This window comes from Theropithecus gelada, chromosome 17 (assembly GCF_003255815.1).
Source record: "Theropithecus gelada isolate Dixy chromosome 17, Tgel_1.0, whole genome shotgun sequence".
Classification (NCBI taxonomy): Eukaryota; Metazoa; Chordata; class Mammalia; order Primates; family Cercopithecidae; genus Theropithecus; species Theropithecus gelada.
This window is the reverse complement of record NC_037685.1, coordinates 45,583,458-45,655,546: the sequence shown is the minus strand read 5'-3', so window position 1 is coordinate 45,655,546 and position 72,089 is coordinate 45,583,458. Positions and strand designations below refer to the sequence as shown.

Genomic DNA, 72,089 nt, shown 5'->3' with positions numbered 1-72,089 from the left:
TTTTCTGAAACTCAGGCACTAAACACTATTCTAAGATGTGATGAGTTGGCAAGAGGCCTGGGTTCTAGTTTATCCTCATAACGTTTTATTATTTGGGGGACGCTGAGCCTGTCACTTAACCTCTGAAGGTCTTAGCTGCTTCTCTGAATCTAATTCAGCAAACACTTATCGTCTGCCCAATGTCAACCAGGCACGTCGCCAATGCATGGCAGCGACCTATGCAGGTTGCCCTCCAGACCTGAGCTGTCCAGTTAGAGTGCTCAAGAGGGTCACTGGTGAGAATGTGTGAACCGCTGTGAATGAGAAACTGAATTTCAAGTTTTATTTAATTTTCATTAACTTAAATTTAAATTTAAAAACTGATGATCCTTCATCCAGTTATTGGAAAACTTGAAATGTTTGAAACAACTTGAGCAAGTGAATATAGCTTGCAACAGTTAGTTTTATAAAGTCTAAACATAGACCAATTATCTCCAATAAGAATTAAATATAAGGGTTGAGATGTGTTGTAAGAACACCTATTTTGAGAACATACATAAAAACGTGTAAAATACCCATTAACAATTTTTCACATTAATTGTATGTTGAAATGGTGACAGTTTGGATGTACTGGGCTAAATAAAACGTATTTTTACCATCATCTCGCTAGTTTCATTTCTACTTTTTAAAAATACAATGACTGGGGCTCACATGGGGCTCATATTATATTTCCGTTGGGCAGTGCAGCTTCAGAACTCCAAAATAAATTATTCCATGGAACATGCCTGCTCCATCTCTGCCTAATTTCCCACGTCCCATGGAACTATCTAGGTTTTTAGGTGTTTTCCTGTAGAAAACCCTGCTGTATTTCCTTCTCAACCCTTTGTACCATGCTTACTTCTGGGTCTTTCCAAAACAATAGCCCTCAGAGAGCACAGCTTGTTGCGATACATTTTTTTGCCCTGCTGCTTCTTCCTATATGTTAAAATTCCATGAGGAAACGAACAGTGTGGCTTGCTATTGCACTCTCAGTGCCTGGAATAGCAAGGTGCCACCACACTGAGCAGGTGCTCCCAGTAGGTGGTATAGAAAACAGTGCATATCCATGTTCTTGAAAAGTGTCTAAATTTAAAGCTGGAAGGTACTGGCAAGGTGTTTTCGCTGTTGCTGTTTTTAATATGACAATTCACCTTAAATTAGAAAGACACGTAAATTACTTTAGAAAAATGTTTTCCAGGTTTTAAAGAACCACAGGGCAAAAGTCATTTCATCAGAACCATAAATGATGGTACATAAAACTTAGTTTTTAATATTTTTACTCCAATATTTTGAATTAAAATTGGCATATCTCTGGTAACATGCAACTATTTTCTCCACTCATACAGACAAAAATAGCAAATAAGCAAATTAATTTCTCCCATTGTAAGTACTTCTCAAGATACAAAAGGCTAACACTCAAGTCCTCAATAAATCATATATTAGTAAAGCAATTTGGAAACAGACACATCAGTTCAATCTTTTGTTTTTTTCTCATTATATGCTTTAACTTGTGCAAAAGAGAGAGAGAATGGCTTTCCTGGCACCTCTGATTGTCATTTATGGCTTACATAATACACAACATGAGGATTGCTCTTCACATTTTAATTAGATTCAATCCCCATGCACAACACTATATGGGTTTGCATGTTATTGCTAAAATGTAGAAATAATAGAGCAGTATTCTTTGAGAATTTCTTTTGCCATCTTGACTCTCATTACTAAATAGCTTTTGCCTTCATTTGTCTTTTAATTTGATTACTATAATAGCAATATCATCATTTAACACAAATGAGCTCCATTCTCCCTGTGTACGCACATATGTGAGAACTCTCTGGATTCTGATGGAGGGATGCTGAAAGAGCAAACAGATCTTACAGCTATGTCAGGAAGAATATGGTCTGTCTGTCACATTATCCACAAGGCTTCTGCCCAAAGTTAATTACTGATCAGGTACCAAAACTGTGAGTTCCAGAGCTGAAGCCAAGGACAAAACCTGCTTGCACTCCAGTGGGATTCTGCTTTCCTCCCTTAATTCTTTGCCAAAGAAGCTCTACCAAGGAGATTTATACCCCAAGTCCCAACAGTATAGACTCGAAACACAAAAGATCCACTATTGCTGCTTTGGCATTTAGAAAAGATAAAAAGCACTGGACTAATGTATAGGGTGAGTTAGTAGAAACAAGCTAACGTAAACACATTGAATATGACAAAGGAGAGTCACCTCAGGAATACTGAATAAGGACCTTGGAAAATCCCCTCCTCTGTAACAGCAAAGAGAACACTGACAAAATGATCCACATCACCATTTTAGAACTGTAGAAGTTAACCAAAGACTTGCAACCATCTGAGAAATGTTTGTTTAATAACAACAACTGAATCTTGAACAGTGAGCTAAACAGTGTGCTTTGTGACATTTTTACTTTCTCTTCTATCCTTTACTCTCCAGCTCTACAGTAGCCTTGGAAACTAACAGCCTTGCAATCATACTAGACACAAAAATCAGCAGCCTACGAGCCACTAGATAGTGCAGAAAGGGTATGAAGTTAATCCCCAAAGCCCCATTTCTAGAGCATTGTCCATGTTTAATCTATTTACAAGTTCCATGGGAACACTGGCGTGCAAGGCTCGTCTTTATTTGACAATAAGAACAAGCTCACTGCAAGCAGTCTCTTCTCCAGAACATTTCCTGAAAATAGTTACTGGAAATTGCTTAACATTATGGCTGCCTAAGCAGTGATATGGTTGGGGCAAATGAGGAAGAATCTTTTTTTTATTATTATTATACTTTAAGTTCTAGGGTACATGTGCACAATGTGCATTGTTTGTTACATAGGTATACATGTGCCATGTTGGTTTGTTGGTTTAGGTATTTCTCCTAAAGCTATCCTTCCCCCTGCCCCCATCTCCCAATAGACCCCGGGGTGTGATGTTCCCCACCCTGTGTCCAAGTCTTCTCATTGTTCAACTCCCACCTATGAGTGAGAACATGCGGCGATTGGTTTTCTGTCCTTGTGATAGTTTGCTGGCAAGGGAGACATCATGAGCATTCTGAGGAAGAATCTTAAAGGAAAACCTGGTGAGTGAGATGTACATAGACTTTGAGAAACTCTGGCATATTCCTGGGAAGGAGGAAGGCCATGTGCGTGTGCAGAACAGTGGGCAGACTTGGGAAAGACCTGAGAATGCCCTAATATCTCACCTCTGGAGGACCTTGAGAGCCTGCAAAACAGAAAGTAAAAGCTTTCAAAGAGTGGTGACCTTCCTCCTGGAGTGCTGAAGCCGTGCCCCAATATGCACACAGAGTCCCATGGCAAAGGCTGGGATCGTTATTGGCTCAAAACATGTTAGGAAAATCTGAAGCCAATTATTGGCTGACACTAACCTAACTAAGCGAAGACTTCAGTGGCTGTAAATGACAAAGGATACGGACTTTAAAGAATTAGTCCAGGAAAGTTACTAAACAAACAACAACAAGAACAAACCCTGGGGTGGGGGGTTCCAATTTCCAGATTGGCAACATTATATTATTTTAAATACCAAGTTTTCAACACAAATTTATAAGGCACACAAAGAAACAGGAAACTATGGCCCATACACATTTTTCAAAAAGCAATCATTAGAAACCTTCCCTGAGGAAGCCCAGATGTTGGACTTACTAGACAAAAATTTTAAGTCAGCTTCTAAGTATGAGCAAATAACTGAATAAAAACATGTCCAAAAAAAAACTAAAGAAGACTGGGCATGGTGACTCATGCCTGTAATCCCAGCATTTTGGGATGCCAAGGCAAGAGGATCACTTGAGCCCAGGAGTTCAAGACCAGCCTGGGCGGCATGGCAAAACCTCATCTCTACTAAAAAATACAAAAATTAACTGGACATGATGACACACACCTGTACGCCCAGCTACTCAGGAGGCTGAGGTGGGAGGATCGCTTGAGCCCGGGAGGTCTAGGCTGAAGTGAGCTGTCATCATCACTGCACTCCAGCCTGGGTGACAGAGTGAGACCCTATCTCAAAACAAATAAACAACAACAACAACAAAACTAAAGAAAATTATGAGAAATAATAAAAAAAAAAAACATGAACCAAGTAGATATTCTGAAGCTGGGAAGTACAATAACTTTAATGAAAATGTATTAAACTGCTCAATAGTGGATTTCAGCTGGCAGAAGAAAGAATCAGCAAACTTGAAGATAGTTCAATTAGACTATCCGGTCTGAAGAGCAAGAACAGAGAGAAAAAACAATAATAAAAAAATAAGAAGGGTCTCACAGACCTGTGCAGCATCACAAAGCTTACCAACATATGCATAATGGGAGTTCCAGAATAATAAAAGAATAAGAAATGGGCAGGAAAAAATAATTTGAAGAAATAATTCTAAAAACTTCCCATATTTGATGAAAAACATTAATACACACATCCAGGAAGCAAACAAATTTCAACAGAATAAATTTAAAAACATCCACACATAAACACATCATTTCAACCATCCAACTCTTGAAAGACAAAGACAAAAACAGACTTTTGAAAGCAGCACAAAAGAAATGACTCATCAAATATAAAAGATTCTCAATAAGATTAACAGGGTTTATCATCAGAAACTATGGAAGCCAGAGAGTGGTGAAAGGAAAGTAATTTTGACCAAGAATTTTGTATCCAATAAAACTCTCTTCCAAAAATGAAGGAGAAACCTGCTCTACAAGAAATAATAAAGGGAATCCTTCAAGCTAAAATTAAAGGACACTATACAGTAACTCAAAACCATATTAGGAATAAAGACCACCAGCATCAATAGCGGTAACTCATAGGTAAATATAAAAGACAATATAAATCTATTTTTATTTATAACTTTTCTTTTCTCCTATATGATTTTAAAGACAATTGCCTAAAGCAATAATTACAAAACTATGTTGATGTGTTTACATAGTGTAATGATATCGATAATTTGCATACAATTGAAATTAAATGATTAACCTGAACTAGATTGCTATAAACTGAGAAATAAATTGTCATCCCCAGGAAACCACTAAGAAAATAACTCAAAAATGTAATAAACATGACAAAAGAATTAATAGTACAAAATATCTACTTAACATTAAAAAAGCTAATAATGGAGGAATCAAGGAACAAAACAGACATCACATATATAGAAAAAAAAAAAAAAACCAGCAAAATGTCAATGAATCTGGTTCCCTGAAAATATTCTATGTTGAAATGCTAACCCTCAGTATGTCAGTATTAGGAGACATGGCTTTAAAAAAAAGATTACATTAAAATGAGGCAATTAGGATAGGCTCTCATAACCCAATCTAATTGGTATCTTTATAAAAAGAAAAAAATTGAAAACACAAAGGAGACATCAGGATGTGTATGCAGAAAGAAAGACCATGTGAGGACACAGAGAAGATGGTCATCTGCAAGTCAAGAAGATTGGCCTCAGAAGAAACCAAATCTACCCACATCTTTGCCTTGAATTTCTAGCAACTAGAACTCTAGGAAGATAAATTTGTGTTGTTTAAGCCATCCAGTCTGTGACGTTTTCTTATGGCAGCCCTAGAAAACTAATACAAGAAGGCATTAATTCTATCTTATTAGTCATTGCACTAAATGAAAATGGATTAAATACTAGTCAAAAGGCAGAGATAGGCAAAATTAATTTTTAAAAAGTGATCTAACTATATCCTGTCTTCAAGAGACACGCATTAGATTAAAAAAACCAAAGATGTGGAAATTAAAATGATAGAAAAGTATATACCATGTAAACACTAACCAAAAAGAGGTGGAGTGTGTGTTTCATCCAAAATAGCCTTAAAAATTGATACTACAGGAAGAGAAAACTTATGATAAAGGGGTCAATACATCAAGAAAAAGTAATAATTATAAACATACATGCACCTCAGAGCCTCAAAATACATGAAGTAAAAATTAATAGATTTCAAAGAACAAATAAACATTCAAAAATAATTTTAAGACTTCAATAACAGATAGAAGAACTAGACAGAAGGTCAACAATGAAATACTAGATTTTAAAAACTCTACAGCCCAACTAAACCTAAAAGACTTCCATACAAGAGTCTACTGAATAACAGCACAATACACACGTTTTTCAAGTGCATGTGTAATATGTTCAGTCATAAAAAAAGTCTTGATAATTTTAAAATGTTTGAAATCATGCAAAGTATACTCTCCAAACACAATTGAATGAAATTAGAAATAAATAGCAGAAGGAAATTTGGGGAATTCACAAGTATGCAAAAGTTAAACTACATATTTCTAAATAACCAGCTAGTCAAAGAGGAAATCATAAGCGAAATTATAAAATGCTTTTAGAAGAATGAAAATGAAGACATCAAAATTTATAGGCTGCAGCCAAAGTTTAGAAGAAAATTTATAGCAATAAATACTTACATTAAAAGAGATTAAAAATCTCATGTAAACATTAAAACCTTTCACTCTAGTAAAATAATAGGAAACTTAAAAATGGAAATAGTAACAGTTACAGCAGAAGTAAATGACTGTGCAGAAAAAAATATAAAAAATCAATAAAAGCAAAAATTGGTACTTTGAAAAGAGCAACAAAATTAGCAACCCTTTAGCTAGTCTAACAAAGAAAACAGAGATAAGAATCAAATAATTAAAACCAAGGATAAAAAAATTAAAAAGTCATTACTACCAACTTTACAGAAAAACAAGAGATTATAAAAGAATATTATGGACTGCTGTATGCCAAACATATCAGGCAACTAAATAGAACTGACAAATTACTAGAAAGATATAAACTACCAAACATCACTAAAGAAATTGAAAATTTGAATAGATCTATAACAAGTAAAGAGATTGAATTAGAAATTCTAATACTTCCCTTGAAGCATGTACATTAACTTCTTCCCTTGAAATTTTGCACTTGAAAAGTGCAAGCCCACATATCTTCACTGGTGAATCTTACCAAATATTTAAAGAAGAATTAATACCAATCCTTTACAAAAATCTTCTGAAAAATAATAAGAAAGAAAACATCCCAACTATTCTCTAAGGCCAATATTACCCTAATAATAAAATCAGACAAAGATATGACAAGAAAAGAGAATCACACTCTAGTATCCATTATAAACATAGACACAAAAGTCCTCAATAGCATACTTACAAATGCAATTCAGCACCACATTAAAGGGATTATGCACCATGAAAAAAATGAAATATATGCCAGGAATGCAAGGTTAGTTCAACATATAAATATCAAAGTAATATATTACAGAATAAAAGACGAAAAAAGCACACAAGCAGAAAAAGCACTGGACAGTTTCTCCCATGACAAAACATTTAACAAAGAGGAACAGAAGAAAACTTCCACAACCTGATAAAGGACAACTACAAAAAAAGACAGATGACATTGTACTTAATTGTGAACAAATTAAAGATTTATCACTTAGATGAAAAATAAGACAAAGATGCCTACTCTTGCCACATTTAATCCACATTGTCCCGGAGGTGTTAGCCAGCAAAATTAGGCAGGAAGATTTAAAAAGGCATCCAGATTGGAAAGAAAGAGGTAAAATGATCATGAGAACTAATAAATGAGACCAGCTAGTTTGTAAGTCACAAGATCAATATACAAATATGAATTGTATTTATATACACTAACAGTGAACAATCTGAAAGTGAAATTAAGAAAACTGCAGTTGTCCCTTGGTATCTGCAGGAGATTGATTCCAGGACTGCCAGTGAATATTAAAATCCACACAAATTCAAGTCCTGCAGTGGTCTTGCAGAACCCATGGATATAAAAAAATAGGCCCTTCATATACATGGGTTTCACATCACATGAATACTGTATTTTCAATGTGTTTGGTTGTGGAGGCAAAAACCTGTCAATATAGAGACAAACCTGTCAATGCCAACTGTATTTGTTGAAAAAAAATCTGAGTACAAGTGGACCCATGCTGTTCAAACCCATGTTGTTTAAGGATCAATGGTATTCCACTTCAAACACCGTCAAAACAATAAAATACCTAGAAGTAAATTTAACTAAGTGCAAGACTTTATACACTAAAAGCTATAAAACATTATTGAAAGATATCATAAAATATCTAAATAAATAGAAACACATACCATGTTTATGAATCAAATGACAATATAGTTAAGAATGCAAATCTCCCCTACTTGATCTACAAATTCAACACAGTGCTTATCAAAATCCCAGCTGTTTTTTTTTGGTACAAATTGACAAACTGATCCTGAAATTCACATGGAAATGCAAGACAACCACGATAGCCAAAACAATCTTGAAAACAAAGAACAAAGTTGGAGCGCTCACATTTCTCAAATTCATAATGTAATACAGAGGTATAGTAATTAAGATAGTTGAGGTATTGGCATAAGGATAGACATATAAATCAATGGAAAAGAATTCAGCCCAAAGATAAACACTTATATTTGTAATTAATTGATTATCAACAAGGGTGCCAAGAATATTCAATGTGGAACAAAATCTTTTCAATAAATGATGCTATGATAACCATATGTCCACATTCTAGATAATAAAGTTGGATCTCTGTATGATATTAAAAAATTTAACTCAAGTCAAACACATAAATGTAAGACATAAATTATGAAACTCTTTGAAGAAAACATAAGCTTAAATCTTCATGAACTTGGATTAGGCAATGGTTTCTTAGATATAACACCAAAGCATAGGCAACAAAAGAAAGGATCAGTTAGATTTCATCAAAATTAAATACTTTTGTGTATCAAATAACTTTATGAAGAAAGTGAAAATATGAATCAGACAATGGGAGAACATATCTGTACATGAGACCTAACCCTGATAAGTTTCTTTCACGGAGAATACGTAAAGAACTTTATGACTCAACAATAAAAATACAAATAACCCAATTTAAAATGGCCAAAAGATATGAACAGACATTTCTCCAAAGAAGATATGCAACTAGCCTATTAAGTACGTGAAGAGATGCTCATCAGTATTCATTAGGGAAATGCAAATCAAATCACAATGTATTACCACTTGGCACCCCCTATGATGACTAACATCAAAAGATGGAGAATAAAAAGTGTTGTCAGGGATGTACAAAAATCAGAACTCTCTGTCATTCCTGGTGGGGATGTAAAATGGTTCAGCAACTGTGGAAAAGAGTTTGACAGTTCCTCAAAAACTTAAACATGGGTACCACATAACCCAGCAATTCCACTCTTAGACACCCAAGAGAATCAAAAATATATGTTCACAGAATGGATATTCAGAGCAGCATTATTCACAATAGCCAGAAATTAAAAATAACCCAAATATCTGATAAATGAACAAATAAAATACTGTCTATTCATACAATAAAATGGGATCAATTTTAAAAATAAAGCATTTATCCATGCAACAACATGGATGAAACTTTTTCAAAGTTTACATCATAAGTGAGAAAATCCTTACATATGGTCACACATTGTATAATTCCATTTATATGAAATGTCCAAAATAGACAAATTCGCAGAGACAGAAAGTAGGTTAGTGGTGGCCAGAGGCAGGGTAGAGGGGAGAATGGGAAGTGATTACTAATGGGCCCAGGATTTCTTTCTAGGGTAATGAAAATGTTCTGGAATTAGATAGTGGTGATGGTTGCATAAGGCTGTGAATGTACTCACAGCTCCTGAATTGTTCACCCAGAAAACAAACAAACAAACAAGAATCCCACATAGCTAAATATGGTAAGTGTGGTAGATGTAATATTTAGTTTTTGAGATGAATTTTGTAGGATGGATATGATTTTGAGCAGAGTATAGTATCAACAAAGACCTAGAGCAGAAAGTACCAGTTGATTTGAAACTTAGAGAGGGTCTAGTTTGACTACATTGTCAAGCCGTCTGAAAAGATAAGGCTGCAAGCTAGACTGAAATCAGATGTCAGATGACCCTGGATGTCCCATGGAAGTTCTCACAAGGGTTAGGGAGGCAGTGCTGAGGGCTTTGAAGGCTGACTGCCTTAGGATAACCTTGCAGGTCAGTTTGAATCCTCACTCCCAGGAATGCTAGAATCACAGAATTTTATAGCCAAAGAAGCCTGCGATACTATCTAGTTCAGTAATTTAAAAGCAGTGGGGCCCATTTTTCAAAAGCAATTTTAGCAGTACGTAGGGCAGATAAAAAGAAGCAGTCCTGGGATCCAGATACCTCCACCCTTTCATTTCAGCTCCCCTCCAGACACCTATGAGGGAAACAGCAGCAGCAGCAGTAGCACAGATAACCCTTTGTTTTAGGGATGAAGACACTGAGAGTCTGAAGATTAACTTGCCTTCACAAGAAAATGGAATTAGTGTTTGTCAAATGTGTTCTAGGTGTAGGGGGAAATAACAAAGTCAGGGATGAGGGAGGGCATGGTGTATGATCAGGGATGTTCAGGAAAAGAATCGTGCCATGTAGTAGGAGCCAAGACAATCGCCTTTCTGTGATGAGGTCGTTTAGGCCCGGAATGAGTTTAAATTAGGCAGTGATGTCACTCCTTACATGAAGGAGCATGCCTTGAACACTTCGGCATCTTCCGCAAAGGTCTGCACATGACGAATGAGTCAATGTTCTCCTTGGCTCTGTCCCAGGGCAGCCCCTGTGGCGGCATCTTCTATCTACCCATCAGGATGGGTGAGGAGGGTCCCACTGAGGAAGCTGGATCACTCTTCTCCACTTCCACCATGCACAGAGTACACAGGGAAACCCTGGGGAGGGATTCCTGAAAACTCGTCTCTCCTCTGAGCTCAGGAAGGAGGGCAGGAAGGTTTCCCTTGCAGGCGAAACAGAAAACAGGACTCATTTGACGCTCTTATTTCTCAGTGGCCCAGTAACAATACACAAAGTCCATATCTTGGCCCTCGACTTTCATCTTTTCGGTCAACCACAGATGCCGAAATGAACCAATCCATTCTATGAAAATAGCACACTGACATTTCCAAGGGATCCCCACCAGTCCGGAACTCCACTCACCACTCCAACAATTGTTGCACACTTAGGTGGTGAGGCCCTCTGAACTTAGTCATGGTCTTAGTTGAAAAGGGGGAAAAGTATATTAACTTATCTGAGAGACAAAGAATTGTGAGAAAGAGACTTCTCATCTGGAAGTGAGAGAAACCTTTTGTCAAATGCTTCCCCGTTTTCAATCCCAGTGAAGACACACACAATGGGGAATATTCAAGTCGCCCAAGAGGAGGAAATCTATTTATTTGCCCTGTATTGTTTCTCGTATTAGATCATGATTCAAAGGAAGTGCTGTTGTAACTGTTTGAATTCTAATCGTTATAAGACACAGGTTATGGCTGCAGGTGCTGATTGTGAATACAAACAATAATGATACTATGCTGTATTTTAAAATATATAATCATAGCATTATCCAGTAAAACCACGATCGCACTACTGCCTGTCTAATGGGAAACAACCAGCAGCTTAAATGTGGGGACATTTTGGGATTATAGGGCTAATCTTTATTTAATAAACTCAAATAAAAACAGTCCTAGCAAATAACTGCTTGTCATGGTAGAGTTTCCCGGCTCTTTCTTCATTAGACGTTAAAGCTATTAAAGGACTTCCATAAACAGTGAGGTTTTTTCTTTTTTTTTTTCCCCAAGTATGCTCTTCTATTATTAAAGTTTATCTGAATAAAGAATTTTTTGGGGAAATCTATGCCAAAGTATCTTTCCTGAGGATGCAGCACATGGAAAGGTGTAAAACAATTGTTTTGCTAAGAGGAAAAATACTCCTCACATTCACAGCCATGCACTTTGTTCTCATTATCATAAAACGCAATCATTGTCCATAAACTTTGAAAGAAGACATGGAGAGAATGTTTCCATCATTAGGGAAAAATTACTCATCTTCTTCTCCAAGAAGCGCCCAGGCCTGGCAGAGGGGTGTGCGTGCTCAGAGGATGCTGTTGTTTGATCAAAGGCCAGCAGTCATGATCCAGGACCTACTCTGACAGGAGGGGTCAGAGGTGTCCCTCAGAAGGAAGCTGGGTGGTTCCGGTTTTACCTAGGCATCCCTCCGACCATCACCCGTTTGGACTCTTTCACGTTTAACCTCTGCTTCCTTAGTTGCCTTGTTTGTGACACTGTTGTTATTCCATTTGACAACAGCTGCAGAGAATTCCTGCTTAAATTCCGTGCTCTACTTTTCATGTTCTTCTCACCTCCTTCTGCCAAAAAACTGCATCCCCTTGTTTTTGTGGAGGGCGGAATTAACCAACCTAAAAGAGTCTTCTGGGATAGAGAGCCAAACGCATCTCCTCTGTAGCACCCTCAGCAAGAGATGGGGGTGAATCAAAGCGTGTTTCACATTTTCAAGGAAAATGCCTACTTGAATCAGAGTTTTTTGATGACTTTAATTTTGCTCTTTGAGCCTCCAGTGGAATCGTAATTCCCTTTATGTGCAGGAAAGTGCATTGGCTCTGCTAACCAAAATATTCCAAAGCTGCCGGGTGAAAGGCAGAGGACAGCTTGGCAGTCAGACGCTTATGTAAACGACTGAGTTTTATGGCAGCCTGCACTGGACACCCATGACTCCGTGCCAAGGAGCAAAACGGCTCCATCTAGAAACTTGTTATGATGTTAAACCAAAACATCCTGACCCGTTAGTCCTCAAGGCATTTTTTGTTGTCTTTTCTTAGCTTAGTGAATTGTGTCTCCAAGTGTGGGACAGTGCTGAATGAAATCTAGTTAAATTAAAAGAAATAAATAAAACTGGAGCTGATAAGTTCAAGCTTGTAGCATACCTTGTGACTTCCATATAATCTAATAATTGCATTAGTTAACCTTTTTTTAATCACTTTGATGAATATTACAATAACTTAAAAGATTTAGAGGCCAACCGGTTACCATTTTTAAAAGATGAAAGAAAAAAATCATCTCCATCATTTTCCATTTAGACAAAGATGAATGCTATTTTTTAAACAAAAATAAATACTTAAAAAATTAGATATCACTAGATTCATCACTAACATCTGGAAAATGCCTTCTCCTCTGTATATAGCAAGTGAGAAGAAATTCTTGTTACTCTGTGTGTTTTACATTCTCTGTTCTTACCATGTACAGGAATTTAGTTACCAGACCTGGAGGATGGTCTCTAAATTTGCATATTCCAAAGCCTTATCTAGTCAAGACCAATTGCTTGACTCGCTGTGTTATTTGGTTCAAAGCGTTGCTGTTACTATTATTGCTTATGGCCATGTCTAGAAGGCAAAGGAAAATGGAGCAGCATCCTGCAGATGATTGAGGTCAACCTAATGCCCTATGCTCCCCAAAAGACAGGGCTGAGAAAGATTATTTGGAGGCAGTGAATAAATTGCCTCAGTTCTCTGCTTTATAAGGGCAAAAGTGGCCTTTCTGGACATGACAGCTCTCAAGGAAAACTCAGTGGTAGGTATAAACTATTTTCACTCTATTTTTTTCCTTCCTTGACCTTTACATCAAGCATAGCACAGGGAACATAGTGGAAAGAGTATCGCTTTTGGCTCTAGGGAACCTGGACTTGCATCTTGTCTCTGTAACCTACTAGCTGGGAGACTTTGGGAAAATTATTTAACCGTATAAGCCTTAATTCTGGGTTCCTCAAATGTAGCAAGTGTAACTTCAAAACCTTGGCGTGTGAATTAAATGATATTTACTTGTAATTTGAATAAATCATTAGGGCAATGCAAGGAAATCATGGATCTACAAATAAAAGTGTGTGCCCTCTCACTCTATATACTCTTATACCCACCGCCTTCAAAACAAAAATAAGAGCCAAGGCAGACAAACAAAAACAAGAACCCACGGTGACGTCTCTGAGATAGTTCAACATGGTGATATTAATAGTAAGCCTTCATAATTTACTCAGAGACCTTCTCTCTTTGTTGGGTTCTTTCAACAAAACCTAAATTCCTGCTTATCTGTGCTGCCCGGTATATCCTAGTGATCCATGGGAGCCACCGTGGATTTTGATGCTGGCCGTTCCATCCGTGGTTCACTTCGGCATTATTTAAAACAAATTTCCAGTGTAATGAAGCCTCTCCCTTTTGTAAACATAAATTATATTTCATAAGCCTGGGAACATGTAAGTTTGCCAAATCTGAAGCAAGACAGCCTTGATGACTTCAGTCCGTTCTCAGCCCTTGATTACAATTCGATTTCCTTTGGCATCAAAAGACAAACTATTTTAGTGAACAATGTTCTTCCTTTAGCAAGAGTGAGCTCCAGTGACTTGGCAAAGGACCCGTTCATTTGCCAGACAATATGTCCAGCGTCTTAGCAATAGCTGAAACACTGAATTTGATTTAAGAGTAACCCAAAGTGAAGAATGCAAAAGAAAGTATACAGCTCCCTGCAGGGCAGATGTTAGAAGATTGGTTGGTTAACTGTCATTTCCCCATTGCTGTCTCAGGTGTGATTTTGTGATGAGGTTGCATTTGGGAGTGGGAGCTGTGACTCTCATCTGCCCCTCGACTGGGCATTTCAGTTAGTATGTGTCTAAGTATTCTATTTTATTCAAAATGCTTTTTCTTTCCTCTGATGCTTTCTCAGAATCACTTGATGTTTAAAACCTCCTTTGTGCTTCCATCTCCCCAACTAGCATTGTTCTTTTAAGAAGCACCTTCAGCTCTTCTGTGTACACTTCAGACTCTGCCAACTTGCTCTCACAAGAACTTTCAGCTTCTCTCTGACACGTGAACATCTTTTCTTGGGAGTTCATTTGAGGTTTCAGTTTGGTCATATTATCTTACTTCATTACTTGGAGAGTATTGTTAACATTACTGGTAGCTGTATATTAGCAAATTGGTGCACCTCCTGTTCTTCCAGGAGGAATTTTCCTTGTGTGTAAGGCGGAGTGAGGAGTATTACTGTTCTCTCACTAGGTGCAGAAAGCAGCCCTGGGACTCAGAGACTCCGCCTACTCCTGTTAACACTTTGCATTTCTTGGGCTTCAGAAAAAACACTGACCACGTAGCCCTGTCTCTGGTACTTTCCACAATGGACCAGTTCTATTTCAAAAAAGAGAACAGTGGTAACAACATGGAATTGTGAAACAGGCTGCTCTGTAGCAAGACAGAAATGTGTGTGCATCTCTCCGCCTACGGGGAGTCAATGATGCCTCTTACCGAGAAAACTATCTTCAGGCTCTGGAACCTAAGCGTTCTGAGATCTCTAACCAACCAGAGGTCTATGCGGACCCTTGGTTACCCAGAATTCTCCAACCACATCTGAGCTATAGCAATCTCTCTGTGTCCCAGATTCCTTCTATGGTGCCATTAAAATGTGTCTTTTCTTTTCCCTATGCTCACAGTGTTGCTCTTGGCTTGTCCATGAACTAATCTGATACTTGTATCAAGTTTAAGATATTAGTAGAAGCTAATGTATTAATGGGTCCCATCTCATGAACCGTATTTGTATTTTAATAGCAGTCTATTAGCCTACTACAGATGATGAGTTTAACCCCAAAAATGTTGCCTTAATTTGGTAAGAATTTTAGGCATCAAGACAGGACCTAAGGAGAAAAAAACATATTTCGAGGTTAAATGGCATTTAATTAATTATGTTGTACAGGCATATATCAAAGTTGGTTTAATTATTTATTATCTAGCTATAGCATACAAATAACATTCTGTGAATTAAATGTCAGAAATGCCAGAATTGTATGTATTTTAGTATCCTGTTAAAAAAAATCAGATCATTACTTCTTTTCATGGTTAAAACTTTTACCACATCAATATCATCACTATCAATTTAATAAGAGCTTGATCAAAGTGGATTTTGTAATTTTTTTGTTTTTTCATATTATAGTAGAGGATTGATTTCAACAGATACTATAAATTGGATGGGTAGAGGGAAGAGCTATTTATTAATACTTGATCATCTTTGTTCTCATTCTGACACAGCTGAGTAGGTCACCTGACATTTCTGAACATCTCTTAAGTGGGGGTAATTTAACAAGAGTAGAAGATTTCATTTCTGACCTCTAGTTGTTTCTAATCTAGCAAAGACCTTAAGCAGCCATGAGGCAAAGAACTTAGGTGTTATGAAAAGCATGGTTCCATGAATGAAATAGACATGCTTTCTAAGAAATGTAGGTTTGATTTAATTATTTGGGGAATTAGAATTATTTCCCCAAATATTATTATTGGGGGAATTAGAAATTATTTGGGGAATTAGAAACGATCTCTGTAAAAGTGTATTCTTTTCCAACAATTCTGCATATTCATTATAGAAAATTTGAAAAATGCTGAGTAGTCTATGAAACAACATGTGAGTCAGTCAAAATCCCACTCTATAATGATATGATTAATTCATTCTGTCCAAAAAGCCAATTTACTGAGTACTTGCATCTGTAAAGTACAAGATGCATGTGTACTGTGCGTGTGAGAGAGCACTAAATATTACAGAATTGAGATGGTGTCATAGGATGCTACCACGCTTTTTTCAGAGTATTCATGTATGAAATTTTCTCCTATACCACACAACTTCTTTCCAAAAACGTATGTCTCATATTTTTGTCCAAAGTGTCCATTGGCATTATTAAAGAGGCTAAAGGGAGAAAACTAAAAGAGCCAATCATATAAATGCTGGAAAACACCAGGTATAGTTAAAGCCACCCTTCTTTAAAAAAGAAATATACTAAAACACACACACAAATGATATTAAAGTAGAAAGCGGGGGTGAACTCTAATGGGATCTATAAAAAAGTACCAGGCAGACAGCATATTGGAACATCATCTAAGGACTCAGAAGAGGACAATATCCTTGAACGTTATTAAACAGTTCACATAAGAAATGTTTTCAAGTTTTTGAAATTCTTTATAACAATAATATTGTTTACAGCTGTTATTTCTGAACTTTTTTTTTTTTTTAAGCGAAAGAATCTGATTTATTTAAATGAGAGACCCAGGGCCAGGGTGCAATGGTGATATGGTTTGGTTCTGTGTCCCCACCCAAATCTCATCCATAACTATAATCTCCATAATCCCCACATGTCAAGGGTGGGACCAGGTGGAGGTAACTGGGTCATGGGGGCGGTTTCCCCAATGCATTTCTCATGATAGTGAGTGAGTTCTCACGAGACCTGATGATTTTATAAGCGTCTGGCATTTCCCCTGCTTGCACTCTCTCCATCCTGCCATCCTGTGAAGAAGATAACTGCTTCTCCTTTGCCTTCTGCCATGATTATAAGTTTCCTGAGGCTTCCCCAAAAATGTGGAACGGTGAGCCAATTAAGCCTCTTTTCTGTATAAATTACCCAGTCTCAGGCAATTCTTTACAGCAGTGTGAGAATGGACTAACACAAGTGGCATGTGCTTGTAGTCACAGCTACTCAGGAGGCCAAGGTGGGAGGATCACTTGAGCCCAGGAGTTCGAGACCAGCCTGGGCAACATAGTGAGACCCCCCCATCTCCAAAGTAATAATAATAATTAAAATAAAAAGAACAGATCTTAAAAAAATAAGTGAAAGACTCCAATACAGAAAATTCAATAAAGGGCAGGGTTGGAGCTGTTGACTCTGGGAGGTCAACAAAACCTCAGCTCTGGTTTCCAGTCAGTAGCTGTAATAAATAGTGAGCTCAGCCTTACATCTTCATTTTCCAGCAACTTAGAAATCGCCAACCACCCTACTCCTTCCCACTCTGAGTTATAGATCACCAATTTCGTGTTCTCAGCTCTTATGCAGGTAATATGCATATCTGGGGACCCCCAAATTCAGAATTTCACCATAACATTTGGAAGCACCCCTCCAAGACTCCCTTGGAAATCATGAGGGTGAAGGAGTGGACTCTGCTGATGAGGCACAAGCCCATTGGGGTTTGCTGCCAGGCTGCGGACCCTGAATGTAGCAGGAAAGTGGAGCAACCAATACAAGCAAGGTCATCTTGTGGATTCGGCTTAAGCAGGGCACTTTACCTGGTTTAGATATGTAATCTATGTAATTGATCCATTATTGTCCCTGTTTCACCAATATAAACACTGAGGTTTGGTGAGGTTAAATACCGTCAGTCAGCATTGGAGGGAGTATTAGAACCCAGTACTGTCTCATTACAAGCTGGAGTTCATCTCACTAGTACCCCATATATGAGTTCTTGCAATGTCACTTGGGGCAATTCTCTGCATTTTATCCATTACCATTGGTTAATTTCTTTTGCAAATGAAAAAATTCACAATACAAAAATTAGATTTCAAAACAAATCTAAAACTTATGTGTGGGAAAAATCCTGACCGTTTGGCCTCGGGATTGTAGGACAGGAGTGATTTATTTTGTATTCGTGTGTGTGTGTGTGTGTGTGTGTGTGTGTGTTTACAAAACAGCTAATAATAATGTAAAAAATAAACAAATAAATGAGGTTTTGTTAAGGATATATAGGTTTGTTAACTTTATTTCTCCATGCTTATAAACACACCACACACACACACACACAGATATCACTAAATTCAACATATAAATGTTGAAAATTTACAGTTCATTTTTTCTCTTCTTTATTTCTCAAATTTTCTATAATGAATAAATACTACTTATGTAAATGAGGAGTAAGATAAATATTATTTTTAAATAAAAAATGAGAACTCATTGTTTTCTCCCATTTCCTACATAGAATAGGCCAGAATTGAGCATAGTCGAACCAGAAAATATTCCCAGCCAGTACTGGCAGGATTTCTCTCACTCAGAACTGGAATTAAACTGCATTAAAACAACAACAAAAATTGCCAGTTTAAAACACTTTCCATACTGCAGGCACTGTTCCTGGGCTTCATGAGGGTGATCTCCTTTAATAACTCAACAATCCTGCATGGCAGACACAACTATCTATTTTCATTTCATGGATGAGGAAACTGAGGCCTAGAAATTTGGCGTCTTTACCAAGGTAACACAGTTAGTGGATGATGGAGGCTGTATCTGAACCCAGCTTGACTGACCTACAGACCTTCTCTCTGACCATAAAGCCATACTTCCTTCAAGGGACAGTAAGGGCGGCACCTAGATGATAAATGCTCCAAGGGGACCTGAATCCACTGCCTGTTCCTCTCTGGGAATATGACATTTCAACAGTTTGAACTCCTGTGCCCTAGGGTCCACACAGATGTTGAGGCTCTTTGCAAAACCATAGTTCCTCTATGAGAAGGATACTCTTGATGCAAGTAAACACAGTTCCAGCACATTTGGCACCAGTTTGTTTCGACAGTTCATTTCCTTCCAGGGTAGAAACCAGCTCAATAAGAAAAAGCAAAGCAAAGAAAACAATGTGTACATGCATTATTTTAATTTAAAAAATTATATGTGTATAATACATTAAAATTAGGTAACATATAATTTCTTAAAATTAAAGATCTGAAATTTGACTCAGGGACGGAATCATGGGTTGAATGACTAGCATCACTTCCGTTAACATCTTGATAATGATTTAGAAAAGGAAAAGGGAACAACAATGGTGTCACAATGTTCTTTTCCACGGGAAAGAAAGATTCAATACCAAACACTTATTCACAATGAATGTGAGAACCTATTTTTTTTAAATAAATCTTCCATGGTGGGAAACATTCATAGTATTAACCAATGATAAATGAATAGAAACTGAAAGGTTTGTGGGCACTCGAGCCTTGGACATGAGCACATTCCCTCACGTGCTTCTCCCCAACAGGCAGGCTCAGATTCTGGATTTGTCTGCAGCAGGATTGGTGGCTCCGATTCAACAGTCATTCATTTATTCAACAAATATGCAGACCACATTCTGCATGCCAGGAATTACACAGAACACACTGCGAACAAGTTAAAGTTTCAGCTCTTGAAGAGTTTAAGTTCTAGTAAGTGAAGCCAACACAAACAAATAAGAATATAAGATAAGTGCACGTAGGAATAAACGCTGTAGTTTAAGGAGAGAAAGAAGGTAGAACAGTTGAGGGTAGAACACATTATTTGAGAAGGGATGTTTGGGGAAGATCTCCCCACCATCTTTTGAGGTAACTTTTGAACAGAACAATTTCAGGAAGTGAGGTGTATAAAGCTCTGGGGAAGCTAAGTCCAGGACGAGGAAGTGGTGGTTCAAATGCTCTGAAGCAGAACAATGTGATGTAGTAAAGAAATGGGAAGAAGGTCATGATTGCTATAAGATCCTAACCCAGTGCTTCTCAAATGGGGTCTGATTTTCCCGCCTTGGGTACATTTGGCAATGTAGGGAGACACTTGCGATTCTCACACGGTGGGTGTGGGTGGTGAATTCTACAGCATCTAGTGGGTAGATGTCAGGGTTGCTGCTGAACATCCACCAGTGCATAGGACACTCCACAGTCAAGAATGATCAGCCCCATGTCACTAGCGCCTGCAGTTGAGAAACTCTGTTTGAAGCTCTCCTTTCCAGTCTTTCACAGACAGCTCTGTCTGGTCCTGTGATGATGAAGCCCCATGATTAAGGAGACAATTTAGACAAGGGACCAAATACAGGCTCTTGCCCCAGGTTGTATGCATCCTATCACGAGCAAGAGAGGTCACCGAACTGACCATATGTTCGCTAAGTAAATAGGAAGGCATGACATTGAAACAACAGACAATACAAAGTTTAATATGTAATCATTTTTACCTTTATGAAGTCTTTAGTCAGTCCCTTAGGGAATATAAAGAACATCCAGTATAAATTCCTTGTCTATTTGGAACCCCCTCTACATTGCCTCCCCTAATTTTGCTGCATGGCATCATTCTGCTTCATATACCATGACACAACCTCCTCATTTCCAATTTGAATCCTAAAAATTCAGCACCAAATAGTGCAATTACCACTTACAGGGTTGAATACAAACCAAGGAGAGAAACATAGCAAGGGGAAGGTAAGGAGGAAAAGAGATAGGAAATGAGATGGGCCGGGGGAGGAGGGTGCAGAGGAAGACATGTAGGAGAGTAGGGCTGACCTGGATGACAGGCATTGCTGAGCGCAGCGAGCTCTGAGCCGTCCTGGTGAGATTCTGTTAGGCCAGAACCACATAAACACTGCACAAGTTATTGAGGAGAGAGAAATGGAAAGATTCAAAGGTTAAAAATTCTAGTTTTCATCCTATAGTGTTTTGAATACCTATCAAATGAAATGTGTGAAGTTCTGTGGCAAAAGATGTCTAGGTCTTTGGTGGGATAGTGTATTTTGGGAAACTAGAAAGTCGTATTTTAGGCAAATTATAAAAAAGCCATGCAAGAGTGTGCACTTGTGCCTTGGCATGTGTCCCTTTATTTTCTCTCTATTGAAACCATTTCAGACATGGTAACTGCATGTTCATTTACAATAAGCCAGCTGCATTTTCATTCGGGATTAAAAAGAAATGAGTCAACATTGGATTTCTTTTTCTCAGCCCTGGTCTCACAATTCCCTCCTTCAATCACATACCTCTGATTGCTACCTACTTTTCTCCTCTCTGCTGCCCGTCACATTCCCTTTCTTGTAAGTTTAAAAAGTGGAGACTTCAGGGGAGAAATAATGGAGGGAAATGACGCCACCAGGAACTGAAGCTAGAAGAAAAGCTTGCAGGTTGAAAAGTTGTGCTCCAGAAGTTGCATCCACTTAAATTAAGTAAAATATAGGTTATTAGTACATATAGATGGTCAAATAACTGTGCCTTATACACCTGCATAGATCCTGTGTATGAGATTTTAAAACTACTTGAAAATGGAATGTATATGATATTTGTGATTACGCCAATGATATGCACCTATAAGGAATTTCCCACTAAATATGTAAGTAATTATTAAACACTTTACCATGACACTCCGTGACCTGCTACAAAGAGACCTTCCAGTGATGTGATAGATGATGTCAAACCAGACATTCTTCCCATGTGAAATACTATTATGTATTTACGGCCGCATCTGTCTAGTTTCACAGCTCATTAACAAGACAGTGCAAGAGGAGATTGCACTCTTAGTGCTTGTTACATTTACTATCTAGGCCTCTACAGTAGACGCAGACATCCCAGCATAAATAGTACACAGCACGGATACCTTCAAACCCCCTCATGCATCTTACATGCTGATAAATGCCTCCTCCCGTTACGAAGTCTATTTACATTGTCTAGAGTTAGGGGGAGCAGAGAGCACACGAATACATCAGATGAAGCGGTTCCTTCAGAATGAGACCAAGAAGTGAAAAATGGGCTCAGCAGAGGCCACTTTATCCCCCGTCAGAGGATGCAGGCTGGTGAATGTGGAATGTGCTAAGATGCGTCTGGCGCAGGGTTTAATGCTGGCCAGGCGTGGGTGGGAAAATAAAGCTGATAATGATCCCGTCTAGATTTTAACGGAGAGATTAATCTTGCTTCTGTTTGGAAACGTGGAGTGTAGCTTTTTTCAGAAGGATCTCCTGGGACATGAACTTAACGTGGCAAGGGTCAGCTACATGTGAATCATCTGCCCTCTGCTTTGGCACACACAAGCGCTTCTGCGTCGCTGGGATTCCCTGAGAAGGTGAAAGGAAATGGCCTGGTGGGTGTAGCTTCAAAGGGCTGGGGTGGACAGTGCACTGCTTTTCTTTTCCCATCAGTGTCTAAATTTGTCTCCATTGTTTCTTTTTTGTTGTTTTTCTCTCTCTCGTACTAAAATGGGACTTTGGCCCAGTGAGGGACAACAATGTCTTGAAGAACTCTGTCCGTGGACGACAGGGTCATCTACATTGTGTGAACTCCATGTGCAACAGAGATTACACCCAGAGAAAACAAAAGAACTACGCAACAGAAATGTCCGCGGCCAGTAAACAAGAGAAACTTGACCTCTGTAGCCGGCGTCTTCCTGCGGTGGTTGGAGTTGGCAAAAAATAATTGCTCTACTCCCACCCTACCCCCATCATTAGCCCATCCCACGAGAAAGAGAATCCAGAGAGCCAGGGTTTCCTAAGGCTTAAAGTACTCCTTGGGAGTGGAGTTAAGACTTACAGAAGCTATGTGAGCGGAAATTCAATCAGCACAGTCTCTTTGCACTAAAGGGTACCCAAGTGGCTTCCAAGTATTAACGTAACTTACAGTAGTTCTTCTATTATGACTGGGAGAAATCTGACTCAACATATAATAGAGTACAGTATAGTCCACTATTTTAATTTAAATGGGATATTAGACCTAACTAAAGCAACGGCGGTACGTAAGTCAGTGACCCAGATGATATATTTATTGCTGTTTCATATAGCAAATAACTTTTCATTCATTCAACAAACATTCTCCTATGCCAGGCTTTTAACTCAGCAGTGGACTTAAATCCTAGTATTAGATCTCTCAGCTCCTTTGCAAATATGAGCATTTATGGCTTTAAAAATCATATATCTCCACCAGGTATGGTGGCTCACACCTGTAATCTCAGCACGTTGGGAAATCAAGGAGGTAGGATTATTTAAGGAAGGCCAGGAGATCGAGACCAGCCTGGGCAACATAGCAAGACTCCCATCTACACGAGAAAAAAAAAAAGATTGTTTTAAACAACCAGGCCTGATGGCATGCACCTGGAGTCCTAGCTACTCAGGAGGCTAAGGCTGGGGGATCACTTGAACCTGTGAGTTTGAGACTGCGGTGAGCTAGAATTGTGCCACTGTACTCCAGCCTAGGTGACAGCGAGAGACTCTGTCTCAAAACAACAACAACAACAACAAAAAACAAACCCATATCTAAAAATGTGCCATTCATAAAAGTTAAAAAGTATGCACTATTAACTTATTTCAGAGATTTATAGCCAAAAAAAATTCTCTATAGAAGCATTTGGTGATTGTAATTTACAAGATATAAAGAATGCAAATATTCCAGCCTTGTAAAACTGGATCAAGACTCCACATACTTTCAGGATAGCCATACATTTCAATACCCTCTGTCACTATTAAAGCATTTTGGGAAATAAAAACAGGGACCACAAAACTGAGCATGACTCAGACATACCATCTGAAGCTTCCAATATCCTGGCGTCTTACAGCTGCTGGCCCATACAGCCTCTTTCTCCTGTGTTTGCTGATGCTATCATTCCTAAAAGCAAGCTGGAAAGGCTGCTCCTAAAAAGCTGATGGAAAATTGATAAGTTAAAAACAAAGAAGATGTTTATACTCTTCCCTAAAGTGAAATTCATAAAAATTTTACTGTTGTTTTTGTTGCAATTCAACTCCTTTCATTTAACTTATTGCACAATATAATTCATGAACCGAAACAATGAGGTTGACTTCCAACATCTGGGAGAATTGAAGGAAGAAGTGACTGTGTGAGCAGGAGGTGATCATCAGGGAAAGAACAAAAGCTACCAAGATATGCTTTCTCATATCATTCTTGAGGTTCATTTCAAAATCTCATGATCAAACTTCTCATCTTCATACCATGAATCACCTTTTCTGGATACCATGGAAGTAAAATACTTTGCAATGATGGTCGTTTTGCATCAGTGTGTGCTCATGCGCCTGCCATAATGTTCTCTCCCTTTGATTTTTGCAGAGGTATGCTGAATCTGTCATCATCAGGTATTTGGAAAGTAATTTGTAGCCTCTTGACAGTTGGTCTGTCTTTGAGATCCAGAGAGTGTGCAGACAAATATGAGTTGATAAGGCCCAAGTTAAGCAGAGGAACAAGTTTAAAACATATGACAAAGTACATATCAGAGTCATTTTACATGGGTGTTGAAAGTTAAGCAACAACACCCCAAACCAAATTTGGTTGGTCTCCTGAAATCAGGAATAAGTGGTCAAGGTGGAATGCAGGGTTAGAGAAATTGAACATCAGCTCCTTGGGGCCCCAGTGGATTGGCTTGTTCTTCTACATCAACTTCATCCCAGGACTGAGAGAAATACAGACTTCAGAGGCAATGAAATCGGTAAGAAAAAAATTAAACACGCAACTTGGGAGAGAATATACGCTGATACTTACCTGATCTTAGGGAAGGAAAATACTTTCTTAGACTAAAACCAACAAAAGAAACGAAAAGGAAAAAACTGCCTACACTTGTCTAATGCTTACAGTGTACTAGGCATTGTTGTATAAGCTTCATAAATACCAGCCAATTTAATCTTTCTAACAAAGACATGAGGTGCACACTATAAATTAATCTCAGTTTACAGCAGAGAAACCCGAGGCAGTGAGAGATAAGGTGACTTACTCAAGGTGAGATAACTTACAAAGGACGAAAGCAGGACTTAAACCCAGACAGTCCAGTATCTGAGTACATACCTCAAACTCTCTGCAACCCATGCTTAGATTTTATTGTCAAAAATGTGAACATCTATAAACTTGCCAAACAGGAGAACATAAGAAGGCAGCAGGTTAATATCTGGAGAGTCTACATTGATGGTGTTTAACTCGGGCTGCAGGGAAAGTAACCGAGGGAATTGAAAAAATACCAATGCTCATACCCCCAATCCAGGCCAGTGAAACCAGAATCACTGGGAAGGGGCCTGGCATTAGTATACTTATTAAAACACCCCAGGTGATTCTCATGCACAGCCAGGGTTGAGAATGACTGAGACAGGACCAGGGAAATGTATACCATTATTTTAATTAAAAAAAAAAAAAAAAGAACAAAGAGCACCAACAAACCAATCAAGACAAATTTCAGATGAATAATGACAATTACTGTCACTTATATATAAACAGAGACATATGGTTTCAAAACAGAGTACCGTTCCGTTTCTATCAAAGTAACAAAAAGGCTTTTAAAAATATCTTGATAGTAATGAGACACCCTGTATTAGTACAAGAAGTATGTTAGGTCTAAAATTTGGTACACACTTCCTAGAAGTTGTTAATAAATTATACCTTAAAACACTAAAATTGATTCCGCTTCTCAGGATCTATCTTAAGGAAATAAGAGATAGGCATAGACATTCAGGCACAAGCATGTCTTAACAACATTATTTATAGTGGTAAAATACTGTTAACGTCAAACATCAGGAGAGTAGGTAAATAAATTATTCGTTCACTCACACAGCAGAATGCAGTGCAAGGCAGACATTACGCAGCTCATGCTGGTCGGGAGCTATGCCTATGATGTAATACTGCGAGAAAAAAAGATAACAAAACTACACACTATATATTCGCAAGTTTGTAAATCTATAATTAAAAGACTAGAAGGAAATAAGCAAAACATTGACAATATTCATCCCTATGTTAACTTTCCTCTTATCATCTCTGTAAATTTCAGCATGCTTGGAGGGGCACATTCCAACGGGCTGGGTGACCACTACTCTGAAAAGGTGAAGAAATCCCCCTGACACTGATTAGATCATTCTGCTAAGTTCCTCAGATAGCCTTCCCAATTCTGAGATCCATGACTTTATATCATAACTCAAAGTCTTTCGCCCACAGTGTAGGTAGGCAGAGGTGATATTCACCATGCCAAGATGCTTGGTGAAGTATTTGCCTGCCGTGCTTATAAAGTAGCTTACAGGCCCCTTTTAGCTATTTACATCTGTTTATATGTGTCATGTTAGTGCTAAAGGATAAGAACCATATGCAGATATTTTCCAAAGTCTGGAAGTAGGATCCATGTCATTGGGTCACATTTCCAAACAACTTTTAACATATTTACGCAAGTTACGAATGTATGCATATATGAATTAGCACTGTATTCTCAAATGGCTTCTAATTCACTTTTATATGAAAATGTGACTTATAAGTTCTGATATTTTAGACGCTTCAGACATTTGCAGGCACGTTGCCTCCTACGAAAGACCTCTGTGCTTGTAAGATCAGCTGAAGCTCGAGATGTCTGCACATCTCCCTCTCTATTCCATTTGTGCCCCCTACAAAATAAGAGTGTGTGCTCAAGTTGTTTCTTTTAAAATTAAAATCCCACCCTCAATCCCACACTCTCTCTTCTTACCCCACTCCCTGTCCTCTCACAGCCTAGCTCCTCAAGGAATCTCCACGCCTGCTGGTGTCAGGCTTCTCTTCCAGCCTGCAACCGTAAGCAATATGTCGGCTGTCCCTATTGACCCCCTAAATCTGCTTTTACAAAGCAAGCTTGTTGGTTGCCAAACTGAATGGACTCTTGAGTTTGCCCTCAGCATTGTACTTAGTATGCGGGACGTCTTGTCTCCTTAGTGTGGACTTGCCTCATCTCTAGCCTCAAGATTTCAACAGGCACCTGACTAGTTCACTCACATTCCAATTATGCCCCTCTGTAATCCCATTCTCTAGGCTTCTGCCAAATTCCCCACCATCATTCTTCTTGCCAAACACCAGTTCCACAGTTGAGATCTTACAGCGCCTCCCTACTGTCCAAAAGACAAAATGCTGTTGGTGAACATTCATTCAGTAACTATGCATTGAGTGCTGCGCGGTACCAGGTATTTTGTCAGTTTCGGGGTACAGTGGTGTAAATGGACAGGATCTCTGACCCTGTGGAGCTCACAGCTCAGAGTGGGAGACAAATATTCGCTTATTTATGAGCAAACAAAGTGCTGAAAGGTACAATTTCAAACTGTTTTGAGGGTTATCAAGGAAACAAATGTTATCATAGAAATTAAAAGTCTGGGGAAATGTCTTCAGTAAGAAAGTGTAGACATTTCTCTCTGAGAAGGGGACATTAAAGCAAGAGCTGACAGATGAAACACAGAGATCCAGGTAAGGAATCAGGGAATGCATGATCCAGGCTCATCTCGGGCTCTGACACAAGATGGTACTTGGCATGTCCGAGAAGGGGCAATGGATGTGGCTGGACAGTTGAGAGGTAAGGATGGCAAGAGAGAAGCTGATGGAAGTAGCTGGGGGAAAATCGTGCCTGATCTTACAGACCTGATTGAGGAATATGGGTCTTATTTCAAGTGCTGTGGGAAGCTTTTGAAGAATTATAAGCAAGGGAGAGACACAATCTAATTTTGTTTTTAAAATAACCTTCTGGCTGCATAACGACAAAAGAATGTGGAGCAGAGAGGAAGTTAGCTAAAATTGGTGAGAGTCTACATAAATTTCAGTGGCCTAAACTATGGAGGTGGCAGTGAAGATGGAAGAAAACAGACAGGTTCGGAGGCAGTGTTGCAGTGAGGAACGTGCACAGGCAGAAGGAGGAAGGGAGGGTCCAGAAATGTCTCCTTGGAGCAGCAGTGAGTGGGAATGCCACTCCTCAGATGGTGAAAATAGAGAGAAATAAATTCGGGGTGAAATTTAAGAAGCTGGCCTTAGCGATATTATTTTAGAGATGTTTCATTTGAGACCTACTGTAGATAATTAGAAATACGAGTCAGAGGACAGATCTGGCTGAACATACAGAAGTTGTCTACATATGAATTGTATTTATAGCCACAGGGAAAGATGGAATCATCTAGCAAGGGGGTGGCAAGTGAGAAGAGAATAGTGAACCAAACAGAGACGTCCCAAATCTTTGAAATACACTGAGAGAAGGTGCTGAAGAGAAGAGAAAATAGGAGAGGGTGGTGTGAGAGGAGACAAAGGAAGATGATGTTTTAAGAAAGAGGAATACTCCAGTATGTCAGTAAGATGAAGGTTAGGAGTTAACCACTCAAGATGATAAGGGAAGGGATGAATAAAGGAAGTGACAGCTAGATCAGAAGGATGAATAGATAACTCCGGGAGGCAGAATGATAACTAGGGAGTCTGTATTGGAAACATACAGACCCTCATGGAAATCAAACACATAAAGATTAAAGAAAAGTATTTTCACCAATAAATGAATAAAACTGTTTTTAAAGTTATAATAAAATGTCTGCCAACTTGTATAAGATTGATACTTTATATATTGCTCTTGACATTATAAATAGAAAATAATTTGGCAGTAAATACATCAAAAACTTTGACCCAATAATTGCACTTTTGGGAATCTAGGCTAAGAAATGAATCTAAAATGCTTATATGCCCCAAGCTGTTCATTCCAGCATTACTTATAATATTAAATAACTGAGAAAAAATAAATAACTGCAAATCATGGAATGGTTATGTAAATTATAGTGTATTCACTTGAAACATGATGCGGTCTAGGAGTAATATAAAAAGTGTTTATGATGTAATAGGAAGTAAATAATGAACAAAAACATATTTAAACTCTGATTGCAAGGTAAACATTAATCTATGCTTAAGAAATAGAGACTGGAAAGAAATGCATCCAAAAAATCAAGAGTAGATATATAAGGGAGGTGGAATTATAGATTATTGTTCCCTCTATTTTCTTCCTTTCTTTCTTTTTCTCTTTCTTTTCCTCCCTTCCTTCCTTCCTTCCTTCCCTCCCTCCTTTCTCTTTCTTTCTTTCTTTTTCTTTCTTTCTTTCTTTCCCTTTCTCTTCCTCCCTCCCTCCCTTCCTTCTTCTTTCTTTTTCTTTTCTGATGGAGTTTCACTCTTGTAGCCCAGGCTGGAGTGCAGTGGTGTGATCTCAGCTCGCTGCAACCTCCACCTCCTAGGTTCAAGTGATTCTCCTGCCTCAACCTCCAGAGTAGCTGGGTTTACAGGCACACACCACAGCACTTGGCTAATTTTTGTATTTTTAGTTGAGACAGGGTTTCACCTTGTTGGCCAGGCTGGTCTCAAACTCCTGACCTCAGGTGATCCACCCACCTCGGCCTCTTAAAGTGCTGGGATTACAGGCATGAGCCACCATGCCCGGCCCCCTCTATTTTCTATATTAGCTGTAATGTGGTTTGTATGACTTTCATAATATTAATACAAATATTTCTTTAAGATTTTTGGCAATATTATTCTTTTTTTGGCCTCATGGATGACACTTCTGTCATGGCTATCATTTTCAATAAGAAGGGAAATATTAATATTTATAATGTTTATATCATAGTTGTGGGATTTTTATTTTAAAAATGAATGCAGGGCTGTCTGTGCTGACTTGTGTTTATTGCAACTTACGTTCCTTGGTTTATTTCATTTGGAAATACGCACAGTTGTGACTTGTAAATGTGCGTTGAGTCTGCTTGGGTAGCTGGTGACAGTCTCTTGTAAGGTTGTCTCTTTTGGTTTGCTTGTTTCTTTCCTACTTTGTGTTTTCAGTCTTCACTGTAGTTGCCCTACTCCATGAACTGCCCCGCATCTCCTTAAAAACCAAAACCTCAGACTCCTTGGGACATGAGCACAGCCCTCACTAAATCAATATTTTAAGAACACAAAGACCACAAAGCTGTCAGTCCTACCTGAAATCACATCCGAAAAGCAAAGACTCAGGTGATTTCGGGTTCTGGACAGGAGATTTTTTTCTACTTTCAATATATAATCTGAGCTAGCAGAGCATGGAGGAGCCTTTTCTTGTCTCCCATTCAAAAGGACACACCATAAATTGTGTTGCAGTTTTCCTAAAAGTCATTCCATCTACCGTCTAATTTTGGAGAGAACAAATGTAATAATTTCAAATAAATTCAGCCTTATTTATTTAAACTAGAAATTGCAGATGGGGGAAAATAAGGAAAGAAGCCTAAAAGCAATGCTTTATATTTCTATTCTTTTCTTTTAATGCTTTATATTTCTGATGTAAGTGACCAGGTGGTGGAGAGAAATGTAGGCATATAGGAAAAAGGGAGGAAGCACAGCCAATGAACTTGGAGATAGTAGGAAGGAAATCCATTTTTTCAAGCCCGATCTCCAACTGGTATAATGGGTTTCTCCTACATTCTCATTAAGCTGCAACATATTATCGAAAATTCTTATGTCTCACCCTTCTTGGAGCACAAAACACTGTAAGGCAATTTTAAAACATGCTTTCTCCAAGGTGAAAGCTGACTGGCTCAGTGAACAGAGCAACCAAAAAAAAAAAAAAAAATCTGATTGAAGCTAAAAATGACATAAATCACATAGAACTATAATTTGCAAATTCATTGTATGAAGTAATTAATCAAAGCACGGCTGAGTTTTAGGAGTTGAGACTTTGATCTGACAAGTAGAAGAAATCTGGTGAAACTGGTGGGATCACGCTGCCGCGTTAGGGCCTAAAATGTTTTTCCATGCTAGTCACAAGTTTAATTACTTCTTCTTTTTCTTTTCTGTTGACAGTCCCAAATTAAAATAAATGGACCACATCGAGACAAATTTAGGATGCATGTAGTGCTTAAGAATATATTGTTCCTGGTACAGGAATAGCTTGAAACTCATGTTTAGGTTTGCTCCTTTCATTTCTTTTAAATGGTGAAAGGGTGGAGGGAGGGATCACGTGGGCAATGAAAGAAAGGAAGCAGGCGATTGAAACCGCTACTCCCATGGATTGCTGGGGTGAGGTGGGCATTTCTCGTTGTGCACTCTCTTTATGCACAGCAGCGTGAAGGTCTGAAAGGGAAAGATAGCCAGGGGGAAATGGAATAGACAATGCCCTGTGGTCACGCAGTGTATTAAGCCAATTCCTTTCTAAGTGCAGGTAAATCATTTTATATTTAGTGACAACAATCGACCATATTACAAATTAATGAGGGGTCGGAAGCTTGATTGGAGATTGTCTGCCCACACATTTGCCATCATCGTAAAAAGAAATAGACTACTCAAAGCTTGAGGCAAGGAACTATCTGTAGACAGCAAGCTGGAAAGTCCTGGACACGGTGCACAGCCAGACCCATTTCAAGGAGGCTGTTTCAGGATTTCCTCTCAGCCTTCCCAGCCCTTTCTTGAACTCCAAGTCAGCATTCTCACTTTCTCAGAATCCATCATCTAGAGAGTTCTCATGTCACTCGACCTTCTTGTTTTCAAATATCCAGTTTCCTAGTATTTTCCCAAGACTCACTGTATCTCATTAGACTGACTTGGAAGAGAGCAGCAATCCACCGTGATGGTAAACAGGAAGAGAGCTGCCCCGTCAGAGCCATGGGCTGCTGCCCTGTGGTGTTTAGGCTTGTGAGCAGAGATAAGAAGGTGAATCAGTACAGTCCCGTGTTGGTGACAATTTGACCACATCCAGGCTCAACAAACATTTCTCTTTTTTTTCTTTTTTTTTTACTTCCAACTTTTATTTTAAGTTCCAGGGTACATGTGCAGTATGTGCAGGTTTGTTACATCGGTAAACATGTGCCATGGTGGTTTGCTACACGGATCATCCCGTCACCCATGTATTAAGCCCAGCATCCATTAGTTATTATTCCTGATCCTCTTCCTCCTCCCACCCACCCCCTGCTAACCTCTGATAGACCCCAGTATGTGTTGTTCCCCATGTGCCCATGAATTCTCATCATATAGCTCCCACTTACAAGTGATAACATGTAGTATTTGGCTTTCTGTTCCTGCCTTAGTTTGCTAAGGATAATGGCCTTCAGCTCCATCTATGTTCCTGCAAAGGACACGATCTCATTCTTTTTCATGGCTGCATAATATTCCGTGGTGTACAAATACCACATTTTCTTTATCCATTCTGTCATTGATGGGCATTTTGGTTGATTCCACGTCTTTGTTATTGTGAATAGTGCTGCAATGAATGTACACGTGCATGTGTCTTTATAATAGAATAATTTATATTCCTTTGGGTGTATACCCAGTAATGGGATTGCTGGATTGAATGGTATTTCTGCCTCTAAGTCTTCGAGGCATCACCACACTGTCTTCCACATGGTTGAACTAATTTACACTCCCACCATCAGCGTAAAAGCAGTTTTTCTCCACAACCTCACCAGCATCTGTTGTTTTTTAACTTTCTAATAGTAGCCATTCTGACTGATGTGAGATCGTAGCTCATTGTGGTTTTGACTCGCATTTATCTAATGATCAGCGATTCAATGAACATTTCAAACATGTTTAATTTCAGAGAAAAACCTTCCTCCTACAGATGCCACATTTTCTTGACAAAAGCACGTAAGGAACTGAAACGTTGTGGGAAATTACGATAGTAAAATGGAATGGCACAGTAGGAACTTGGCAATTCTTATAATCAGCCTCCTCCCCAACTCACTAGAGAAGTGGTTTCAAAACTTTTCAACTTTCCTCAAACCTCCTCTGACCCACTCTCAACAGATGATCTCTCTCTTCCTTCTTCACAGGAAAAATTGATATGAGAAGAGAGGAATTCTCCCAACTTCTCATACTAAGCCAGGCTTCTTGTGTACAATGACACACACCCTTTCCTTTCTTTTCTGGTTTATTGGGAAGACGCGTCCCCCTTCCTAGGGCCTTGTTCTCCTGTCCTCCAGACTTTACCTTTTTACGTGTCTTCCAGACCTCATTCAATCAGTTACTAAATGCCATTTTCCTCCACCACAGTCCTGCAAGCATTTAGGGCAGCTTTGTAAAAACATCAATTATGAAAAGGCTCCCCTTCCTTTGCACTCATTCGGTGCTGCACCAAGGCTGAAACTGAGTCTGGGTGTGCCCCTCACCAGGCACCTTATCTGTGTGATGCACCCCTGAGCCTGCCCTCCCCACACCATCACGAGCACCCACCACCTACCCCACGCCTTCAAATGCCAAGGTTTTAGCAGGTCCATGTCAACAACTTTTAAAAACATAAACCATGCACATTGAAAGAAAAAGAGAAAGGGAAAAAAAACTACCTCAAAATCATCTCCTTCCCTGGCAAATAAAAATCCGTGTCATCAGCAAGTACTGTCTACGTTTGCCTGGTCATCTTCTTCATCTTCTGTTTTGCCTTCAGTCCACCACAGTCTGCCTTTCACCTTGGTTTCTCTACTGAAATCATTTCCACAAAAGTCACTGTTGTGTCCTTTGGCATCACTTGTGTCATTGGCCGCTCCCGCTTCTCAAGGTTCTCTTGACCCCCAGTCCCTTGACAATCCTAGCTTCCCAGTCGCCTCTCCAGCTGCTCCTCCTCAGCCTCCTTTGCACAGTCCTGCTGCTACGAGCCTCTTGAATATTGAATATTACAACTTTCTGTCCTTGTCTCTTTTCTCTTCTCACTCTACTCACCGTCATTGATTGTTCTCATTTATTCTAAGAGTGTCAATAACCGTCTCTGCTAATGACTAACAAATCTAAATCTCCCACCAACAAGGTTCCAAACTTCAAACCTTTACACAAAAGTGTCCAATGGACATCTCTACTTGGATGTTCTACTAATACTTCCAATTCAGCAAAGCCCAATATGAGACCTGTTCTATCTCAGTGAATAATATAACTACCAACTCACCCGCCCTTGCCAGGAACAGGGGGCAGCACCTTGATTTTTGGCTATTTCCTTCCATCTCCCCCCACCCAGCCAATCAGCAAGTCCCATTCACTGTTTTCTAAGTGCCTCTGGACTCCACCCTGCATTCTGCGTATGCTCACCACCGTCTCTCTCAAGAATTCTGCTTCCGGACTGCTTTCCCCACCTCTCTTCTTGCCTCTTCCATTCCATTTTCTAGAATTATCTTTCTAAAACACAAACACGACTTTGCCCTCTGCTGCTCACAATCCCTCAAGTGTTCCTTGTTATTTAAATATCACATCCAAAACTCCTCAGCGTGGTTCACAGGCCTGCATCATCTGACTCCTGTTCTCTCTTTCGTCCTGATATCTCACCTTTACCTCCTCACACCAATTTCCTCTTTTAGATGGGTTTCTCAAGCACATCTTACTTCATACTACACTACATAACGCTTCGTCTGCCTAAGACATCGGCTGTTTGATCCCCATGCCACTGCAGGTGTAAGCCCTGCTCCTCCTTCATAGTTCAACCTGACCATCCCTTCCTCTAGAAAGCTTTTTCTGATACCCCTGGCAACCTGCCACCTGTAAGTTCAGGATAGGTGCCCGTATCAATTAAGGACATTTATTGTGTTCCATTAATTGTAAATTCAAGGAAGATTCTAGCATCAGTCATGTGAAGTGCAGGGCTTTCTTTTCCCCATGTTTCATGGACATTTCACTTTGGTGTGGATTTCATTCTTGTGTGGATTTCGTTCTTGTGTGAGCTTTCACTGGGCTGCAGGAATGATACCCAGCTTGCATCATCATGGCCCACTGTCAAAGAAGTTAATCACAATAATGCGAGAATACACTAAAATAAAACCAAATAAAAACATTACTGTAGTCCTCCAGTAGCTATCTTTTAAGCCTTTATCTTTTAATGATGATGAATGTATGATGCACAAGGTCCCAGATCATCCTTGAAACCATCCCTCATCACCCAGCTAAATGCGACCATTCGTTTCATACCAGTCATCTGGTGGTTTCTGCAGGTTTACTATGGACTGGGTGACAAGCCTTGCTCTGAGAATATGTCAGTAAATAAGACACTGCTGGTCTTCACAGAATTGATTGGAGGCTGTGGGACCACACAAAGTGTTGGTTGTTACAGTGGAGAAAATGCCGGATTCTACGGAGGCCCCTGGGGGCGGCACCGACACTAGCTTTTCGGGTAGATGAGGTTGACTAGGGAACCAAGCACACAGGGTCATTTGTGCCTGTGATAGGGCTTGGAATTTATCCTTAGAGCAAAAGAGTGCCAATGAAGAGCCCTAGGACTGGAAGATATATTCAGAGGAGTTAATGTAGATCAAGAAAGATATATGGGTTTATGAATTTAGGCAAAGGCAGTGATAAGAAGGCAGTGAGGACTGGAGTGAAGTGAACAGACTAGAAAGGTGCCCAGAAAGGTGAGGAGAGAGGGAGAGAAAGGGTCAACAATGCTGGGTGCGGGGGCTCAGCCTGTAATCCCAGCACTTTGGGAGGCTGAGGTGAGACAATCACTCGAAGGCAGGAATTGGAGACCAGCCTGGCCAACATGGCGAATTCCCGTCTCTACTAAAAACAGAAAAATTAGTCAGGTGTGGTGGCGGGCGCCTGTAGTCCCAGCTACTCGGGAGGCTGAGGCAGGAGAATTGCTTGAACTTGGGAGGTGGAGGTTGCAGTGAGCCAAGATTGCATCTCCAGCCTGGGTGACAGAGCGAGACTCCGAAAAGAAAGAAAAAAAGAGAGAAGAGAGGAGAGAGAAGAGAGAGAAAGAAAGGGAGAAAGAAGAGAAGAAAAGGGAGGGAGGGAGGAAAGACAGTGCCAACAATGATTTTCCAGTGACTCCATGGAGTAATTCACTGAGATGAGGAAGAGGGTGTAGTTGCGTGTTTCCTGTAATCCTTACAGTAGTACCAGAAGTCCTGGCCTCGACTCTGCAGGAGCCACAGAGAAATAAGGAATTGGATTTTCTTTGGTCTAGAAACGTTCCAAATCCTGATGGTAGCAGTGATATCTTTCTTTTATTTCTATGAAGTAGAGGACACAAGCTACTGAGCAAGATAACAAGAACAAAGACTATCAAAGAAGATGCAGAAATTCTACCTCTGGGATTCTGAAAATTGGAAAGGAAAACCATGTGATTCAAACGGTGAGGTTGACGTCTGTCTAGCACCAGAGGGCTGGTTTTTGTTTTCGTTTTACTTCCTTTCTAAACTGTGTGATTCCACAATTTCACAATTATATGACAGAAATCCTTGATCTTTCTTTCAGATCTTTGAAGTGTTTTGTTTATTTTAATTCTTGTTCATGCCCAAAAAGTTGTCTCCATATCCAGCATCATCATTTTAGGAACAGAAACAAGGAATTTTGTAAGTCTGCATTGCAGAATAGCACATTAATGAAAGAAGGTCAAAGCTATAAACAGCCTTGATAATGATAAGTAATCAGGTAGAATACTACAGTGAAGGCATTTTACTTGAAGTATTTTGAATTGTTTCTTCAAAACAAAAGAGTTTTAGAATGTCTGAAAATCAAGATAAAACTTTTCTTCATAAAATGTCCAGAGAACTGCCTACATTAAGAAACCAAGAGGTAGTAGTGAAGTCAACAAGGAAGCTAAAGAAAGATACTTCTCTGCAAACTAAAAATGAAATTGAAATGATTCCTAAGAAGGAATAAATAAAAAGTATCATGTAAAGGTAACTACATTCTGTATCTTCCTAACCTAGTTGAGTCAATATTTTCTCTTCAGATGAAGAGCTACTTAAGAAAAAGTTTTTAGTAGTAGCTCTGCTGTTTTCAGTCAGACAGCCAGTTAATTATAAATGAAAAATGTATTTTTTCAAGTACTATAAATTAGGAGAAAAATTGGGGGATGGGATTGGTAACTTGACAAGAGAGAATGAATGTGAATCAGAGAGAAAGCGTTGAAACTTAACAGACTATTTGTCATGTTGCTTTATTGTCTCCATATGGAGCTATTAAAATAGAACAATGCAGAGACAATACATGAAGCTATAGCTCAAGTTCAGTCTTCAATTATATGCTTTTTGGTTACGTATTCAAATTGCCCCTCAACCCACTTCTTATTGTCGGAGTTGAGGATTTCTGGACAGAATCGGGAAAGTTTATTGGAGCCATCACTTACTCTAGAAGCCTTTGCTGAGCACAAGTAACTTTGCGTAGCTGCTCGCTGAAGCTCAGCACTCCCATCTGGCTTCACCCTGTGCAAATGTATAAAGGAAAAGCTTTCAAGCGGGAGGAACACAATGTGAAGGATGTCTTATTTTCATCTATAGTCTCAAACAAAGCTTGGTGACACATTTGCTTAAAAACACAGCTTATCTGAGTGTGTGTGTACACATGTGTGTTTAGGATTAAATAAAGGCTCAGAAGAATAACATATAATGTCTTCTAAAAATTGAAAGGACTGGTGTCTTTTTAAAGCACACATAGAGCTTGGCTGGCAAATGACAATAAATCCACCTTTCCACACGCTATAGATGTAAATAATTAACAGTGATGTAATTTAAAAATCTCTAGAATATCAAAATATTTCATTAAAAGAGAATATCTCATGCACGGTCAGGTGGGGAGGTGGACCTAACAGCCCTGAATAACCAATCAGACTTTTCTCTCTGAATTAACTAGATTCTTAGCTGAATTGATCCACTGTCCACTGTCTCGTACTTACAGGAAGACAGCCAAAGTCAGTTTTGTGATTATGATTGCCTCATATAGGGCATCTTTTGCATCCTGTATAAGAACTGTAGAACATTCCCAGAACAAATCAGTATCAGTATCAATAGCTAACATACATTTCCAAATGTTTTCCTTTCTAATTTGTTTTATGCAATTCTTCCTTTTTCTTTTCCCAAAAATATCATCTTCTCTTTTTCCATTTCTATTTTGAAAAGGTAAAAATATCTTTCAGAAACCTAGAAACTCCTTGAGCTTCAATATGTAGTTAGAACTGTCACATTCAAGATAAAAGACGACAGGAACAAAATCAATGAGTTTTAGGAAGTCAGTTAAGAAGATATCAGTTTCAAGTACTAAGAGGAAATAAATTCTTCTAGAAAAGAAGCTACATCCAGATCTAGGAGGAAGGAAGAAGCTCTTGAGGGTGACAACTTTAGACGCTGGGAATGAGGGTTCCCATTAGTCAGACATAACATAGGGCAGGCATCTGCAGCAGTGGTTCTCAAACCGCAATGTGGCTGAGAACGACCTGGAGGAGGAAGGGCATACTAACACAGAGTCCCGGGCCACCTCCTCAGAGATTCCGACCTTGTCGGTCTGCGACGAAGCCTGAGATTCTGCAATTCTAAGCCTGCAGACAATGTTGTTGTCACTGGTCTGAGGATAGAGACCTGATCAACTACAGGACCAGCTCCAGGACCGACAAGAAGCCTGGGATGAAGCAATACAGACTCCTCCACCCCAAAAGCCTGCCTGATAGGCACCTCTCCATGCAAGTGGTGTCAATAGGAAGCAACTTGATCTCCTTCCTCCGACTTCCTGGCGACCCCCTAAGGACTAACTCAGGGTTCCCTTCAGCTGCAGTCTTACTGTAGGCCTGGTGTCATTTTTCACCAAATGTCTTCCTCCAGGAGTGCCTTTCCAACTGCTTTCTGAGAAGTATTGTGATCGAAGGGGAAGAGCAAATGATTTCTACCAAGTTGACCTGCTCTTGACCCCTCGCACCGTCTGTATTAGTTTTATGAGCTCAAGCAAGTCAGGTCATCTCTCCAAAGCTCCATTTCCTCAGGTATAAAAATGGTGGTGTTAATAAAAAATAACATATACCTACAAGGTCCTTGTGAAGATCAATGAGATAAAGTGAAAGTCCCTTTGAGGCTGTAAAGCACTCCAAAAACTTCAGGGACTGTTATTACAGATTCCTGAAAACGTTTTAATAAGGGGAACAAGGTTTTTTGGGAACCACGAAAGAGACTTAAAATGCATAGTTACATGGAAGGCAAGTGAAAGAAAACTAAAGTAAAATAATTCTGTAAATAGACAAGTGTCATATCTGGTGATCTGAATGTTTCCTGTTTGGATGGTAAAGAGAGGTGAAATCTGAAAAAGCAAGAAGAGAAAGAGTAAATAAAAAGGGGGAAGAGGACTTTCCGATGACAAATCTTGCCAACCTCACCACTACGCCTAAAATCAGCTTCGTTCACCTTCAGTGGGACAGAGAACAAAGAGCAGCAGTGTGTGGTGGCACAGCGAGCAGCTTCACCCTCACCGCGCGCTGATGACCGCGGGAGATTTCTGTGCCTTCTCTGAGTACTTCACATGCGGAAGTCTGGCTCAGAGAGTTCGTTTTTTGTTTGTTTGTTTGGTTGGTTGGTTGGTTGGTTGTTCTTTTTTTTTTTTAAGACGGAGTTTCACTCTTGTGGCCCAGGCAGGAGTGCAATGGCAAGATCTCCTCATTGCAACCTCCGCCTCCCAGGTTCAAGAGATTCTCCTACCTCAGCCTCCCAAGTAGCTGAGACTACAGGCACGTGCCACCACGCCCAGCTAATTTTTATATTTTTAGTAGAGACAGGGTTTCACCATGTTGGCCTGTATGGTCTCCATCTCTTGACCTTGTGATCTGCCCACCTTGGCCTTCCAAAGTGTTAGGACTACAGGCATGAGCCACCGCGCCCAGCCTAGAGAGTTCATTTTTGAAGGCTTTTGAAATTATGTAAATGTTCTTCTTTTAAAACCATATACTCATTTTAACAGGGTGCATGCCTCCAGGAGACAAATATTGTTTTTTAAAAAAATTTTAATGATAATATTCTACTGCTAAACACAGCCTTGTAGAACTATAAATTACAAGAAACCATTTCTGTTTCTGTCTCTGTCTCTTCTCATTCTACGAATTTTACATCACAGATTATTTATTTATAATCTGTTTATTATAATGTTTATCTCAGACAGAGATTAGGAACTTTAGCCAATGTTTTCTGAATATGCAGAAAGTCCCTGTTGTAAGATTTAAAAGGAATGAAAATGACATTAATACATTACAAATAATCAAAACGTAGTAGCAAAAGAGATGATTGAGTTCCAGATGTTTCCATTACTCTTTACTGTTTTTTTTTTAATAAATAAACTCCTGCTAGACATTTTCTTTCTTGAGATAGAATCTTTCCATTAGGATGGTAATTTGCAAAGCAAAATCTTTGGCTTTCCTCAGGTTAGCTTGTTTTTCTTCTTTTTAAATAGATAAAAGTTCTGTGAACAGGTTATTTAAGGGGCCGTTTTTCATTTGCAGAACATGCAGTCAACACAGGAAGGGGATCGTGCCCATCACATGTGTTTGGTCTTGCCAACAGAAGAGACCCCCTGAGACTTCTATCACAAGTCTGGCTCTGAGATCAGTTTAACAACTTGCTTTGAATTCATATGAGTCCTGACTGCTAAATTTGCAAATGCTTCCACATAAAGGTTATGCACCCACTGTACACGCAGCAGCTATTCAAAAAGATAGCCATATTGGTTGCTAGGAGATGGAGGGATCCTCTCAGAGAAAAATCAGTCCTGACAAAAAAAATTTTTTTTTTACATAAAGACCTTTTAAATATAAATACCTTTGACAGCAGCTATTATTATTCACTGAGTTCCTTCACATCTGAATAAATGGCAGAAAAATGATGATATTATTCATATGCCATTATACACTAAAGTGTTAAAATAGAAGAGTCTTATTTTCTTCTCTCACTCTTGCTCTCTCTCCTTCCTTTGTTATTGCTAAAGAGAAAGGAGAAAGCTGGTTTTTTGTTTCTTTCCATTGAATTTCTCTGCTTTCCTTTTTAGATTCTTAGTGTAACAGACACCTCTCAAAACCTGAGGCCAAAGATTTGGATTATTGCATTTTTCCTTCCAGATCCAAATGCCTTTTTTAAAAGCATGGTCGAAATGGAGAATAGGGAAGCACCAGCAAAACTGGTAAGAGCGCATCCAACTTCCCCGCCATGGTTGGTTCAGGAAAGCAGGTGGGAGGCTGTGCTCCTTGAAAGCAGCCATCCATCCAATTTTATTTCAATAATGTTTGCAATTTTCTTCCTACTGGGTTGACTGGAGGCACAGCTGCCCTATATGTGGGTGCATGTGCTCAGCTTTTGCTAGAAATGACCTAACAAATAAAACGTGAAACAAGTAATATACTTGCTGTTTATAAATTGTGTCGTGGATAAATGAAGCAGCAATGGGTCCTAATTCAGTGTGCCCTGCCTGCCCATTGAGGACTTGAGAAGCTCACAGCTGAGGCTCACAAAGGCACGCTGTGGCCACAATGTGGGGGCGGCGTCCCTCCATCCGTGCCTCCCTAGAGCCTGGAGACATGCAGCCCCAAGGCTCACAATAGGAGATCACTGTTGAAACACATTTCATTACCATGAGAATGGCCACCCCAAACTCCAAGTGTATTATTTTTGTTGATATTGTGAATACAGTACAAAGTTTCTCAAGATTTTTTTTTTTTTGTAGCATGCCTTAAAAATCAGACTGAGACATGTCTCCTTATCCAAATATTGACAAGCATCTCTCGGTTTACTTAGCATTTTCCTTTGAAAGGCTCAGTATGGTAATGTCCCTTCATTCCCTTTCACACATTTGTCCTGACTCTTGGCACCAGGAAGTTCTTATTGTTCTGCTCAATGCTTACTGGCCCAGTGACATTTTTTTTCCCCGTTAGTGACAGACATGGTATGTTTCCTTTCTCAAAGTTCCCATGAGAGTTTCTCGTACTATGTCCCACATACACCAAAAAAGGCAACATATCTGTAGGTTCTCCTGTTTCTGGTTATTTCCTACTGGCCTTTTTTGTCTGAACTGCCCCAGCCAAAGCCATGGCTAATTGTATAAATATCAAGCGAAAAAGTCCCCCAAAATTCAACACACTCCCTATAAACTCATGGTATGTGAATCTACTACTGAATTGTGACAGCATCCCTTGGAGAATCAGCCAAGGAGGTTACATTCTGCCTCCTGATAAGTATCAACAAAGCTCCAGGGGCTTACTTCAATAGCCAGCTTTTTAGGTGTTCCTGATAACTCTAATTTTCAAATGCGATTCCTCAATTGTATGATTTACCAGTCACATAGCATCCTCTCTGGTTGTGATACTAATTATTTCAGATCACAGGCACTTTTTGCTAGAGCAGAACTCATTCATTCATTTTTACACTGAAAGAAGAAATAAACACCAGTGGCGCTAACAGTACACTTCCAGAACTCAAAGCCCCACTCACAGTGAACATGGACGCCACCTGCCCAAGTCTCGAGTGCGAGAGTCAAGGGACCGTCTCTGTTTTGCCACTTCTATCAGTTCTCCTACTTTCCCTAGTGGACCCAGGTGTTCCTAAACCAGTCAGGTGGAGTAAAATGTGGCAGGGAATCCTGCTTTACGTTCTGAGCGGGAGGGAGTCGCTGGGGAGACTGACTTACCCATCCCAGAAGACACACAGGAGGATCCTTCCCTTCATGGCTTTCAAGTTTTGTTTTGTTTTGTTTTTTTCCTCAAAAACATCAGCTCTGTTTTTGGTAGCAGGGTTTTTTTCTTGTCTTTTTTTATTTTTTTTGAGACAGGGTCTTGCTCTGTCACTCAGGATGGGATGCAGTGTTGTGATCATGGCTCACTGCAGCCTCGACCTCCCCAGCTCAAGCCATCCTCCCACCTCAGCCTCCCGAGTAGCTAGGACTATAAGCACACACCACCACACTCAGCTAATTTTTGTATTATTAGTAGAGATGGGGTTTTGCCATGTTTCCCAGGGCTTGAACTCCTGGGCTGAAGCTATCTGCCTGCCTTGGCCTCCCAAAGTGCTAGGATTACAGGCATGAGCCTCTGTGCCAAGCCCTGGAAGCACTTCGATGAGAGAAAATTCCTGGGGCTAAGGGCTTGGACCACAAAGGATTCTGAACATGTTGATAGAACCAGAGACTTGCCAGGTCCACAGGGCCATGAGGAATTCAACTTAGGTTCAAGACCATACTGGTTCACATGGACTTCTGAGGCAACCCCAAAGAAGCAGCAGTGCCTGGCGCAGCACCCAGCAAGGCTCCAGGCCTAGGGAAATGGGGTTTGGGGCTGCAATGGGGCTGCAACAGGCCATACTGAGGGTATAGGTGTGTCATGGAAGCGTAAGGGAATGACTTGTAATGTTGTCCAACATCAGCAGCAACCCTAAACATGCCTTCACTGCCCCCCACCTCCTCCCACCCAGATCCAAACCACTGAAAGCCTGTCTTCTCTGAAGGGTAAAGCAGCTGCACTGTACTCCAGGGTGCAAGTGTCCAAGGCATGATGCAATCATCCTACTTTTTTCCTACATTCTTTTGCAAATTACACTGTAGGTATGATTTATTTCTGGTTCATTTCCTGTGACTCAGTTACACAGGATGCAAAATTATGATAATAATAATGCTTGTCTCCAGATAATGAATAAGGGGTTCACATTTCTCATCGCAGGGATGTTTTACAAATGTGCAGGATCATTACAGCTAAAATCCATGACTAAAGAAATTAAATTTCCTGGAATGTTTTATATCTAACAAGAATGTTTGTAATCCTCCATATTCACTGCTAAACGAGGTAGATTAGAAAAAAAGAAGATATTTTAAAAGGAAGGAATGGGCCCAATGGGAAAAATTAACAAATGGGAAAATTGCAGCCCTGCATTTTATATTTTATGGAGAAAAGGGGGCTCGGTAAACATGCAACAAGAAACCCTGTTTGATTTCTGCAAGGAAAATTTAACTAGCAACAGACTTATGCAGAATCTTCAAAGGAGCAGTTTCTCTACTTGTTTACCTTTTGATATGCAGCTTAAAAAGAACACTATGCTTCACTTTAAAAAGAAGTGATATCATGAATGCTTTACTCAGCTCTGCAAACAACTAAATACATAACTGGATATATAGCAAATGAAAGGTTTTGCCAATTAAAAAAAAGCTGGAAAGAAAAGATACACAAAATTTTGGGGTTGGGGCTGGGAGGGTGACATTTTCCAAATTTAGTTCTCTTCATTGTTTCATAAACACATGAGACTAAAATTCAGGCATTTTTTTGCGTAGGTCAATCAAATGTAATTTGTGAACAGAACCTACTGGCTTCCACCTCCCTTTTTGTTATGAGGTACCAGCTTCTGACTTTGTGAAATCAGAGCAAACAGATCATCAGTGTCTGAAAATCCCATACACTTCTGGAATCATGCGCATCAATTTACAGGTATTTCCTCCACACAGCTAGTCATTGGGGTTGCTCAGGCTATCAGCCCAACCACCCTGCCTCATCTTCACCAGAGCCCAGAGCCAAATATAAATTCCCCCGTGAGCCTTTACCTGTAGAAGCGCTAGAACCACAACATCCCAGCCCACTGCTGTACGTGCTGACAGATGAAAAGGTGATGGTGAGGTAGAACGCAGCAGAGTTTGCTCAAAACCACACCTCACGCCATCAGCTCTGTTACTTGCCACGATCACCTTCCACCTTTCTAGCTGGGAAATGGCTTCCCCGAAGCAGTTCCTGGTCATGAAGCCATGCTCCCAGTCCATCCGCCTTTATCTTCACTGGACCTCATGCTGGTGAAGTGCTGTTTGCTGCTTGTTTGTACCAGACTCTACACATGAAGAGGCTCACTGCCTGACCAGCCTGTGCTGAAGGGGTCTGTGCCTACCTCAACTTCCCTGGCCACATACATCATGCAGAATCATGAGGTTAAGCACCTCCGCCTCCCATGTCCTCACACTCTTCCCTCTCTGTTACCTCTAAAACTAGTTCCTGGGTCCTCGGACAGATGTCTCCTCCCTAAGATCTGCCAACATGGATAGCACCTAGCTTATTCTTTAGAACTCCCACTGCACTGACATTTACGGACAGATCGGGAGTTGCCTAATCGAGTCTCAATGTCCGGAACACTCTGTGATGCACTTACTTAATTGCAATAAAGCTTTCACCTCTATAATCATATCAAAAGGAGGTTTGCTCAGGACTTACCTTGGAAGGATAGACTGGGGAAGCTAAAGAAAAGAGGTGAAACAATATATTTTAACACATTCAACTTGAAGTCATATCCAATTCATTATATATTTTTGTTTGTTTTTGTTTTTGTTTGAGACAGAGTCTCACTCTGTCACCCAGACTGGAGTGCAGTGGCGTGATCTTGGCTCACTGCAAACTCCATCTCCCAGGTTCAAGTGATTCTCCTGCGTCAGCTTCCCAAGTAGCTGGGATTACAGGCAGGCACCACCACGCCCAGCTAATTTTTATATTTTTAGTAGAGAAGGGGTTTCACCATGTTGGCCAGGCTGGTCTCAAACTCCTGACCTCAGGTGATCCGCCTGCCTCAGCCTCCCAAAGTGCTGGGATTACAGGCATGAGCCACTGTGCCTAGCCCTAATTCATTACATTTTGTGTTGTATTACTATAATATATTTCAAACCTATAGAAAAGGTAATGTAACACCAAAATATAACACCCAACTATAGAGGTTAAACAAATATTATCATTTTGCAGTATTTGCTTCAGATCTTTTATTTTCAGAGATTACTTAAACATCACAAACTAAAGCAATGACCTTCTTCCTTTCTATTATTTATTTCTGTCTCCCAAGAGGCATCATATAATCTGAAAGTGGTGGGTAACATTCTCAGACTTGTTTTTGTACTTCACCTGCATAAGAATACATACTTGAAGTCTATATGCCATTGCTTCAGTGTTATAAATTTACATTACTGTTTTATGCTGGTTAGTTGCTTTGAAGCTTGCCTTTTACACTCAATTACATTTTTTAGTTTGATCCATGCTGATCTAGTTCTACATATGTCACATACTTTTTATTGTATTACGGGATTAAATCGGGGCTTTTGGGCCGTTACACTAAAAAGTTATGTTTAAGTTGCTTCTACTTTTTACTACTATATACGATGCGGCAAAGATCATCATTTTGCATCATCTTCTTGTGCATTTGTGTAAAAGTTTCTCAGGAACAGACACTGATATGGTTTGGCTCTATGTCCCCACCCAAATCTCATGTTTTAACTCCCATAATTCCCATGTGTCATGGGAAGGACCCGGTGGGAGGTGGGAGATGATTGAATTATGGGGGCGGTCTTTCCCGTGCTGTTCACATGATAGTGAATAAGCCTCATGTGATCTAACGGTATTATAAGGGGGGGTTTCCCTGCACAACTTCTCTTTGCCTGCTGCCATTCACCTAAGATGTGACTTGCTCCTTCTTGCCTTCTGCCATGATTGTGAGGCCTCCCCAGCCACATGGAACTGTGATTCCAATTACACCTCTTTATTTTGTAAATTGCCCAGTCTTGGGTGTGTCTTTATCAGCAGTGTGAAAATGGATTAATAAAGACCCCTAGAAGTGAAGTTACTGAATCAACTTTATTCAATATTGTTTAGTTTCTCTTTAAAGAGGTGGTACTAACTTTGCAATTTTACCAGGGATGTATACATATTCCTGTTTTCCTACTTCCTCATCTGCCAACAGAATAAATGTGAAGCTGTTATTTTATTTTGCATCTCTCTAAAGGCTAGTATGATTGAACAGTTCTTGGCTTTTTGTTCCTTCTTTTATACTATTTGCCATTTTTTCCTATTGGGTATTTAAATTTTTCTTGTTCATTTTTAAGAGTTCTGTATTTATTCTGAATACAAATCTTCGCTCTATAGATTGCAAATCTATTTTACCACTCTGGTTATCTAATTAATACTAAGAAAATACAGTGCTTGGGATAGAGTTGCAATATCAATAACAGATAACTTATAAAAATGTAAAAAATATTTCTTCTTTGGGTAAAGAATTTTTTTCGTTTCAAAGCTGAGCATAAGGCTATAATGTTTATCTGAAACATTATATTGTATATACTTCTGAATATTTTTAAAAGTCTTTAATGTTCACATCTTGGCATCTTACTACTGTTTACAAATACCACTAAAATTGATTTATACAATAAAAAGCAAATTCCAAGTCTGTTAAGTCTGAGTTTGAAATATCATAGAACGTCAGTGGGATATTCTTCAGCAACTACTTATCTTAGAAATCATTTTATAAAATAAATTCTGTCCTTGGTGACATAATTTGTTCTATGCCTATAGTACTATGGAGAGCTTCATGAGAGATAAATGTATATCTGTGTACATATGTGTATATTTGTATATGTCCAGAGAGTATCTTTATTTTAATCTTACACTCCAATTGATAAATTAAACTTTGAGGAAACTCTTTTTATGGAATGAGTGCAGTATACACATCATGGAAAGTAATTTAGTTCCGTCTTAATTCTTCACTAATTTCCACCAAAATAAATATAGAACAGATTCAGAAAACTGATGCTGAGGACAGACTTAGTGAATCTGTGAACCCGTGGCTGAAAGCCTAAAATATTATTTTGAATTAACCCATTAACTCATTTGAGATAATTCTATCCAGATTTTAGTCTGTATTTATTCAACTGATTTACTGTCTGTTTTTCTTTCTCCCAAATGGGACCCATTACTTCTCTTTAAAGCAGTGTTTTCCATGTATTTTACCATTTTTATTTTTCAGAGTACCTTACATGCTAATTGTTGAGTTATGTATCAGGTAGTCCTAGTTACAAAGCCTAGATTTACTGTATGTCCATTTTAGTGAGCAAGTTTGTACATATGTACACATATACATTGCGTCAAAATGGCCTTTTAAAAGGATGGTGATTATACTTTCAGAAGTACCACACTCCTTTACACACTACCGTAGATTTATAAGGATTTTCAACCTGAAATTGAATCTCTCCATATGACTGGAAGTACTACAACCAGTCACAGGCCACAAAGCACCCTACCTCATTTCTTAGTTCATTTGCAGCAGCAGAAGGGCTAGATGGTCTTTACTTTGCAAAGCAACAGTAACAAAATGAGGAACTGAGCCTCCGTTTTAGACTTGGACAATCTTGGGTTGGGATCTTGCCTCTGTAACTCGATTGGGATTTTGATAGAACCACTTAGTAATTGTTAATCCATGTAATAAAATTAGAGTACCGATTTTATGAGATTGTTGTGGGATGAACTGTACTGGCTAAAAGCAACATAAACTAAGTACTGATAGGACTGTCGATCGCATCTCCCCCAAACCTCCATCAGTGTGATGGCCAGGAACTTGTGTGGGCCACAGACTCAAACCTGAACTTCTGCGGAAGATATCAAGAAGGAGAACCCCTCTATTTACTGAAGTCTCTGACTGTGATAACTGAGTGAATTGATATCTTCCAGCAGCCACAGTAGCACCACAAAAGGAAGGCTTGTCCAGGAATTAAACCAACACAAGGAAAGCCCAGACAAAGGGGGAAGGATGGGCTTATGATGTTTGAACCTCTGATCTGTCTGTGCCTTGCACCAGCCACACTGCAGGATGCTGTTGCTCCAGCAATTAAATGTCTATTTAGGCTTGGGTTTCTGTCCTCCCTTGGGTTTCTGACATACACAATGCCATCCTAACGTAACTGACATTGATCAGTTCTCACCGTCTCCACTAGAAGCCAGGCACTAATCAGCTCCTACCAACTCCACCGGATGCCAGATGAGTCCTGTGAATTCTAGATGGGAAGATGATTATCTTCCAAAACACAGGGCGTTAGAACATCCACAGGCAAATTTTGACGTCTTCACAGCCTCACATGTACTACCAATTCCAGAATTTTTCCTAAGCATGACCAGTAAGGTCACCCTATACATTGTAATATGTCTCAAGGAATCAGATCTTGCAATGTGTAACAATAGGTAACATTTTATAGAGCCAGATACTCTACAAAGGTTTTTCTATGCTTTACCTGATTCTGCATTTCCAGCCGCTGTGTGTGAACCAATGTGTGGGTAGATAGTTATCTCTCTCCTTTCAATATGAGGAAACTGAAGCTCAAAGAGGCCAAGAACACAAAGCAATAGGTCTTGGGTCATCTGACCACCTGCATTTTTTATTATATTGCTTTGAATCCTAAGAAATTGCCATTTTTGTAGGTCAAATCGTTAAGTGCATATGATTTTCCCTCTACAATGTTGTCTAACTCAGGAACATTTTAGTAACAAGTGACACACACGGATACAAACTAGCCTAAACAAAAATAGAACATTTAATTGCTGGAGCAATGGCATCCTGCAGTGTGGCTGGCGCAAGGCATAGACAGATCAGAGGTTCAAACATCATGAGTCCACCCTTCCCTCTTTGTCTGGGCTTTCCTTGTGTTGGTTTAATTCCCGGACAAGCCCTCCTTTTGTGGTTCTACGGTGGCTGCTGGAAGATATCAATTCACTCAGTTATCACAGTCAGAGACTTCAGTAAATAGAGGGGTTCTCCTTCTTGATCTTCGGCGGAAGTTCAGGTTTGAGTCTGTGGCCTACACAACAAGTTCCTGGCCATCACATTGATGGAAGTTTGGGGAGCTGCGACTGACAGCCCTATCCCTAATAGGAGGGGAGGTTTCCAAAATTAAAGGAGAGTTCTGTTTCTAGAACAAAGGTGAACAGGAGCTGCTCGGGCAAAAATAACACATGGTCTGCTGCACATGAAGCACCCAAATCTATAGAAAATCTAATGCTCTCCCCAATGCTACAGTTACACTTGATTATAGAGAAAATAAACACTGCCTAATAAACAATAAGACAGAGGGAAGTTAATGAGGTAAAGATCAAGTTAATGATAAACCCAACAACGAACAATCTGGTTAACTACACATTAGAATTGATTTCCTTCTTAAGTTTAAGAAACTTATTCCCTTAATATTGATGACATTTCTGTCCACAAAATTTTAAAAGTTCAAGTTCATCTCTCAATTTCTTACGACATTGGAAAATTAAATAATATTCATCTACTGAACCAAAGCCCATTGTGTAACTCAGGTTTATATTTGCATATTTCTACTGTCTCCATTGCCCCAAATTTCACTCAAGCAGGAAACAGAACTGATTTCCTGTCAGCATCAAACAAACTACATACATCTACCCTACAAATTATATTGGCAAAAATAAATAAGAAGGGACTTATTGTGGCCATCTGTAAGATGACTTCAATAACTAGTAAGGCAGAAAGTTGAATTTTTACAATGTGCTTTTGGGAACCATATGAAATCCTTTATAAACCAAAATTTATATTTAGACTTGAAGAGTAAAACTGGGTCCAGACTTCTTTGATAACCTCACTTGTCAATGAATAAAGGGTTGACCCTTTACCCCAATATGTATATTATTCTTTAAAATAAGTCTTCTAAATATGCACACCATTAGCAAATATATCTTAAGGCACAATATGCAATCAGATAAAGAATCTTTGTTAATAATAGTGAATATCTTTTATTATGTATACATTATATAATATTATATATGGGATGAGAGGTAAAGAAAAGGGAGGGAGGAAAGGAGAGATTGGGAGAGACTGCTTCATTGTTTGAGTTTTGGAGGATCAACTTCTTGGTCTTGAACAGATGATCATTATTACTAGTATTGTTTTTTCTTTTATAATATGACTGATGAAGAGCTCAGTAATGGAAAAATGGCTTACTTGGCAGCTTGCTTGTGTTTGCGTTATTACCATTGGCTTCATTCATTGGTTTCTTTTCAGAAAACTTTAAGTTCCTTTTACTATATTGTAAAAGGAGCGTTAATTTAAAATAGATAATATCTGAGGAACCCAGCACACTCGAGCTGTAATGAACGGCAACCTTCTGGAAAGGAGCCGGACTGCATGGGCCCCGCCTGCGCCACACCTCAGGCACTGTGCACAGAAACCACCATCTAGTGCAAGCAAAGGGAGTGCGTGGTGTCAACAAATACGCTTCACATTTCGTATGCTCGATTTCTCTCATTTTTCAGCGTTCTCATGCTTTCCCCCACACCACAATAAGCTCTCTGGAGCATCACTTCAAGCACACACAGTCCACTGCAGACCACTCGACATGAAGCACACAAGATTTCAGGACAGGGCTGGCCCGAAATTTCGTGGTCCCTGTAGAAGACAATTATGCTCTCACTGTGTAAAACACAACAGTACGACGGTGACACAGTAGGAAAGCAAAGGAGAAAGTTTCAACACGAGAAATCTTACTGATTTGTTTCAAATTGAATCATTAATACTCATATGATACACCTAGAAAAAATGATATCCAAGAATAATAGTCCTATGCCTTAACAACTGTCTTTTAAAAATAATTTTATAAGTATTTTTGCAGAATATTTTAACTGAATTTGCTATTTTCACTCCAAAATTTGTCGTTTCTTTGATCAATGACTAACGATGTAAAGCAAAGTTCTTCATTTAAATGCTATGATATCTGGTCTTGCTAAAAATACACCAGAAAAAAAAATCCTGGGCATCTTTCATTTCTTATTTTTCATAAACCTTTCAAAGGATTAATATAACTTCTGATGAGCATTCTTTCAGAAAGAAAGAATTGCATGGTGCAGACCATATAATTACTAAGATGAAAGATGAAAATTACTAGTAATAGTAATGAAATAGTAAGCGTTGTATTTGTGTGAAAATTAGTAATTTCATTTTACTAAGTAATTTCATCTGTATTCTGATAAAACTTTAACATCTCCATGTTTCGTGGAGGACAAAATGAAGCAATTTCCATTAATGAATCAAGATACATTTCCCATTTTAAAACATAAATGGAGTAAACTGTTGGTAATTAGACTCACAACTATTCAATCAATTCCTATTTTTGTTAAATAATAACACATTTAGGGAGACTTAAGAATCTAACTGCTTCTCTTCTTTTTACAATGGCTCCTGAAATCTCAAAAACGTTTCAAAACGTCTACGTTACCTCCCTAAAGATGGGTATAACTCACTGTCTTATGAACAGAAGTAATTTTTTTAAAATTTCTATCTAAGGTCCTTGAGAAATAGAATAGCCACAAGCAATTACAGCTTCTAGCATTTCAAGACACTCTGCAGAATAACTGCAAAAAATATCAAGATTCAGAAAAAATTATGAATGATTCAGTTTGATTTTCTGCTGATTCAAAATCTCAATAGTATTTAATGGTTAAGTTTACAGATTATTTAATTAGCATTAGGCAAAAGAAAGAGACATTACCTCACCATGTTTCTGTTTTTCCTACTAAAAGATACTATATAAAAATAACATAGTAAGTACTGAAGAGTTTTAAATATATTTGCAAAAGCTTTTTATTTCAACTATTTTGAATTTTAAGAAAAAACGTATAGTTTATATAGTTTGAACATCTGCAATAATAGTGTTTTCGGTGCAAAAAGAACAAATGTAGAGCGCAGCTGACAGATTAAGTTCTATTTCAGGGTTCAGTTACAAGTAAAGAAACAGAGGAAAAGGAAAGAAAGGTAAAATTACAGAATGATCATATGTTCCAAAGAAATCCATCATCCAACGTTTTCTGCAGGATATCAGTTGATAGGATCAAAAGATAAAAGCCTCATTTGACAATTAAACCTCCTAAATAGGAAAACATTTTAAGTGCCAGGCAGAATCCAGTTTATAAATGCTCAGATGTGCTCCAGATTCTGTCCTCAGGACATCTAAGTTATGTGTTCTTCTAAGGGGAATCTTAAAAGGAATAATTATTGAAATGATATTATACTGAGTTTTTCCAGACTTTTATTATACACACTAGACTCTTCTGTGGATTATGTTCCCACACTCAACTGACTACTTAATGCTGGTCCTACAGTTTTCTTGTCCTGACATCTAAGATGCCTTAATTGTAAAATGGCTTTCATTCGCTTTTTATGTCAAATTCCAATGTGAATAGTCTTCCAGTATTTGCCTACCTTTTACTAAATAATAGAGACCCTGCTTGGCAAAAGGACTGTTAATTATATTGTAAGAAAAATAGCTGAAGAATTTGCAAATAGAAATGAAAAGACTTAAGGAGAACGTTATAGTTATGTTGAAATACCTGAAGGATTGTCAAATGAAAGAGACACTTATATTTATCTTGTTAACTCAAGAGAGGTTGACTGTGACTAATGGATAACAATTTTTAAAAGTAGTTTTTAGTCCAAAAGAAGGCAAAAGACTTGAATGGTAATGGGAGCCCAGAAGTAGATGGGGTGGTCCGGTAAAAAATTAAGCAGAGATTGGTTATTTATGGAAGAAAAATAATGCAGAAATCTCTCAACTGTGAAGAAGTTAATTAATCTAGATAGTTGCTAAGGAATCGTTCAACTTTAAGAGTCTTTGATTCAGTAATTTTCTTCTGGTCCCTCATCCCATTTACCTCTGCCTGACGCCATCTCCCATCATACCCTTATCAGATAAACTGTCTTGTAGAGTACTTTCTCTTCCTGTTTATTTACCCTCAAGTAGTCTTCATTTCAGACTCTAATACTCTCCAAACTACATGATCACAAGCAAATTATTTAACTGTTGAGATCTGCAATATCCTATCTACTCATGTAACGCATTTAGCACAACCCCTGGCACCTAGCAATTACTGTTTGCCATTATTAGCCATTATTATTGTACCCCAACTCGCAAATCAGCATCTCCATGAGGCATCCACCCACTAATCAGACCCAGATTTGGTCGATCACTTAAGAAATTTCTCGCACTCTCAGGCACGCAGCTGTTTTAAATTTGCTTGGAGATATTTGGAGAGAGTAGTGAAATTGCAGTACAGTAGAGGAATCGGGATCCTCGGATGAGAATTTCTCCCTTTAAATGCAGAGGTCTACTGATGTAGCTCAGTCTAGGACTCTTAAGAGATACAAAATACCCACCGGGAGAAAGAGAACACCGGGTCTTCTGTGGATGGCCCAGGCTTCAGCTGTGTTTACGGCTTTAAGTCAGATCAAAACGTGGCACAAACACTGGGAGATTCCTCCCTGGAAAATAAAAGGAACAATAAATCCAGGTTGAAGACATTCAACAAAATAACTGACTCATACTCCTCAAAATTGTCAGGGACATGAAAGGCAAAAAAAAGTGAGGGATGGCTACAGTTTGGATGAAATTAATGAGACAGGACAATTAAACTTGATATGGGATCCTGAAATGGATCCTGGAACAGAAAACAGACAATTTGAATACTTGGTAAAATTCTAATGTGGTCTGTAATTCAGCCAATAGCCTCATATCCTCATTCACTTCCTCGGTTTGCTACTTGTACTATGGTTATATAAGGTGTGAACATAGAGGAAGCTGGGTGAGGAGCATAGAAAACTCTCTGCACAATGTTTATAAATTTTTGTAAATAAAATTACTTTTATATAAAAAGTTTAAAATGCAAAATATAATTTTTTGAATTTTTAAATTAATTTTTATAAGAGATAAAACTGTATGTATTGGCGGGGCGCGGTGGCTCAAGCCTGTAATCCCAGCACTTTGGGAGGCCGAGGCGGGCGGATCACGAGGTCAGGAGATCGAGACCATCCTGGCTGACACGGTGAAACCCCGTCTCTACTAAAAATACAAAAAACTAGCCGGGCGTGGTGGCGGCGCCTGTAGTCCCAGCTACTCGGAGGCTGTGGCAGGAGAATGGCCTGAACCTGGGAGGCGGAGCTTGCAGTGAGCCGAGATCGCGCCACTGCACTCCAGCCTGGGTGACACAGCGCGAGACTCCGTCTCAAAAAAAAAAAACAAAAACTGTATGTATTTATCATGTACATGATATTTTGAAGTATACACACATTGTGGAATAGTAAAATCTATTTAACATACACATTATATCACACAGTTATCATTTTTTGGTGAGAGTATTTAACATCCACTCATTGTGTTTTTAAAGAATATACAGGGTGGCTGTAGCTAAACTATAACATTTTTACATTTTAAATCATATGTTAAAATATTTAAAAATATTTTAAAGATCTATATCATCACAAGTACTAATTATTCCTGTGCATGTCTCCCACCCCTTGAAACACAGATACATACATACACACAGCACTGAAGGGAAGAAAAAACAAATTTTGAAACATTTTACATTGACTGCTATGGACTGAACTGTGCTTCCTCAAAATTCATATGTTGAAGCCCTACCTCCTCTTGGGACTGTATTTGGAGACAGGACCTTTAAGAGATGATTGTGGCCTGGCCCTTATGACTTCATTTGACCGTAATTACCTCCTAAGAGAGGCAGCATACCTCTCCTACCCGCTTCTCACCTGGTGACACAGTGAGAAGGCAGCCATCTGCCCACCGTGAAGAGTGCCCTCACCAGATCCAGACCATGCTGGCACCTTGATCTTGGACTTCCAGCCTCCAGAACTGTGAGAAAATAAATTTCTGTTGTTTAAGCCACCCAGTCTGTGGTCTTTTGTGATGGCAGCCTAAGCAGACCAATACCTCAATGTATCAGTTTTCTACCGCTGCCATCACAAATTACCATAAATTTAGGGACTTTGAACAACACACATTTATTATACGACACTCTTGGAGGACAGAAGTTTGACATGGGACTCCCTGGGTTAACACTGTCAGCAGGGCCTTGTTTCTTTCTAGAGGTTCAGGCAAACAACCCATTTGCCCACCTTTTCCACCTTCTAGAAACACTCTGCATTCTTGGCTCATGATCCGTTTCCTCCACCTTCAAAGCTAGCAACAACAAATCACTCCCCAGCCCTGCTCCCATTGTCATGTCTCTCTGTGACCACGGAGGGAAAGGTTCTGCCCTTGGACACACTCATGTATCTAGATGGGCTCACCCTGAGAATCTACAATGGTTTTCCAATTTCAAGAACCATACCTGTGACAGTTAATATCCAGTATCAACCTGATTGGATTGAAGGTTGCAAAGTATTATTCCCAGGTGTGTCTGTGAGGGTGTTGCCAAAAGAGATTAACATTTGGTCAGTGGACTGGGAGGGGCAGACTCACTCTCAATCTAGGGGGGCACAGTCTAATCAGCTATCGGTGCAGGTAGAATAAAGCCGGCAGAAGAGCGTGGAAGGACTAGACTAGCTAAGTCTTCTGGCCTCCATCTTTCTCCTGTTCAGGGTGCTTCCTGGCGTTGAACATCAGACTCCAAGTTCTTCAGCTTTTGGACTCTTGGACTTACACCAGTGGCTTGCCAGGGGCTCTCAGGCCTTCGGCCACAGACTGTAGGCTACACTGTCAGCTTCCCTACTTTTGAGGGTTTGGGACTTGGACCAGCTTCCCAGCTCCTCAGCTTACAGATTGTAGGACTTCACCTTGTGATCATGTGAGTCAATTTTCCTAATGAACTCTCCTTCATACAGTCATTTTTCCTATTAGTTCTGTCCCTTTAGAGAGCCCTGACTAATACAATACCCTTAATTCTATCTGCAAAGGCCCTCTCGCTATGCACGGTGGGCAACATGCATGTTCCAGGAGTTTGGGTGTGGCCATCTTTGGGGCCACTCTCTGACTGCCACTGTGAATCTCTGTTGACACAGAACCTGTCAAGACTCAAACTTACACGACTGTCAGATACAAAACCACTTAGATCAAATCAGGACGATTGGGAACTAACATGTAACTTCCCTGGAACATGAGCACAGAACAGTGCAGCTAGGAATGCCTGAAAGATATACTCTAGCTTGGCAGATGAGGCTGGAGAAAGAAAGAACAGAAAACAGACAAGTTGGTGTTTGTTCACATATCACATGGACAGGATGTGAGCTGCTGATGACATGGAAGGAGGAGAGAAAACAGAAATAAAGCCATATGTGTCTTTTTCCTTTGGAGCAAGCTCCTTAACTTGGACGTATAAGGCATTTGCTTGAAGCTGTGGATGAGGTATAACTATGAAGATAAAAATATACACTCACCTAGAAACCTTTTTCATCAAAAAGATCCATGTCAGCCATAAAGCAAAAGCAAATATAGACACATCGGGACAACACAAATAGACAAAATTTTTCCAGGAATAAAGCAACTAGAAAATATAAGGGAAGGAAAATTGCATTCACAAGAATAACTCTAATCATGAGGTAACTAAGAATTCAGTTAGTAAACAATAAAGAAAATTATAACAATTATAAAATTCTACCGAGGGACATGGACATGGAGAAAGGCTTCACTGCATAGAGAGATCTACGCCATCCTTGGGGAAGAATGTTCTGGTTTATAGCCGTGAGGAGGAAGGGCGGAAGCATAGCAATGTATAGAATGGGCAGAGGAAACTTCTGAAGGGAAAATATTCGAGCTTCATCCCTTGGATTTGTTGATGGAAAGGCCTATTTAATGTTTTTAATAATATGAGTCTCCACTTATTCCATGTCTACTACTTTGCACGGAGCTCACATAATTGTTTCCTTGAGCATAACCTGAGATAAAGTAGCCCACACTTTCACATTGTAAAGTGTTCATGTATGAATTCCATAAGAATGTAAACCTCAAGAAACAGGAATAATTTGTAAATACCCTCATGATACCTACTCCAGTCCTTATGCTGATTTACTGACACGGAAACCCTAGTATTCTAAATTATTCACCATGGAACAACTAGAAATTCATAGAAATTATTTTCTAATTTAAAGGAACTTCTACCCTACAGTTAGCTGTAGTTTTAATCAGCACAAGTACTGTAGTATTATATAAAAGAGTGAGTACAGATTCAATTTGTCTTGATTTTTTAAATTTTTAAAAAATGTTCCTCATATGAACTTCATTTCCATCCAATCTCAGCTTCATCAATTCTAGGCACAGTTGCTGTATATTTTAGGTTTCTGCTTCTCAAGGAAATATGTCTAAAACAATAATTGATCGTTTTAAATGACAAACCTTTGGTTTACAGGTTTCTGACTTCGTATTTAGAAATTAAACATGTTTAGCAATTTATAACAAAAATCATTAACTCTAGATACTATAGTATCTGAAAAAATGTGTTTAAAAATAAAACATGCGAGAAATCATTTTTAATCTTCTTGTAATTTGGGATTTTTCCATATCTGCTTTATCATCTACTGTTTTGAAAAATATATGAATAAATCATATTAGTTGTAAAAGTGTTCACTTAACTCCCTTAGTATTTAAATTTCTCTCTAGCTGTCTAGATATAATCTAGTAGTCAAATTGTGGCATTATTGTTTCAAATATTTTGTATTATATTAATGATTTATTAAGCCTGTTCAACTCTTCATCTAGTCTGGAGAGAACTCCACAGGGCACAGATCACAAAGGAAGCTCGATCATCAAAGCGTGTGTAACCCTGGGAAATAAAGGGAAGTTGGAAGCGAGAGAACAAATGTCAGTTCCTGGGAAATGTCAAGAGGTGGGTCCTGATGGCAGGAGTCATTCTCAGCTGAGCACCCCAGGGCCTGTTCATCAAGCCCTCCATCTCCCTGGCAGAAAAGAAGGTCTTCAGACCCTTCACAGCCTCTACTGAGTATGTAAAATGTGAAAGAAATATAATCAAAACTGTCCTCCAGTGTTGAATCCCATACGACTGAACTAACCCTGTGATTCTTGGCTTCCCAACAGTTTTGTCGCTAAGCCCCTGTTCCTTTCTATACGGTAGAGGAGTATGTTAAAGCTGTTCGGGTAGATCACATCTCTAGACTGTTTTCACTCCAGGAGAGTGGCAGTGCAGCTTCTCCAGGGCTGAGAGCCTGAGTCCAGGTGTGCTTTCGGGCTCTGGGAAGCAACACTGAAAGGGGGAAGCCGTCCTTGTTGAGGGAGGGACGCATTCTCCCATACAGCCCTTACAGGGTTCTTCTTCCTCACTGGTGCCGGAGTGACCAGTGTGATTGAGGCCAGCAGGCCCTTCTCCTGGGCATGGGAGGTGGGGGTGGGACAGCCTCCATTCCACTAGCTCTTTTCTTTTTTTTTTTCTTTTTTTAGAGAAACGTTGTGTTTAATGGTAAAGCTTAGCACACTGCAGAACCAGGAATGGCATGGAGTCACAGCAGCACGCACAGGCAGGTGACCCCCACGGAGCCTCACATGGCAAAGAGGATGAGGAAGGCAACCATTCGGCAGAAGAGCCCCATGGCCTTAGACAGGGCAAAGCCCAGAATGGCACAGGAGAAGAGCTGCTGCTTGAGAGACAGGTTCCTGGCATAAGCAATGACCAAGCTGCCAAACACCATTCCAATGCCAGCCCCTGAACCAGCCACACCAACTGTGGCTGCCCCAGCACCAATCAACTTGGCTGCTATGTCAATGTGCCAGGAGACAACACTGGTCTGGAATTCCCGTTTGACCACCTGGAGTGGGCAGCTGCTGTAGGAAGACTGTTTAGATGAATTCTCTGGGCTATTCAAGAAGGAGGCAGACACAGGCCAGATTAGGTCCCAGCTACAACAGTGGTTCCGAGCTGGAGAAATGAGTAATGCCCTGGTGGTCTGCACTGTTTCAGTCTCCCAGCTTTAGCCTTTGGTCTCCGCACTCCAGCTCTTTTCTTCTGTTTAGTTTATTGGGACTTTTGCTGCATGGAGGAAGATGGAAATAAAGCTTCAGAACAATACAGTTGAAACAATGGTTATGAGAGTCTTTGTTCCAACAGTTGTTGGGGGGCTGGCGGGGTGGGTGTTCAATTAAGCCATAGGGGCTTAAATTAGGATTTGAGAAAAAATGTACTCTTTCTCAAAGTAAAGTCACACCTCGATGTCCAGACAGGTGGGCCCATTGGCTTAAAGCAGCGGACCCAGCAGTGGTTAAGAAGGCTATTGTGAATAGTGCTGCAATAAACATACGTGTGCATGTGTCATGAGTTGATGGGTGCAGCACACCAACAAGGCACAAGTATACATATGTAACAAACCTGCACGGTATGCACATGTACCCTACAACTTACAGTATAATAATAATAAATAAATTTAAAAAAAAAAAAGAGGGCTAGATGTACCATATGACCCAGCCATCCCATTACTGGGTATATACCCAAAGGATTATAAATCATGCTGCTATAAAGACACATGCACACGTATGTTTATTGCGGCACTATTCACAATAGCAAAGACTTGGAATCAACCCAAATGTCCATCAGTGACAGACTGGATTAAGAAAATGTGGCACATATACACCATGGAATACTATGCAGCTATAAAAAAAGGATGAGTTTGCGTCCTTTGTAGGGACATGGATGCAGCTGGAAACCATCATTCTTAGCAAACTATCACAAGAACAGAAAACCAAACACCGCATGTTCTCACTCATAGGTGGGAACTGAACAATGAGATCACCTGGACTCGGGAAGGGGAACATCACACACCGGGGCCTATCATGGGGAGGGGGGAGGGGGGAGGGATTGCACTGGGAGTTATACCTGATGTAAATGACGAGTTGATGGGTGCTGACGAGTTGATGGGTGCAGCACAGCAACATGGCACAAGTATACATATGTAACAAACCTGCACGTTATGCACATGTACCCTAGAACTTAAAGTATAATAATAATAAAAAATAAATTTAAAAATAAATAAATAAATAAATAAATAGGCATTGATGGGAAAAAAAAAAATAGAAGGTAGAATAGCCAAAGCACCCATGTCATAATCCACTTCAGAAGGGAAAACAGACTGGCGTGGTCTGAGGCCGACTGCAAAACCAACTATCTCAGAAGCCAGGACTGCTATTGATGAGTCGACTCAATAGACATCAGTGCAAATCATATACAAGAAACCATGAGTGCTGTTAGAAGCAAATGACTGATTAGAGGAACAGAGCCAGGAAATGCCATTAAGTAACAGATGGGCTGGGCAAGTTGGTTCACACCTGTAATCCTAGCTCTTTGGGAGGCTGCGGAGGGAGGGTTGCTTGAGGCCAGGACTTTGAGCCCAGCCTGGGCAATATAGTGAGAACCCACTTCTAAAAAAAAAAAAAAAATTTAATTGACCCGATGTGGTTGCATGTGTCTGTAGTCTCAGCTACTCAGGAGGCTGAGGCAAGAGGGTCACTTGAGTCCAGAAGTTCGAGGCTACAGTGAGCCATGATTGTACCACTGCACTCCAGCCTGCGTGACAGAGTGAGACTCTATCTTTAAGGGAAAAAGAGTGAGACTCTGTCTTTAAGGAAAAAAAAAAAGCAGTAATGAATATACACACAAATATGCAAATCTAAATAAATATATAGGCTCCGTACATAATAGATAGAGATTATTCTCTTGAATACCTGAACTTGCCACCAAGACTTTGGTTCTCAGCAAAGGTGAGAGTGGGAGAAAGAGGAAGGTGAAGCCTACACAGGGTAACCTTGTGAGTACCTCTTCCTTCACCCTGATCTTTCCAGCAGGCTCCTGGCTCCTTTTCCCCACCTTTCTTCATGTCTTCCTCTCAAAGAAGTCACTCGCTAGCACCTGCACCATCAGAGGATGTTTCCACACACAATAAAGAGTTGCACAAGTAACATTAGAGTTTTTACTGGAATATATTTTTGAAAAATCAAAATGATTCTGTCTTTTTTTTTTTTTTTTTCTTAACACCTTTGGTGTTGGGTTCTTGTTTGTTTTGTTTTCTGGAATTATAGAAAAAAATATTCCCCTGACCTAATGCTCAGGCAGAATCAAATAAACTACCTTGAAAACATTTAGGGAAGTTAATTACAGAAAAAACTTTTTTTTTCTTTCACTGTTTTGCAGCTATGGGTGTAAAACTAGACCATAGAGAAATGGCCTGCTTTACACCAAGGCATGAAACTGTAGCGGGAGGAAGAGAAGGAGGTGGGAAGTGAGGAGATGGAAGGAAAGCCGATGCTGTGAGACTCCCTCTGCCTTGTAGGCTGCTCCTCCTGGACACTTACCTTCAGAAACCACTCCATTTTCACACCAACTTTTCCATCCCTAAACCCAGAAAATGATTCCACAGGTGACGGCCCCAGAGCAAGCCCTTCTGACCCCTTTCCAGTCCCCCATCTGTCCCACTATCCTCTTAATACCCTTTTCATTGAATTCCAGAGGGCTTCAGCCCACAGTAAAATGAAATTACAAGTATTAAACCTTGATCTCTCTTGAATATAATTCATTGCAAACACTTGTGCCCTTAATCCTTAGCGCCCAAATAGCATAATTTTTTAAATCCTCTTATTGATACCCTTTTAATTATTACTCCCAGGAGAGAGAAAAAAAATCAGCCACGACCCAGCCACCTCTCACCTTGTCTCTTTATTTTTCCTTTTGTTCAACAAGAATCTCGTGCCTTTTTCTCACATTATCCCATTATGCATGCTCACTGCGAGGTGGCATTCTCGTCTGTATGTGACACAATGTTTCATTGTCCAAGGGCTACCTACATCAGCCTACTCTGGGGAAAAAAGAGCTTTTACCACACACAAAAAATAAATCTGTTCAGATTACCCACTTTAATCATTTGGTTAAGTATAGAGCAATGAGCAACAATACATTTTTTTATTCTCACTAGGGACAGAACGATGTTTAATTAGGCATTTAAAAGCAACTGTTAACTTCTACAGACCTCATCACAAATGGTTTTTCAACCAGTTCAGTGATCTGAAACACCAATTAGTTTCAATTCACACTTCTTATTATCTGTCCCTTATTAAACCATTTAGTTCAGAATCTAAATTCCTTTCTATTCAAGAGTGTTGATGTTTTACTTTGGGTAGGAGGAAGTTTTTTTTTTTTCCTTCTAAAAAGGCATTCTGCAAAATGTCTTCCCATATATCTTTTTTTTTTTTTTTTTTAATTAAACAAGCAATGCAGAGCTTCTTTTCCTGAAAATGCTCTTTGTTGATACTGTTGTTCTTAAATCCAATCTATCCCATCAGGGGCTTCGTGGAGGGCTCTGGTGATTTCTCTTCCAGTGCTGCTTGTCCTGTGAGCATTTGCAACTGCGCCTGTCAAAACCCGGCTCCAATGCTGCCACCTTGATCTCTGGATAAGGCCTGGCCTCTCCGGGTATCTTCCTCTCAAATGGAGTCACAGCTCTGCAGTTAGTCCTCCTGCAAGGGCTCATGGTCTCCATAGCGGACTTTTTTTTTTTCTCACTTCGAAGTCTAGCTTTAGGACACCAAAAAGTACACAGAAAGAGCATGCAAGGACTATTGGTCAAGGTACTCCAGAGAAACAGAATCCATAGAAGATAGATAGAGAGAAGGAAGCTTTAAAGAATTGGCTCACATGGTTGTAGAAAGGACAAGTCCAAAACCTGCATCAGCCCCCGAGGCTGGAAATTCAGGGAAGAGTGAAAATGTTGCGACCTTGAGTCCAAATTTTGCAGGGAAGCAAGTTGGAAACTCAGGCAGAACTTCTATGTTCAACACTTGAAGATAATTTTTTTCTTTTTCAAGAAACCTTAGTCTTTCCTCTTAAATCCATTGGCTGATTGGATGAGGCCTACCCAAATCACACAGGGTCATCTACTTTAAGTCTACTGATTTAAATCTTAATTACATCTAAAATATACATCCACAGCAATGTTAGGATTTATATTTGACCAAACAAAACTGGGCTTTATGGCCTAGCCAAGTTGACACATAAAATTACCCATCCTAGGTGGAGGACGTAGCCTGGGATTTCAATAGCAGCTCTGCCACACACTTCCTCCAAGACCTTCTGTGGCCCTCAGTCTCCTTATCTATGACATGGTTCCCCAATTGGAATAAATGAGAAGAAATATGCCTTTGGGGTATTCCACAGATGAGGAGCATTTGGTTTGGTTAATAAAACTGGATTTCCTCTTACTGACATGTCACCAATAAAGTACAAAAAGGACATAAGCCACTCTTTGAGCCAATCACATTTAAATTCAGGTAAGTTTCCAACTAGTCATATTTCACTGTACTCAAACAAACCCTATCTGGAAATAGGGTTCAGGTAGATTCCTGTTGATGTGGGGAAAGCTTTGGTCTTGAGAGTCAAAATGGGAATAACATGATAAATTCATTAAGTTAGACAGTTCAAAGTCAAGCAAGATTGTGTTGGACTAGAAAGCTAGTGTATTAATGTGCAATGGAAGTATGGCTCTATGGTGCAGAGAAAACTATAGTAGAAGTCATGTATCCTACATGTGCAATGCTGAATCAGTCACTTGCCCTCTCTTGACCTCAATTTCCTTTCCAGAAGATAGGAAATTTGGACATAATGACTTTAATGTACCTTCCAATTTCAAATGGGAATCTATTAGGATTCTTGTTTTCTTCCTGAATCATTTATATTCATTAAGAGGTATTTGATATTGGTTAAGTCAAATGTTTTAAGCTTTTAAACTTATTAAGGCATAAAGGTAATCTGAAACTTCAAGACTAAAAAATTCTATTTTACTAGGCTCTAGGTCACATAGCATAATAACTATTTATATTAACCACTGCAATGAAATCAGTCAAAAGTTGTATTTTTATATCATCTATTCAAACTTTTTATTCTCAAAAGATCTTATGATTAAATCTTCCTTTAGCCAATTTGGTATCAACTATTCTTCTTTGACAGTGTCTCGGGTGATACAATAAAATATCACTGTTCTTTCTACAATTTAATATTCTTCAGTGGAATACGCTACTTTGTGGGGTTAATGGCCCATGTTATTACATCTTTTTGATCAGTTTAGATCCTTCTCACTATTTTTTACGGCTTGATCTTTGCTTCCAAACTATAATTTCATTAGAGGATAAGAGTTAAAATGGTATTATTTTTAGAAAAAAAATTCAATAGTGATACTTACTTTGTTAAATGAACAACAAATATTTGTTAAGTGGATAAATAAATAAATTAATACAAATGTATGAAGAAACTCTCCAAGAACTTCAAAGTGCCTTGTATAGGACCTTAAACATATAAGGTACATAAAAAATAGGTTTAAAAGATTAGAGAAAATAATTGCAAGACAAGACAAAAAAATATATATCCAAGTATTGATTACCCAGCCATATACTCAGCCTTATTTCCATCTTTCTCTCACCTTATCCAATATTCACTCAACACATACTGCTTAAGTATCTACTGTATGTCTGGCACTCTGTTGGCCACGGAAAATACAGCAATGAGCAAAACACGAAGGCTCCCTGCCTCATGGAATTTATACCTTCTCATCTCTCTTCTCAAAACCATACAATAGGGGCAGAAGATAGAGATGATACCTTTGTAACAAACTAAAAAATTCAAGAGGTTGGTTGTTGTTGTTGTTTAAATAGCGTTGTTTACTTGATTTTCAACAAACTGCTCAATGGACACTTCAGTTACCAGGCCGCTGTGTTTTCCTTTGAAATACAGAGCCTAAACCACATGGACCCAGTCTGCTTCACCCAGGTAAGACACTTGGGCACCCATCAGCTGATGCACAGCCAACCGTGATTGACAGCATGAGAGAGTCTTTCTGGGTGTCACTGTTAGTAATGACCTCATAGGACTCCCCTTGGGCCTATGAATGACACAGGACAGGTGTACTTCTCAGCAGTCTCTGTGTCAGAGATGGATCAACCTATCTTCTGGGGCAGCTTCATGCTGTCCTCCAATTTTCTAGCCTTTGGGGGTAAGACATTGCATCCATTGGATTCAGCGTGTAGTCAATCACTCACAAAGTCATTTACTTGACATTGATTTTCTACCCCTTTTTCACTGTCATGTATAATATCTTGGTACCAAAAAGCATGTTAAGAACAAAATAATTGATTCCATGGCTTCATAAATATAGTATCAAAAAGAGATGAAATTCAAACAACTCAATTGAAAAAGGGGTTAAGTGCATGAATAAAAGATTTAGTAGGAAGTGCGGTTGGCATTATTGACTAGAATCAGGCTTGGGGGTTTCCTGTAATTTAAAATTATTTATGCTGCCTAGCAATCATTCATGGAACCCCTACTCTTTGCCCCTTGTGCTAGACCCTGGGAACACAAAGATGGATAGAGATTCAGCCCCTGTTCACTCTGGTCCGCAAACACCAGTCAGATTTTAGATTAACACATAAATCTTTGACTCTTCCATATGCCAGAAAAATGTAGGCTTTGTAATTATGACTCCAACACTTTTCCACAGTTTTCCTTCCAAAAATATAACTATGTTTATATTGAACACTCATTGAAATGTTTAGTTCATAGTCTTCATTCTCTTTTACTAATATTTCCGTTTTCTATTTGAAGTTGGTAATGAATGATTAGTTTTCCTCAGAACATTAAACTAACTATATCTTCCCAAGCAGTTTTAATAACAAAAGAATACTCAACTTGGAGAAGAGGCTTATCACAAAAGTTTTATTGCTAGAAGATTTTTGGCCAAGAGAATTGCCAAGCATATAATTTGCAGGCTTCTACTTTACTCTGCTCAGTCCTGAAGCGATAGTGATTGTCCAGTTATTTCTGTCTGCACAAGAATCCTGCCCCATCCCCTAGCCCAGCATAGAAATGCAGAACATTACTCGTCAGGCCCGCAGCCGCTTCTCCATACTACATCAGTCAGATGAGACGTCTGCTGATCCTCATCTCAGAAACGGCTCTAGAAAAATGATTCTGAAGACTCTTGATAAGCCTCCCCAAAATTTTACTTATAACTCTAAATATTACACATTTCACTTTTGCAAAAAAGGAAAAGTATGAAAATTCATGCTCCACCCCACCCCAAGTTCCTCTTTCCCTTGTCTATTCAAAATTGGACTATAAATAAGGTCCAAAAAACTACAGCCTTCATCTACCAGACGGAAATGTCCTGGGTTAAGCCTAAATTAAATCGTATTTGTTGTAATTCAAAGATATTTTTCTCAGTCTATTATAATACTCTATTTTTCTGTCATCTATTATCTCCACAAACAGCCATGGAAATAGCTTTACTGATACTAAAATGAGCACCCCAACTTCTAGAAAGATTAATACGAATTTATTTGCATAATTAATTCAAATGTTCTTAGCTCCTTCCCTGTCATTAGCAAAATTGAATGGAACAGGGAAAAAAAGATTGATAAGCTTTGAAATGATAATAATTCAATAGGTAGCAAATTATGTCAGCAGCCTGTATCATTTATCTATTTATGCAGTGGGACAATTATTTACTCTGCTTTGTTTCAAAAAGGATTTCAGGTGGCTTCAGTAATTTCTGCAGCGTAATCCATTTGTTGAAAGGAAACTTTTAACTGATAACTTATGAAAGAGTTGGGAAGAAATTTGGACAAATTATATTTAAGACTTTTAGAGCAAATTGCATAATATTTCACATAGTCAAAAAAAAAAAAAAAAGAGGATACCCTGGTTGGACAAGAACCAATGGATTATGAAAATGGTTTGGATTCCTTCAAACTTCCATAATTACTTTCAACTGTGCAGCTTTCCTGACAGTTGAGATTTCTTAGTCAGGCTTCAAAACCATTAGCATTACATAATGCTGAACCAATTAATGCAGCTAGCCAGTGATTCTCACTCCCCTCTAAAACCTTACCACCACAAGGAAATATTTCTTTCCCACTTTGTACTCATTTGGAGACAAGCATTTAGTGACCCCAAAACCCAGTGCCCTCTTTATCATGCCCTTTGGTCCATTTTTGATGGCCAATGCTACCATTTAAAGACAGCCAATTACTATCTCTTTCATTTTACTCATCAAAAACTAAAAGAAAGAGAAATGAGATGTCTCGTTTATGCCAAATCATATACTTTATCAGAGACAGCATAAGAAAAATATAATAAGCCCTGACATTCTGTCTTTCATTCTCTTCATGAATTAATACATCTATTCCTCTAACAATTAATGAAGAATAAACACTGTGACACAAATCTTTTCAATCTTTAGAAAATTCAAACCTCTCTTTCCCATGACAGTTTCATATTTCTTTAGCATACATTTTACATTATTCATGGGTAAATAGCACAAATAATATGTTTGAGCTGTATTTTCTTACCACTCCCAAATCTATGTGTTAAAATGATAAAGAAACAGATATTACCGTAGAAGCCCAAGACTCATCTTTTGACACCTGCTTTTCTTCTTCCATGTCATGCCTGCCCCTCTTCAGGTTCTGAAAACTACTCTGGTTAAACCTAGTTTGGGGTTGGATATGTCAGTTTCACCATAATATCGATGTATGTGATATAACATGGATTCATATTCTTGTGCTATGTCTCCCAGGCATGTGTGTTTTAGGAATAAAAGTCATTATCTGCAGTTGACGTAACTGTGTTCCTAAGAGAACAACGAAGTGCTTGTCCTAGCCGGCCTCGCTGCTTTGCAGAGCAGTACATACCGAGAGGTCCTTCCATGATGGATGAGAACCGAGGTCACCCTTTCACTTTGTTTGTTCTTGTTGCTTGTTTTGTTTGTTTCTTTGTTTTGAGATGGAGTTTCACTCTGTCACCCAGGCTGGAATGCAGTGGTGTGATCTCAGCTCACTACAACCTCTGCCTCCCGGGTTCAAGCAGTTCTCCTGCCTCAGCCTCCCGAGTAGCTGGAATTACAGGTGCCTACCACCATGCCCAGCTAATTTTTTGTATTTTTAGTGGAGATGAGGTTTCACCATGTTGGTCAGGCTGGTCTTGGACTCCTGACCTCAAGTGAGCCACCCACCTCAGCCTCCCAAAGTGCTGGGATTACAGGCACGAACCACCGCACCCAGCCCACCCTTTCACTTTGGAAGTGATGGTGAGCAGCAAATAACTGGGACAAAGATGTGAAAGATAAAAGTATAAAATACCATCTCTCAAGTTTATGGCCTAGTGGGAGTGAATAAAACAAACAAGTAATTATAGTATGAAGCATAATAATACCGGGGTCAGTAGAGATACAAAGTCATTTAAGATAAAGGAACTCATATTTATTGTGTGACTTCTAAATACTGAGTACTATACATGTGTTTTCGAGAATAATCTTATAAAACCATCTCAAAGAGAAATTATTATCCGCGCTGGAAAAATGGGAAAAATAAGGGTAATCAAGCTCATTTTCCCAAGAGTACGTAACAAACAAATAGCAAAGTCAGAGGCTGAGTCCTGATTTTCTGGCACGCTCTTTCCACGTACAATGTGCTGGAAACACAGAGGGGGCCACATCTGACCGAAGCAGCTTTGCCAAGTAACTGGCATTTGAGATAGACCTTGGCAGACAGGACCTCAAAAGCCAAGTTGAGAATCAAGAGGGAATTCCAGGCAAAGAGATAGGCTTGAACAAACACGTCTTAGATGGAGAATGTGAGACGTGTTCAAAAGAAAATGTTTTGTCTGAATTTTAGAAAATACAGAATAGTGTAGATGCACTTGGACCTGGACCCAGAATACCTGGGTCCTAATCACCACTAGGTCACTGAGGTGTAAGCCCTGAAATTGGGGTTCAATATTAAGTGCTGCTTTGACATCTGATAAAATCAAGTTTCAAATGACCACAAGTTTCCCTCCCCATTCTGCTCCCACAGGTAAGGTCCCCTAGCCAAAAACACGAATTCACCAGGGGACCAGGCACAGTTCCTGCTTATCTTTGGGTAGTAGGTTTTGGTTCCCTGCCAGCCTGCAGAATTATACATACAAGCCACTCACCCCCATGACCACAGCAAGGACCAGGGCCAAGTCCCCTTCTTGTTACTACAAACCCGCCTCTCACAGGCCCTGACTGTTCACTCTGTTCTTGAACCATTGCGCAGCCCTGCAGACTGTCCACTGTCCTCTTCCCTACGCTGTGAGCATATGTGACAGTGACACTGCTGTCTGCCCCCTTTGCTGGGGTCCAGTGTCACATGTTTGACCATCTTCAAATTCCTAACGTAGGAATTCCTCCCTCCAAACACCGTGACAAGGAGACACATAACCACTTTTAGCCCTGTGCCTTTGGGGAAGCTGCTTCGCCTCTGTGTGCGTCCGTTTCCTCACCTGCAGAAACACACGTGATCATAGTGCCTCTTTCATAAGGCTTCTATAAGTGCCATCGATGTTTGGTGGCTGTTCATCATGGGTGGCCCTGATATGTTACATGTTTTAACATACTTAGTCCTTACTACAAACCTGTAATGTAAATATTGTTATGATCATCATTATCATTTTTTACTACCAATGAGGAATTTGAAGCAGAGAGCAGGGACACAACTTGCCGCAGATCCCACAGCTAAGTGGCTGAGCCATAATTGAGATTCAGACAGTCTGGTTGCAGAGCCTTTATTAGTAGAGAGAGGACTGAGAGGTCCCCAAATCCACCCACTTAATATTGGAGGCAAGGACATCCTGCTTTTTCTTTGCTATTGCACTTACCAAGTTGAATTGTAATTCCATGTTAATTTTCTGCCACCATCATTTAGAAGTGCATTCCCTAAAAGCAGGCACAGAATTCGCTGTTGATTTGATGGAATCTCTAGTCCATTATCTAAAACAGTGCTCAGCCCGCTGTGCAGGCCCGGCCACCTCTTCCTGAACAACAGAATGAGTGACTTCTCCATGGCCAGATTTCTGGGGCTCCTCACATTTCTGCTGCTGCTGAGTCTCTGCATGATTTGACTCTGCTGCCTGCACTTCTTTGGAAACTAGTCCTGGTTTACAGGGTCCTGAATTATTCCCTTGCATTCTCCTTTGAGGCCTTTTCCACTGGTCCCTGGTAGAATTTCTCTAAAGCTCTGTCCTAAGCCACCTTCTATCTATTTAAATCCCTTCTCAGGAAACTTGTAGTTATAGTGGAAAGGCTCCCTTTCATGCAGTAGACTTGAAAGTCTGTGTCTTTAACCCTCATTTCCTTCTCCTGCCCTAAATGCAAAGTTCCAACTTTTGTCTCTCATCATCCAACCATCCCCACAAATTCAACTTGCCTAATATGAATTCCTCATTAGCCCCACGCCCTTGTACTCAGATTCTCCCTCTTTTGCCCCATATTTGTAAATAATGCCAACATTTCCTTCAACATTCAAGTTGAAAACACAGCATGTCCCCAGTAGTTGCAAAGCAGCTGAAGATTTGATGGGCACAGCATTTTCTACCCAAGCTCTCCTACCCTGAAACCCTTAACACAGAGCTTCATTGCCTCTTGCTTCCTTAGACTTATGATTGCCATTAACAGGTTTCCCCACCTCCAGTTTTTCTCTGCGTTTTTCCACCCCCACATCACTGCCTGCTTCATCATAAGCCAGAATCTCAGCTCTGAACATTGATGGAGGAGTTTGGGGATCAAATTAGATTTACAGTGTATTTGAAAATGGACCAGGAGATAAGAAAATAAAGACAGAATGCATAAGTGACCTCTCCAAAATGGAAAATGTTGATAGTGAGGGCAAAGAACATGAGAAATTATGAGTATAAAGAAAGGATGGTGAGGCCGGGCATGGTGGCTCATCCCTGTAATCCCAGCACTTTGGGAGGTTGAGGTAGGCAGATCACCTGAGGTCAGGAGTTCTAGATCAGCCTGGCCAACATGGTGAAATCCCATCTCTACTAACGATACAAAAATTAGCCAGACATGGTGGTATTCCCAGCTACTTGGGAGGCTGAGGCAGGAGAATCACTTGAACCCAGGAGGCAGAGGTTGCAGTGAACCGAGATCGCACCACCGCACTACATACGGCCTGGGCAACAGAGCAAGACTCTGTCTCAAAAAAAAAAGAGAGAAAGAGAGAAAAGAAAAAGAAGAGATGGTGGATTAAACAGTGCCATCTGGAGCACAGGTGAGTGGATTCACTTTGGCCAAGAAAAGCCATGCTGGTTCTAGGTTTAGATTTGAAGCAGAGAGGACAGGAGCAATATGGAGGAATTCCGAGATGGAGGGAAAGCTGAAAGCACATTGGTCAGATGACCTTAATTTCTACAGTGAAATGAGGTTTAATTTGTATGGTGAAATAGTGGAAGGTGTGGGTAGAATCAAGGACTTGAGAAAAGTGGAAAAAAAAAATCTAGTGTAGATAGTTTGAGGAATCTACTGAGATATGAACATGAAAATAATTCTGGTGTATGTGATCTCTTTTCCAAATTTTGAAGCTTAACTTGGTTGGTGGGATAAGTATGATACTCCAGGCCAGTCCTAGTTACTCTATTCAGTCCTCAAACACTCCAGGAAGGCTCTCTATACACCAGGTTTATGCTAAGCCATTGCATACTGAGCTAAGCTCATGCCAGAATTTCCATGGGAAAAGATGAAGAAAAAGGAAAACTATAGCAAGAGTTGTTTATGACATAAACAAGGAGTTTGCTGCTTCCCACATATTAGGGAAACAGTTGGATTACACATCAGGGCCTGGAGACTTTAAACAATACTATCAGGAAGTTAATGGAACTGGAACAAGGAA

The 72,089-nt window shown here is 39.5% G+C and overlaps 1 pseudogene; it reads right to left on the bottom strand.

Annotated features, from left to right (window-relative positions):
- Positions 1-58,809: 58,809 nt before the first annotated feature.
- Positions 58,810-61,234, bottom strand: LOC112611167 (annotated as a pseudogene).
- Between the last annotated feature and the right edge of the window lie 10,855 nt (positions 61,235-72,089).